The sequence below is a fragment of the Aplidium turbinatum genome, chromosome 13 (genome assembly GCF_918807975.1).
Source record: "Aplidium turbinatum chromosome 13, kaAplTurb1.1, whole genome shotgun sequence".
Classification (NCBI taxonomy): domain Eukaryota; kingdom Metazoa; phylum Chordata; class Ascidiacea; order Aplousobranchia; family Polyclinidae; genus Aplidium; species Aplidium turbinatum.
The window spans coordinates 8,059,797-8,116,370 of NC_137484.1; the positions used below are offsets into that span (position 1 = coordinate 8,059,797).

The window sequence follows — 56,574 nt, forward strand, 5'->3', positions numbered from 1 at the left end:
ATGGTGTCAGTAAGGAAATCACGAAGTTCAGGTTGTTTTAAAGCTTTTTTTCTTAAAGCAGCAGCTCTATCTGACGCCAACACAAAATTGTTAGGTAGATCAATATCTTCCTTCAACGGAACAGGTATCTCAAATCGACCATCTTTCAACTCAATATTCGGTTCGACAAGTTCTCTAGCCAAAATATCATTGCGAGACAATTCACAGGTTTCATTTTGCAAAGTCAAATCCTGAATGACTTTATTCAGGTCTGCTATTTCCATATCACGAGACTGAATTTTACGCTGAAAGCCAGAGATGACATCCGACTCTGAAGACGTCTGCACTCTGCACACTTTAGCAACGCTTTCAACTAAGGGTGACTTACCACCACAAGCCAACCAACCGAGAGGAGTGAGTAAAGCATGCGGTTCACTGCGATTTTCACCAACACGTTCTTCTTTTGCCCACATCAAATAAGCGTTGTCGTTTCCAATCAGTACATCTACAGTACTACAATCATTCAAATGAAACATATTCACGTCATGAAAATGACGGAAACTACTTAAATCCTGCTTATGTGGTAAAGTCTTAACATCGTCAGCCCAAGCTGGGTTAACCACCGAAGTTATATCACAAAACAGTTCATTCGTCTCTAACGACTGAATGTTGAGTTTAACAAGTTCAGCACAAGTAGGTTTCTGACCAGCCAGAGTATCCATTTTAAACGACGCTTTATCATACGGCTTAAGACCAAGTTCGCACACCAAATCACTCGAAACAAACGTCAACTGCGAACCAGGATCATGCTGACAATACACCAACTTCGATTTGCCAGTCATTGGATTCAAAACACGAGCAGCAGTAACGCGGTTAAAGGCTGCTTTAACATTTCCAATCTTAACATTACGCACAGGAACTCTGGCACCAGCCTCATCTTTACCGACCAAATCCAGAGAATCACGTGACGTCACATAAAAATCATGCAGAAGAAAATAGTGTTTCCTATCGTTGGTAGGTCCACACTTACGACAGTTATTTGCATGATTACAGTCTCTAACCATATGCTGGCGCAAACAATTCAAGCATTTGCCAGCTTTCACAATGACATCTCTCCGATCTTTAGGTGTCAAGCGCAAAAATTCTTTACAATTAGACAAAAAATGATATTCAACTTGACCACGTGACGAACAACAAAAACATGCCGGCAGGTCTTTACGTCTAGCCTCACCACCGCGCGGTGCGCCAACAGCAGTCGAGTACTGCGAACTTCCTGACATGACATTATCATGGGGTTTTACAGACGTCTGCCTAACCGGACATGAAGGCAATTTTCCTTTGCCAAACTTTTTAAAATGCTGCGACTCACCAGAATCGCCCATTAGCATAATGCTAAAATCAGTCGACTTGCGCGTTTCCTCCCGTACTACAAAATCAAACAAACTCTGAAAAGTAGGTTCCTCAGTGCTACCATACTGATCACCTAAAAAGTCAAGATAACGCTGCTTAGCGTCAAACGGGAGTCGCTTAGCCAAATCCAAAACAAAACGTCCTTCTAATTTATCACGCTGACCATAAGCTTTCGCGTAAAGCAAACACTGCGACAATTCATCTTTAAACTCTTTCAAATCACTGGAAGAGATAGAAGTCAATTTGCTACCATAGCGATACTTTCTAATTGCTGGTTCTGCGAAAAGACCTCCACGAACTCCAAAACGTTGGGACAAGCGAGCTAACGACATTTCTATCCTGTCTTCCTCTGACAAGCCAGGGGTGTCAGAAACCAAATTAGCAATCGTTTGCGCAGCTGTTCTAACACAAGCTGCTTGCAACAAAGTCAAACGAGTTCCCTTAAAGGGCGAAGCTGCCATCAAGGCCTTAACACGATTTTTAAAGAAGACAAATGGCATATTATTACCATCGTAACCAATCAAGGCCGCCTTATCGAAAAACGTCTTACTATTTTGGTATTCAAAAAAGCAATCCTGCTGTTGAGAACTCGATTTAGCGGGAGAAGACAAGCTATATCCCTTAAGGGGCTGAGTGGGCTCAGTCACATGCACAGCCCGATCACGATCCTCAAACACGTTAAAATCAGGAGACACGATACGCCTCTCACAACCACCCAAATTACGTGTAGCTGGGCGATCAGCAACTAGCGGCGCAGAAAACTTTGAAGGGGGCAAAGCATTACTGCTAATGGCGGCCCCGTGACCTGTACGCTCTGGGGGAGGAGTTCGGTTGTAATTTGCAGACCTTGGCTCTACAGCATTCGGAAGACCCTTAGCCGCGGCCCCGAGACCTCCTGAAACAGCTGGAAAACATGTGGATTGTACAGGTCCACTTACAGATTGAACAGGCGTCTGGAAAAGGTTAGGTAAATTAAACTGCGATTGATGTTCACTTCTGGAATGCCTAGAAGAGCCCTTCCTAGAGCTACGCCGGGAGCCCAACTCAGAACGATATTCAGCTAAAGCTACCTCCTTACGTTGTTCAGCCCTCAACTGTGCGTCTTTGAGTGCGAACTCAGCAGCTCTCGCTTCGGCTTTCGCGGCAGCCTCAGCTCGAATGGCCTCAGATCTCGCGGCGGCCTCAGCTCTCGCGGCGGCCTCAGCAGCTCTCGCGTCGGCCTCAACTCGTATGGTCTCAGCTCTCGCTATGGCCTCGGCTTGGATCTGGAGCTCCTCTCGTCTTAGCTGTAGGTTAATTTGTGCAACTATCCGTGACGAGCTCTCAGACATCCTAGTGCTTACATTTGAGGCGCTATCCTCAGGATGTATGTCAGCATCCAACCTATCTGAGAAATCACTTTCTTTTTGTTCGAAGTTATTTTTTAACGAGTTAAATTCGGGATCTACCCTATCACGAAGTTCTGCCAAGATTGCAGAGTTAACAATTTTACTCAAAAGAGCATGGAAATGCCGCAATTCCTCTTCTAAAGTAGATAAGTTAGATCGAAAAATTAACAGTTCCTGCTTATCACTCAAAGAACCTAGGGCTACAGAAAGTTTCCCAATTTGAGTCAAAATATCCCGTCTAAGATGCCGGGCCTCTCGAACTGACTTAGCCTCATCGTTAATGGGTCCCTCCCCAGAATGGCCTGCCCGACCGCAAAGAACATCATCAGGCTTAAACTCAGTCGAGTCGACGGCGGTCGAGTCCCTGTCACCACCGAGTGTAGACATATTAAATGTTAGGGCTAAATTTAACAATTAAAAAATTAAGTTACACAAACACACAAATTACAGTAGTTATAAAAAACTTAACTGCAAAGACCGTAAAAATACAAAAAAGAATTTAAATGCACGATACCGTAGCTGTACGAGTATGTGAAGTCCAAACGTTCACAAAACTTGCTTGGATTCTTCCACTTGAATCTTCAAGCACAGATGGATTGCCTTTAATCTTCTTTCTTGCCAATAAATGTCAAAGTTATTTTTCTTCTGTACCAAACTGAGAAGAAATGTCTTTACTTTTTAGCTTAAAAGTTCTTCAGTTGCCTACCGAGAAGAAATGTCTTTAATTTTCTTTGCTTCTTTAGACTACCAACCAATAAGATCTTCTTTTATTATTTCTTTGCTTCTAAGTGCTTCTTAGCCTACCAACTAACAAACTTCGTCTTTTATTTTTTGCTTCTAAGTGCTTCTGTGCCAAACACTAGACAGAGAATCGTCTTTTATTTTTTTTATGTGCTTCAAATGCTTCTTGGCCTACCAGCTAACAAAAACGTCTTTTATTTTTTATGGTCACAGCGGTAAACCATAATTTCTTCGTGGGAAAATTGTAACTTAAAGTTCCCGGATCCGTTCGTCTGCATATAATGACCGAAGAAACACACACTTGAACTTCTTTTCAAAAAGTGTATTTCTGTAAAAATTAGCCCACGGCTACCGAAAACGAGGGGGTGCAACGCGTACACCACTGAAAACTGTCACTACAGAACAGATTACTTGGATAAAAGACGGAACCTTTGTCCAGCTAGCAAGCACTAAGCCAACAGTTAAATGTGCGGCCAACTTTCAAACAATCATTTTACGAATGACCAGAATAGATATCAATATCTCAAATTCACGTAGAAAATAACTGTGACGCAATAGAAAGACATTGTCACGCAATTCAAAACAGGTGTTCGAGCTAGTGAACCAATGCATTCATGTTTAAACAGGCCCAAACAGGTTTAAACAGGTCTGACACAAGTCTTATTAACGATGGTGCAATTTTGGAACACTTTCCAGCAACTTCCATGACGTAATATTCAGAAGACTTGAACTGTTTTTATATGACGTTTGAATAGGTGAAAATTGTCGGGAACAAATGCATTGGAAAAAAGTGTCGCTGAGCGGCTACGTTTGAACGACGATTGCCAGTTTTGTGGATAAGATATAAACCTGAAAGTTTTCATGTGCATAAAGCAAGACATATTCTTTTAGTTTGCAAAGATTTAATGATTTTATTGCAAAAATTAAATTACTGAGAATCGTTACAAGTTGGTGAAGTTTAAGTTATCACAAGATAAAGCTAGTACCTATTTTGTGCTACTGTTTAATTGATTCGTGTAGATGTATGATCGTGCTTTCCAACGATGGCAAAATTGTTAAAATCCGAGGAGAAACTAGAAAACTACAGTAAGTTTAATGGAAGCACTATTTACCGATCACTGCAAACAGGGGGTGGCTTATACTGAATAAGGATCGATTCGCCTTTACAATGCATTGGAAAAAAGCTTTGCCGAGCGGCTACGTTTGAACGACGATTGCTCGTTTTGTAGATAAGATATAAACCTGAAACTTTCCAGTTGCATAAAGCAAGACATACTCTTTGCAGTTGCGTTAGATTGGTACTTTTATTTTAAAAAATAAAATGCGAGCTGAAGTTAGATAGCTACAACACATTTTTTTTATTTTTAAAGTTTAATTGGGTAAATTTTTAGCTGAATTGATGCAATTTGGTAAATTTTATGTCTTTCTAGGTAGTTATATTCAACACTCGACGTTGGTTTAATGTTTTTATTGTAAAAACACAGTAAAATTGTCAAAAAATCCATATCCATTCCGCTTTATCACCTTCATTCCGCCGCTTTTCAGCATCCTTTTTTTCACCCCTTATGTAGTAGTTGCGTCCGTTTTGTGACGTCATGTTGACTAGGGTGGCGGATTCTATACTTGCACCTGTTTTATTTTAATAATTCTTCTGTAGTCATGTATAGCACTGAAAATAGTTTCCAATCCTGTAGTTGTAAACATCCCTGGTACATATACTCAATAAGACAAATTCATGCTTATTGCTTAGCTAGATGTTCCGAATAGCACTGTTCATGAATTGAAGTAATAATGGTGGTGCAAGTATAGAATCCGCCACCCTGGTCAACATGACGTCACAAAACAAACGCAACTATTATTGGGAGGGTGAAAAAAAGGAAGGTAAAAAGCGGCGGAATGGAGGTGATAAGGCGGAATGGATATGGTTTTTTTGACAATTTTACTGTGTTTTTACAATAAAAACATTAAACCAACGTCGAGTGTTCAATATAACTACCTAGAATGACATAAAATTTACCAAATTGCATCAATTCAACTAAAAATTTAACCAATTAAACATTAAAAATAAAAATACGAAACGTTTGCAACTAAATGTGTTGTAGCTATCTAATTTCTGCTCGCATTTTAATTTTTACAATAAAAGTACCAATCTAACGCAACTGCAAAGAGTATGTCTTGCTTTATGCACGTGGAAAGTTTCAGGTTTATATCTTATCTACAAAACGGGCAATCGTCGTTCAAACGTAGCCGCTGGGCGACACTTTTTTCCAATGCGTTGTAAAGGCGAATCGATCCTTATTCAGTACAAGCCACCCCCTGTTTGCAGTGATCGGTAAATAGTCCTTCCACTGAAAGTGCTGTAGCTTTCTCATTTCTGCTCGGACTTTAACAATTTTGCCATCGTTGGAAAGTACGATTATATATCTACACGAATCAATTAAACAGTATCACAAAATAAGTACTAGCTTTATTTTATGATAACTTAAACTTCACCAATTTGTAACAATTTTCAGCAATTTACTTTATACAATAAAATTATTAAACTTTTGCCAATTGAAAGAATATGTCTTGCTTTATGCACATGAAAAGTTTCAAGTTTATATCTCATCTACCAAACGAGCAATCGTTGTTCAAACTTAACCGCCCAGCGAAGCTTTTTTCCAATGCATTGTAAAGGCGAATCGATCCTTATTCAGTATAAGCCACCCCCTGTTTGCAGTGATCGGTAAATAGTCCTTCCACTGAAAGTGCTGTAGCTTTCTCATTTCTGCTCGGACTTTAACAATTTTGCCATCGTTGGAAAGTACGATTATATATCTACACGAATCAATTAAACAGTATCACAAAATAAGTACTAGCTTTATTTTATGATAACTTAAACTTCACCAATTTGTAACAATTTTCAGCAATTTACTTTATACAATAAAATTATTAAACTTTTGCCAATTGAAAGAATATGTCTTGCTTTATGCACATGAAAAGTTTCAAGTTAAAATCTTATCTACAAAACTGGCAATCGTCGTTCAAACGTAGCCGCTCAGTGACACTTTTTTCCAATGCATTGTAAAGGCGAATCGATCCTTATTTAGTAAAAGCCATCCCTGTTTGCTGTGATCGGTAAATAGTGCTTCAACTAAACTTGCTGTAGTTTTCTTGTTTCTGCTCGGATTATAACAACTTTGCCATCGTTGAAAAGCACGATCATACATCTACACCAATCAATTGGCTACAAATCCAAAACAAGTACTATATTTATCTTGTAATAACTTAAACTTCACCAATTTATGCCGATTCTCAGCAACTTAATTTTTACAATAAAATCATTAATTTTCTGCAAATGGAAAGAGTATGTCTTGCTTTATGCACATGAAAAGTTTCAGATTTATATCTCATCTACCAAACGAGCAATCATTGTTCAAACTTAACCGCCCAGCGAAGTTTTTTCCAATGCATTGTAAAGGCGAATCGATCCTTATTCAGTATACGCCACCCCCTGTTTGCAGTGATCGGTAAATAGTCCTTCCACTGAAAGTGCTGTAGCTTTCTCATTTCTGCTCGGATTTTAACAATTTTGCCATCGTTGGAAAGCACGATCATACATCTACACGAATAAATTGGCTACAAATCCAAAACAAATACCATCTTTTTCTTGTAATAACTTAAACTTCACCAAATTGTACCGATTCTCAGCATTTTACTTTATACAATAAAATTATTAATATTTTGCTAAATGAAAGAGTATGTCTTGCTTTATGCACATGAAAAGTTTCAGATTTATATCTTATCTACCAAACAAGCAATCGTTGTTCAAACTTTTTTTTTTTTTTTTTTTTTTTTTTTTTTTTTTTTTTTTTTTTTTTTTTTTTTTATTATTATGTATTATGTAGTTTTTTATTATGTATTTTTTTATTATGACAAAATAAAGCTAGTACATATTTTGTGCTACTGTTTAATTGAGTCGTGTAGATGTATGATCATGCTTTCCAACGATGGCAAAATTGTTAAAATCCGAGCAGAAATGAGAAAGCTACAGCACTTTCAGTGGAAGGACTATTTACCGATCAATGCAAACAGGGGGTGGCGTATACTGAATAAGGATCGATTCGCCTTTACAATGCATTGGAAAAAAGCTTCGCTGGGCGGTTAAGTTTGAAAAACGATTGCTCGTTTGGTAGATGAGATATAAACTTGAAACTTTTTATGTGCATAAAGCAAGACATATTCTTTTAGTTTGCAAAGATTTAATGATTTTATTGCAAAAATTAAATTGCTGAGAATCGTTACAAGTTGGTGAAGTTTAAGTTATCACAAGATAAAGCTAGTACTTATTTTGTGCTACTGTTTAAATGATTCGTGTAGATGTATGATCGTGCTTTCCAACGATGGCAAAATTGTTAAAATCCGAGCAGAAATGAGAAAACTACAGCAAGTTTAGTGGAAGCACTATTTACCGATCGCTGCAAACAGGGGTGGCTTAGGCTATACTGAATAAGGATCGATTCGCCTTTACAACGCATTGGAAAAAAGTGTCGCCCAGCGGCTACGTTTGAACGACGATTGCCCGTTTTGTAGATAAGATATAAATCTGAAACTTTCCACGTGCATAAAGCAAGACATACTTTTTGCAGTTGCGTTAGATTGGTACTTTTATTGTAAAAATTAAAATGCGAGCAGAAATTAGATAGCTTCAACACATTTAGTTGCAAACGTTTCGTATTTTTAAAGTTTAATTGGTTAAATTTTTAGTTGAATTGATGCAATTTGGTAAATTTGATGTCATTCTAGGTAGTTATATTGAACACTCGACGTTGGTTTAATGTTTTTATTGTAAAAACACAGTAAAATTGTCAAAAAAACCATATCCATTCCGCCTTACCACCTCCATTCCGCCGCTTTTTACCTTCCTTTTTTTCACCCTCCCAATAATAGTTGCGTTTGTTTTGTGACGTCATGTTGACCAGAGTGGCGGATTCTATACTTGCACCCCTCTTTTTTTTATAAAGCAAATTGGTTAAACGTATTAATCGGATTATCATATCAAAATGTCTGGCAAATGGCTAGATTTTGTCTGTAGTGCTTTGACATAATAGCCTACTTGTTTATTCAAATGAAACCACCTATGATTCAAGCAATGGAAGTAAAAAAAGATGTTTAATACGGTATCTCTCAGTTTGTGTTAGGAATTCTAATGTGATTTTTTTTCTTAGGTTGTCGATTAAATTTGCTTTTAGTTTGATAGATTATCGTATACTAATGTTGTAAGACTTCTGCTGTGCATTTGGGAAATATATATTAAAATGGATCAGTTAAGATCGTTTTATCTTGAGCTTGAAAATCTAGATCGCCGTCAATTAATATCTATTGATTGGCTAAAGCGCTGGTGCATCTCACTTGTTGTCGTATTTGTTGGCATGAACTATCTCTGGAGCAGCATTTTTTCTAGTCAAACTGATTCTCACATCCCTCACGCTTTGCAACCCAGAGAGCCAAACCTTGAAGAGTTTGGTTATATATTTCGAAGTGAAGCAGAGTTACGACAATCACGTTTAAGAGAAATAAACTTTGTGACATTTGCCTGTGTGCCTGGTGATGGGTGGGAAACAAAAAATCCGGACTCCATGTCTGACATAGTTTTAGATACAATTCGCACAATGAAATCAGCTGCAATGTTTTCTAAAAAAATTCTTCATTTTCACATATTCACTGAAGACAGACTGTTTCCTACTTTTATTGAAGAATTAGACAAATGGCCTAATGTAATTCGACATAGAGTAAACTTTAAATTTCATCCAGCCACCTACCCAGAAGCAATTCTTCGTGAAGGCAGTGGGAATAAGGGAGACACAACCTCTCAGAAGGCTTGTGATTTGTCCTTCTTGTTTTTACCAAACATAGTAAAAGACTTAGATTATGCCATTTATTCTAGGAGTGGAACTGTGTTTTTAAACCCAATAGATGACTTGTGGCAAAATATAAAGAATTATGATGACCATCATAATTTGGCATTGCCACTGACTGGCCACAACAGGGTCTGTAAACTTTCAGACTCAAACAGATACAAGTACATTGACAATGTCTTTGATTCCAGTGTCATTCAGTATGATGTTCACCGCTTACAAACTGGACTATTTTCAGTCCCAATAAGAAGAAAGGATGATTACTCAAATACCACATTACTGCCAATAAACACAGACGAGTATGAAACTACCAACATGACATGGAATCCCATTATGTTGTTGTCCATTCATAAGCTCTTCAAAAAAATATTGATTTCACCTGGAAAAGATATAATTAATATAATTGCCATTTTTAATCCACACAAGGTGTTTCCTCTTACTTGTGAGTGGAACTTTCGATTGTCGCCATCTTGCACTGCTGATCAAAGCCCTTGTCCAAACTGCAAACTAATTGCATCTTCTGATAATGCTGATGACAACAAACAGTACCAGGAATTTGAACAGTTATGTAGGTTAATCGATAGAACAGAGTTTGGTCAATTTAATTTAACCATGTTTAAAGAAAAAGTTCGGCATGTGAGACAGAGCATGTACAGAGAATGGCCTGCTCATAACTTGTGTTCACTGAGAAATGTTTTTATTTTTGAAAATGCTATAAACAATTGAAATATTGTAAAATGTATTTTTTAATGTGTCATTGTGACGTAGAAACAGTATTTATAATTGTAAAATGACTTTAATTTGGGGAGCAAGTCTTTTAGGCACAGACAGTTAGGCGCCGGTCAAATAGGCGCGCACAGTGTGGCATCTGGATATTTAGGTGCGGAGCACTGTGGCGCCCGGTTATTTAGGTACTATTCCTAGTGAATTCTGCAGATTGTATCATCTTGGCATGTAGGGCAATGCTTTTCACACAAAATGTTGTATTGCACAAAAAAATATGTTATGGCTTCCGTGAGTGAAGCTGCTTAAACCGGCAATGCTTTTCACACAAAATGTTTATATTGAACAAAAAAATATGTCATGGCTTCCATGAATGAAGCTGCTTAAACCGGCAATGCTTTTCACACAAAATATTATATTGAACAGAAAAATATATTGTGTTTTAATGCGCGTGTTCGGCATTTATTTGTTGTTAGTCGAGGTTTGCGTCGGCGAAAGCTTTATCAATAAATTAATTATTCAAGTTTCCGAACATTACTGAGTTCACTTTTAGTCAAGTAATAACTACACTAAACATCAGTAAAAAATATACCGTAGCCTATACTCAAGCGGGTGGTAGGCTTGAGTGAAGAGTGACTTAGTTTTCCGTCAAAACCCGGACTAGGTTTAATAACGAGCAAAGTCGCACCATTATGCTTGTGACTTGTAGCCAGGGTATCATATGCCCTATAGAAATTTATTCATGTAGTAGAGCGTTTTCTCATACGTAGGGCTATTCGCCACACGACCAATCCATCCCGAGTAGAAGTAATTGCGAAAGATAACAGATTAAGTAAAGTTTCATCTGGCTGCAACCTGTGTTCAGGATGCATAGCAAATGTCCTGTGGAGAACTGGAGATGTGCTAATATCAAGAGTAGTAGAGCGTTGTCTCGCACCTCATCTCCACACGCGCATTAACAAAACAACATATTTCTGTTCAATATAACATTTCGTGTGAAAAGCATTGCCCTTCATGCCAAGCTGATACAATCTGCAGACTTTACTAGGAAAAGCACCTAAATAAACGGGCGCCACAGTGCTCCGTACCTAAATATCCAGATACCACAGTGTGCGCGCCTATTAGACCGGCGCCTAACTGTCTGCGCCTAAAAGACGTGGACCCTTAATTTGCACACTGTACAATTTGTGATCTTTAATTTATTTTGTATTTACTATTTTAAATGACATCTTTCTTAATTATCTTCACAACTGCAATTGAATTTCCAAGTTGTGTTAGGCTACATCACAGAAAACTTTGCACTTCTATACACATCTTGATCTCAACCATGCACATGGGCAACAATCTATAAATGTATTTAATAAAATATTATTTTTTATTTATTTACTTTCCTCAGTGGTAAAGGTATGCTATCTAATCTATTCATCCTTGCAACAACAAACCTTGTCAAAATGTAAGCTTGTAAGAATATTGTAAAAATTTATTGGAAAGTAATTCCATCTAAGAATAGGTTGCTGTTTGTTTTATATATGATACAATTTTTTTTTGTCTGGTGCATATTTGTTTAGTCTTGTGACGGTTGGTACAGTGGGTTTTAGAACTTTTATTTTGATTCTCGCTTACAAAGCAGATAACACTAATTTTTATTTTTGTATTATTATTCGCCAAGGCATCATAAGTGACTCTTTATTAAGGTTCACATGGGTCAATCGCATTTGCAAATTAAGAAAAAATTTTCCACTCAATAAAACATGCTGCTATTGAAGCACAAAGACATATCCTTTATGTCATACAGTATATTCAAAAGTTTTTTTAATATTTCTTTTCATATTCTGATGCAACAGCTGCTTTGGGCTATGAAAGCATACTATTGTTTTATTCTGCTACTCGCTTTGCTTCCACTTCACTATCGTTCTAACACGTATCTGTGATTTGTGTTGTTATTTGATCAAATTAGCCTTGTTCACAACTGTATAGTTTAACGCTTAACCAACCAAGCTTAACCAATAGCCACTGGCCAGCCTATTCAATCCTTGAATTCATATTTTTAAGTACTTGTAGTGTTTGATGGCATATAGGCTAAAGTATTGCTGTATATATTAAAATATTTCATGGTGACATTTATGCTGGGCTTCCATAAAAAATTTGCATTTCTTCATTTTTAAATTCCATTTTTAACTTCCTTACACACAATTCTGTAAAAAAACATAAGGAATTGGTGATTTTTAACATTTTTGGCAAAACTTGCAAGGTGCCTATTACTACATTAGACCTAGTAAATGACAAGGAAGACAGAAAATAATAGATGATACAGCTTTTGACTTAGCAAATCAATTGACACAATCGTGACCTATGATACAATACAATGCTTCCTGAAGAAAAAGATAGATTTAGATCTGGCATGCAAGAGAAATAATTCAGAATCATATAACATTAGGCCTTGAAATTGAGCACCTTGAAATGCAATGAATTTAAAAACATTTCCTTCAAGACTTAGGCTACAAATCTTATCTATTGTTGTTGTTTGGTTACCTAATAAACTTTTTCTTTCATGAATTCTTTTGATCAGATTTTTTCACATGAGGAATTTTTCTCACAAGTAGAAGCCCTACATTTTCATATTGCGTCATCGTCACCCCAAACAAAACAAAAAACCATGAAGGATTACAACAATCACATCACCAGAACGTTTTCGTTCTTTGTCGCTGCTTTGCTTTTCAATTGATGCTTCTATTTCAATATGCTACTCGTCTAGGCCTACCACCTTCAACAGCTTGTCATAATTTTTGTGTTTATATATTAATTTTTTGTTGGAAGGTTTTTCTCCGCACTGTTTTATGTGCTAGGAGTCTTCAGTCAAAATAGTCGTCGACTGCTTTTCCACAGCAATATTTCACCAATAAAACTAAAGGGCGCAAGCGTGTCGGTAGAAACAAATTTTGAATTGAAATTGGTTTTCATTACTTACTCGCATTTTGGGAAAATTATATGTTGCAATGAAGAACTTACGGTGCTGTAGCTATTTTGTTATGTTGTCTTTGTGCTCGACTATATACTGGACAGTGGACAGGCTACCAATTTTTGTGATTTCCATTTATTGCTTAAAATTTCTTATTGTTTGTAGATTCTTCAAGATTTAACTCCAGCATGTTGTAGACATTCCCAGTATTTGCTCAATTATTTTTAACTGCCTTGTTACGATATTGAGAAATCTGCAATATCAAGTAGAAATAATCATGTTTCAGTGAAGAGTGTTTTTAATTTTTATGCAAATGTTGAATATACACGAAATCTGGATTGTTTTGAGTCTTTACTGACCGGGTACGCGCGAATAGAGGATGATGATGAATGACCAGCCACGAAGATAGAAAGGACGTGGGTTCGACACAGCTCCAGAGCATGCGGCTGTGTCTCGGCAAAGATACTTAATAGCATACTAAATGAAATTTTCAAACGGGAATTAAGCATTAAAATGCGTAAACTGAACATTCAAGAATACATTTTAAAAAAATTAACGAAAAAAAAATGTTTTCACTGGCAAGGCCCAAAGTTCAATGTTTCATTTACAGTATTTTTAATTTTTTTAAAATGACTAATAAGTGGAAACACTACTCGAGAATACGTCACTATCGACAGACAGCAATAACAAAAACCACGTAACCACATCTGATGTTTGGACGTTGAAATCTGATGTTTTGAGTACATACATACATAGCCTATCAGTTAAATCGCCCGCAGTAACAACTATTGCGGGATCAGCTGATTGCTAGTCTCATGGCGCCCTTTAGTAGAGGCCACGTCATCGCGCGTACTTCAAACTGACTGACGGCCGATTGTGAACTTAATCAGTTGGGAGGAAGATGTTTCATCTATAGTCTATTCGTTATGCTAAGGTTCTAGTTTTACTGAACTTATTTTTTATTTTTCCCTTAATTTGTTCACTAACTATCAGAGGTGGGCAAAGTTACTTTCAAAAGTAACTGAGTTACAGTTACAGTTACTTGGCCAAAATAGTAACTGAGTTACCGTTACAGTTACCGATTTCAAAAATGTAACTAGTTACAGTTACTAGTTACAGTTACTAGTTACTTTCAGTTACTCATAAATCTCAACATAAACGCTGTAATCCAAATTTAAACAAACAATTATTTGCGGGAGGCGCATCCATTCTCCTCAACATTTATTAGATGTATCACGCACCCTGTGGTGCAAATTCTTTTCTAGTTACGCAGTTGCCTTTTCCTAATGTAGTTTGTTTTCCGTTTGTCTGTTTTCCACACTATTGCTTATAATCGTTGCGTGTTTCTTGATGCTTATAGTCAGTTAGTTATAGTTACTTTCAAAAAGTTTAAATTTATTACAATTTATACATATTTTCAGATTCCTGATGAGGGCTTAAGTTAAGCCGAAAACGTTTGACTGTTAAACTACTTGTAAATATGTAAACTATATTGTTGTAATGCTCAACCCTGTGGTATTGTTGTGTTTTGCCTGTCTTTGGTACAAAAAAAAAACTCTCTTCCGAAACTATATTCTCTTTAAATTCTCGAAACAAAGGAAATAACTTGTTTTCCCTGCTATGACTCGAAGTTACTTAGACATCGACTTCCAATTTTGAATCGAGAAAACAATGATGTAATAAGGTTGCGAACAGTGAACGTAACACCGAGACTCCGGGTCCTAAATACTCCAAAAATACGACTCCTGTACACCTCTGGCAGCTATACGACAAGCATGAACTGAGCTATCAAGTGTTGCCAAACACTTTTGCTAAACATTGCATAGAAAGTCACATATTGATCAATCACCAAAAGCAATTAATTTAACCAAATCAGTTCTCAAAAAGCGCTAAAAAAGAGCCAAATCGCCAAACCATAAATATGAAGCCAAACGTCTTAAAAAATCGTCAGATTTCTGGATTTTGGCGATGAATTTGCCAATATGGCAATTCTGCTCCATAAGATCACAAAACAAGAGCGCCGCGCATGGGCAGTGCTGCTCCGATACAGCTGCGAGAAGAATGCATTATTGAGCAACGCGTAGCAAACACGCATAAAGCATGACACAAACATGTGCAGAGTAATGGACGGCAATTAGAAACATAAATTTCAATACAAAAGTAACTTGTAACTGTAACTGTTGAAAAGGGGCTAAAACAGGAACTAGTTACCGCGTTTCGTTACTTTTGGAAAATAGTAACGAAGTTACCGTTACAGTTACTCAAAAAGTATAATAACTAGTTACAGTAACTAGTTACTTTTGTAACTAGTTACTGCCCACCTCTGCTAACTATGCATCTTTGCCAGAAAGTAGAAGTTTAGTTAGCCTACAACTTACAAACTTTATGAAAAGCTGGAGCAGTTACAGTTATGCAGCTTAGTTTAACAAAATTAGGTATAAGCTACAATGTTTTCGTTTCAAGGAACTTTTATCTGTTCATGAAGTCATTGGTTACACAGCAAATTCACAACAAACTGCCATTACCAATCTATGTTTCCAGTAAGTTTCTGCCCAGTTTCCTTGAAGCATGTTGTGGGTAAAGTAGGCAAAAAATTGTATTTCTTCCAGGTTTATTAAAGTTAGCAAATAGAGTAGGCCTATTTAATAAATCTCCATTTATATGTTCAGTTGTATGCAATGTTACTTACTACTGGTAAGTTACCGTAGTTTAACAGCTTCAGTCAATTTTGAATGTTGATACTAAATGTTTACCTGTAGGCCTACTTTATATTACAAATCTTCATGTGTTTTTTTGCTTGCCAGCAACATGTCTTCTGTCCACTCACCATTTTCTTATAGATAACATAAGATATCAATATTCACATAAATTACTTCACTGATATTACATTTATTTTCTTAAATACCAGTACCAAAGCTAATCTTTGTAGAACGGAATGTTATTAATTTGTGTGGATTACTTACTGTATAATATAGATAGCTAACAAATCTTAACTAACTTAAATACAACAATTTTTAATAGATTGACTGCCCAGTTTCAACAACTGTTTAGTTTTGTAGCATCTTTATTTAATACATGCATGATGGGGAATCTTTATTTGTTATGTTTTGATTTATTTCTCGAAATGTTTTGATTTTTGCAATACATACATCTTGAGAATTCATGATCTGCATGTCAGTACAAAGTAGTTAACATGTATGGTTTGATATTATTTAGATTTACTAATCTGATTAATTTGCATGAAAGATAATTCCTCTGTTATAAAAAATGCTTTACAAACCCATCCGAAACTGAAACATCTTCCTGTTGCAAGTACAGCAAATTTTATCAAAATTTTCATTAAATTATGGAAGATTCTTAATGTCAGAAGACTTGGTACTGATGTGAGATTTAACGATCCAACTAGGGCAGTGATTCGGTCACCCGATGAGTGATGACCCAAGGCTCCAGTTTTTGCTAGATGTTGCAAACATGGCAGAAAAAATGAAGAAAATTGGCTCAGTCGGAATTCGTCAGTTAACGGCAGATACTGCCAACTTCCTGTATCTTATATATGCCATGGTTTTGTAGATCTAGCAAAGTATTTACTTTCATGTGGAAATGATTTTGTAATCTTTGGCTGGTTTACAACAGACCCATTAGAAAAGTGCTTCAGTAAACTTCGACATGGGGTCTGGAGGTACCTATTTCATTACTGCTCAGTCAGTTTTAGAAAAGGTAAGAATTCAACACGCGAAGCTCTCATTGTAATTAGATTTAAAGTTTGATGTTGCCGAAGGTCATGCTTGTGCCGCTTGTAATCGTGATCTTGTAGAAAGTGAGCTTGAAGTTTTGGATAGCTTATGTGCTTTGGAAGGGAAAGTTTCAGAAGAGGTTTTAATTGCAATGGTTTATATTGCTGGGTATGTTGAGTTGAAGAATGGATGTGCTATTGCAGAAGACACATACTTCTATTATGAAAGATTTGGTTCATATGTTGATAAATTAAATCGAGGTGGTCTGACACGTCCGAAAGATAGTGTTGTACCGGAATGGCCCGTTTCGGTGAGTCCGATTCGGTGAGTCCAATTCGGTTAGTCCGATTCGGTGAGTCCGATCCCTTAACGGGGGATTTTTTCAATTTTTTTTTTAAATTATGGGGTACCGTAGCCTAATTATCATTGCCGCTTTAGGGTTAGGGGTTAGAAGTTAGGAACTCACCGAATCAGACTCACCGAATAGTAGCAGACCCGTGTTGTACAGTGGTGTGTATTTTGTTACATCTTTTTTACAAGTGTTGTTGGTGAAACGTGTCGAAAATTTATTTCCTGTAACTTTCTATCCATATCTGAACGACATTGCTTTTTCATGACATTGTCTCATTGTCGCACATTGGCTAATGTATTTTTAAAGAACTATGCCCTGTTGCGGTCTACCAGATGCTCAAAAGAAAAGTGCATTGAATGTGCTAAAACTTTTATAGAATATGTATAGTCTATACATGCTGATAGCTAAAGGCATAATGCTTCTTTGAATCTTTATTTAGCTGATCTGATGTTATAAAAATGCCTTGTAGTTTATTTGTATATTTTTCCAGGTAAGCTTTTACTTTCCATGCAATTTTTAATGTTTTTAAACAACATTTGTGCAGTATCTATTTAGTATATAAGTATTTTCTACTTCGTTATACAGTGCATTTATCAGTAGTAATCATTTACTATCTAAAATTAACCACTTCTATAGTTCTATTGTAGTAAATCACAATATAATTGTGATTCATTTGACTTTCTCTCCTACTCGTTCATTTTGTAAAATTACAGCTTTATATTCTATTTAACCTTATTGCTTTTACATTTTAGGCAGTCACTCTAGAGCTAGGCAGACTGGCTTCATTGATTAATTTATTGACTGTTGATATTTGAAGAGTTGAGCTTAAAGTGTTGAAGTATAGCTCTGTCTGTCAGATGAATATGAAAACAGAATTTCACCATTTATAAGTGAGTATATGGCAGAAGAACATCGCACTATCAATGGTATGAACTACAGAGACCAACGCCGATCCTGATCAACCAACACCAGGTGCCTCTCCCTCCATCAACTGATGACTCAGAGATAACCATGTATCAGATTCAGAGGGTGAACACTGACTCAGTTTGATGTGACCAGAACTGCTTACATGCTTATTGTTTTGTGTATATGTCTAAACTCAAAACTATTCTTGGTTTCTCTCTCTCTCTCTCTCTTGGATAAAATTACCAGCAGGCATATTTTTGTTTACTAGTTTCTACTGCTCTAATCTCACTGTATTTTCTGATTGTATAGGAGAGTTGGATGTAATATTTGTCTAGAAGGCCAACACATAAGATCTTTTGCAGCGCGATCTAACGAATGGTATAGTTTGAGCAACCTCCGGCTCACCTGCATTATACTGTGAAGGCATGATTCAATTGAAAACTATTGATCAGCACGATTTTGTTTAAATTGCTGTTAATGTTGCATGGAAATTAGTTGCAGATATGTATGATGCTCAATACTTTATTTCTACCATGTTTAAATTTTTCTGTGCTTTTATACTGTTAATGGTTTTATATTTTATGCATCCAGTACTTGAATTTTTTGAATTACAGTACGTATTGTTTAAAGTCAATAGGGGAAATGCAGAAAACTGATTCGTAGAAATTGTGGTCTATCAACATTATGCAGCGATTCCACTGTCATTTGCTTACCTAAACTACTAAAACTGCTGTTATTACTAAATGCTATTTGTAATAGGCTACAGTAAAACATATATATCCATGTGATACTGTTTGTATATATATTAAATACAATAATTAATAAATTTTGACGAAACATCACCTAACTATCAATAACGTTCCAGGAAAGTGACAAAATTGTGCTTTTTTACACAAAGCATATAGGCCGTCAGTCAGATCTCGTGCGTGCACGATGCGTTGGCCTCTATTATAGCTCGCCGTGGCTAGTCTATAGTGACGTAGACTGTACGGTCGCACGCTTCGCTGCTCACGCCCATTCCCGTTTTGAAAGCTCTGACAAAACCACGCGCGGAAAGCTAATCAGAACGCAATGGGGCAAAATTTTATTGAAAATTGTTTTAAGGTAGCATCTTAAACACAAAGAACGTGTACAATCGCCAAGTCAGATTTTTCCTTTGGTATCCCTTTAATAATTTGCCAAAATAAAGGGAGTCAGCTGCTTCCTATTGTTTGTTGCATCGGATCTGTGATCGCAGTGTAGCCTATTGTTGTAGGCTATGCTATCGCAATAGGTATAAAGTAAAACATGAATATTTTTATTGTAGAATTCCCGTTTTTGTGCTTGATGAAGTTTGATATTCAGCTTTTCTTCCTAGACCTGTGTGCCCTATTTCCGTTTAAAGTAGACTATGGGTTACACGAAGCCATGGATTGAAGCTTTCGCTTGAAAAAAGGCGAACAGAACGAAACAGTTTCTTCTGTCATTCGCTGGTGCTGCATATAATTTAAGCCAGAGAGATGAGAGTGTTTGTCTTCCCGCAGTCCACCTTTTTGTTGCCGGTGTTCGCCTATGTTTTGAAGGACAATAATTTTTGCACTTCTGGGTTAAACTTCAATAGAACATGGGCCTACGTTTGCGGCCTGAGTGTTGCTGAAATAACTGACGTCTCCAAAGAACAAGATTGTCGTACCATATGAAGGGGTCAATTGAGAAAGTTATGACGTCATCTTATAATGCTAGATAGAATATTAGGTTTTTCAGTCAAACATGCACCTATGAAAAGTATACGCTTATGAAAAGCTAGCTTATATGCTAGCTTTTTTTCTTTTATTGCAAGTGAGGCATTGAAGTAGGCTACAGATTATAGCCGTGTGATGAAGCAATTGATGATGAAAGTAGAGATAATAGCCTTTCATCATCAATGGGGTTGTGCGACAGGATACCACGAAACCACTAGCGGCGGTACAACTGGGTCCTTCTAGACGAGAACTAGCCTTGCGCAGCGTATATGCGTGGGCGAAAGAATAACTTAAAATATGATTCGGATATGCATTGTAGTTATCAAAACATGTTTGTTTTTAGAAGGTTGGAACGCAGAATGATACAAAAATAAGAAAAACATCTCATAAAGTTACAGAATTCTCATAAAGTTGCAAAAGTGCTTGTAATTAACTAAGTGTACAGTAGAAGGTTGACACAGCTTACAGGTTAAAGTTGTGGAGCCAGTTTCAAGATGTTTTACCCAGTCATCATAGTAAGACGGGAAGCTACGATCAATTTGTTGTCGCAATAAATTTCGTTTGTTACTTAAGTTTGCACTAACACTTGTTTCATATTTGTTATTGCTTGTTTTATTCCCGTTATCGAGTACGACATGCTGGTTATACAATAAATAACAAAAAATAATTTAAGTCCACAATTTGGCTACATTCAAGTCATAAGCAAAAGATAATTTTCACTTTAACTCAAGCAGCGCAACACGAGAACGGAAAAGGGAAGATGCGGCAAAACGAGCTGAAAATACATAGAGTTGATCCATACCCTGAAAATTAATGAAACTGTGCTTTCACTAATGTGAAAGAGAAAACTCAGCTCTTTAGTTTCCTTTGATTGTCTTAGCTTCATTAGAGTAAGAAAGAGCTGGTTTGGTGGGTCAAGTTTGCTGCTGGTATAGTTCACGTCATATGCAGCTGGCCCCAAGCAACGCAAGAATAACATAAAGTGATCATAATCATCGAAACCAGTGTAGTAGTTTATGACTTGCTTATTTTCATTGTAATGTTCAATTCTCATTCCAGTTGAAGCGCTTCCTCCGCTATTGTCGTTGCTATCCAGGCTGCACTGAATTGCAACTGAAGTCGCTTTCCTTCTCTTGCAATGAGGTTCCGTTGTACATTCAGCATGATCAATGTTGCATGTAATGCAACAGTAGTCATACTAAACAAACAACCAGCAAGAGTGCATTCGTACAAGTGGGCATACCTTCACGGTAATCAGACTGAACAAAATGTTCTGAGCACACACTATCATGCTTGCCAGGCACCCATTTCTTCCCAACTGCTTTCGAAGATGATGATCTTTTAATTGCGGTAATCCATTGTTGTCGCACAGACATATCGTTGGCAAACACATGTCCACCTTTACGATTCGTACAAAGAGGAACACAGAAATACTGTGGCGTTTTAACAGTTATCTATGATTAGCCTATGCTTTAAACCTGTATAATACAGCTTGCTGTGTAAGGCAAAAGTGCAGTAGCATGACAGACACAGAACAATGCAAGAAAAATTGATTGATGTGATGAATGCTGATAATTTTGAAGAAAATCTTGCTTATTTAACTGACATGTTTACGGAGTTAAATCATCTCAATTTATTATTACAAGAAAGAGACAGCACAATCATAGACTTCAAGGACATTATTAAAGGATTATAGCTACAAAAACTGCTCTGTCTCCCTCTCTGCCTGTCACCACAAGTCGATACCTTGTCATGCAATGTGTTCGAAAAGCCTGTTTATTTTCTTTTGCTTTTATAGCCACAGCAACGTTAAATCAAGCCTAAAATGTATCAAGCTTTGTAATATGCACCTTCTTACCCTCACATCAACACAACACTGCACTCCCATCCCACCCATATCAGCTGTACGCGCGTTACGCAAAGCGTGCTAAAGCTTGAAGCAATCACTGCGAGCGTGTTGCTAGGACCCAGTTGTAGCGCCACCGAGTGGATCGCACAACCCCATTGCTTCATCACACTTTGTCCACGGAATGAAGGCGTAGCGCCTGAGAGCTTTCTCTCTGACGTCACGTGCTTCGCTTCACTGGCGTCGAGTCGGATTCTGGAATATTCTTTCATTTAACAAATACCGCGAGCTGCTGCTCTCGGAATTCATTCTAGCAATCAATTTGTAAGATGCCTAAACCGCATTCCTATTGTACGTCATCGACACGTAGATCTGCCGTTGTGTTGCGTTATATGGTCGTGTGTAGAGCTTGCAATACTTGTGGCTGCGCATTCCCAATCAAAAACCAGAACTCTTCTTAAGAAACTTAAACCATGATTCCTGACACACACACACACAGACTCTCAAAACGTAGTTCTTAATTTCTGAAATTAAGTGGTGGTAGAATTATGCGTCGTTTGGGTGCTTTCATTTTTAGTGTTATTGGATTCTACTGTATTTGTAATCAAGTTACAGATTAAGTCAATAAACAATGCAGTTGTGAAGAATTCTACTTGCAATCAAGCACTGCTCAATTGAAGATTAAGTCAAGAAACAAGGCAGAAGTGAAGACGACTTCGTGTCCCGGTCATTCCTCGCCAATTATGCCCAGGAATGTCGCCGTCTTGCTGACGGCTGTAATAGTGCCTTTATGAACGCGCATGCTGATTAGCAACGTTCACTACAAAGGCGAATATTTGTGTCCAAGTTGTGAAACTAGGATTGGCAGCCATATGTAAGCTAATTTAGCTCATCTCTTAGAAATGCTTTTGCATCCCCATAAATTCATTTATTGAAGTTAGCCACGGACCGAAGCCACCACCAGTTTCTTTTAATTCGCATCTCATTGGATCTTTAAGAGGAATGTCTTCTCTGTTTTCATCAATATCGCTTATGAAGTCGCTTTGCGTCAATATGGAAAGGGAGTTGGTGCCTGCTCCTTATGGCTACCATACATGACCAGAAAAAAGCGCAAAACTCTTCAATGACAATTCTCAACGACAGAAGATCCGTTGTTGACCTGAGAGAGTGAACACTTGAATTAGAGTATCACATCTCTGTAACGAAAGTTTTAGAAGTGGGTTTTATTGATTTTTTAAAATATAACGCGTCATAACTTTTGACGTAGCCAACAACGACGGAGCAAATAGATAGCAACAGAACAAACCCATTCTTGTTTCCTACTTTTCAGCAACTGCATAGCTGTGTAACAAGTTTATTGTAGACTACTGTAATAATAGCCGAAATAAAACATCAATTAATTCTTGTTGACGATAGCCTACATTTGTTATATAGCCTACAATAGTGATTGCCAGGATGTGCTCCCCGGTCCTTTTTGGGGTCCATGCGAAGGCTTAGGTGGGTTCTTGAATGGGTTAGGTTTAGGAAAAGATACTTAAACTTTAAAATACTTGGTAACGTTTTGCTCAGAATCACTTTGGAAGTTCAGAATTCGCACCACACGCTTGTTAGCTTAGTTTCTTGAAAGGGTCAGTGACTGCAAAAAGATTGGAAACCAGTAATAGCCTACCGTAGTATAATAACAATCTGTATTCTCGCAATAATAAAAGTTCTGCAGTTAGTTTAAACTTGTAGAGAAGAACATTAAAATAAATAAGTTAATTATGATAAAAGTCATTCAAAAACTATTGTTGTTTTTGGTGCTGATCATGTTTATGTGCCAAGCATCTTCGACAAGCCCAATGCCATTGCAAGGCTCACTGGATCGAGGTAGGTAGGCTAAAGTAAATGTAGGATACAGTAGAGTAGACTAATCATCAGTTCAGTGTCACCTTTTTTTCCTTCATTAGGCTAATCCTTTTCTTGAATTTTGGTCCATCTTCAAGATATCAGGCAAGTGGCTATTCTGCATTAGTGATGCAAGCCGCGCCGCGCCGCGCCGCGTACGCGGCCGCTTTTGACTTTTTCGCCGCGTGCCGCGCCGCGCCGCGTGGAAGGTTGAAATGACAAAGCCGCGCCGCGCCGCTTGCCGCGTAAACTTTCAAGAAATTAATTTTTCGTAAACGTAAACTTTCAAGAAATTAAACTTTCGTAAACGTAAACTTTCAACTTTTCAAGAATCAGCTATGAAACTTCAAATTTAAATTGGAAACACGGATCAGTTATTTTTCCCTTCGGAAACCCTAAGATGGAAAGCTATGCAAATGCAAATTGCAAATGGCTTGCAGTTGACAGGGTTTTAGGGCTTGCTTGTCAGGGAAGCTGTACGAATGTTTTTGGTTAGTAGCCTAGCTGATAAGCTCAGTTACCAGGCTATAGGCCTAGCGCAACTACCGCATTATTTACTATATCAGTTAGCCCAGTGAGTTCAGGCTATAAGTTTTACTCTTGTGTGTGTAGTTCATATAGCCACTGGCATTATAATTGCATTATTGCTTACAAAAAGTGTTCAAAAGTCCTGATACTGGATCCAGGAACATTCTATTTGTCTTAGTTTGTATTATGCCTTAGAACTTAGATGCATTGCTGATAAGAGAATATGATCTGGTTAGCCTGGCCAATTAGTGCACAACTGTATTGGTACTAGGTTACCAGTTATATGCCATGGATGCTTTTTCCTACAATTGACTTTCTAAACAATAACTCGTTAAAATATTTTTTTTTAATTTTGTAATTTGCGGTGTGCGGTGCGGTGCGGTGCAGTGTCAAAGTTCCAGATAAATTGCGGTGTGCGGTGCGGTGCGCGGATAGATGAGTCAGTTGCGGTGCGGTGTGCGGATAAAAATTTTGGGTTCGCTGCATCTCTATTCTGCATTACAAGCAAATCTATTAATTGATATGGCAGTTCGAAACGAAGCTGCTGTATTTTGTAATGTTTTGCTTCTTTTTGACACAAAATCCGTTTTGTTTTATTTTGAAAAGAAAACTGTTCTAAGCTTAGCCTATTTTGTTGCGAGTTTGAAACAAAACCAGTTGTCAATGATTCAGGATTACGAGTGTTCAGCACAAAATTATTTACCATTTGTTTCGAATTATATTCAAGGAGAAGGATTCGCTTCCACCTAAAAACATCGCGTCAAACATTTCTGTTGTCGAAACGTTTTCAAACAAACCCTTTATTCAAAATTAAAATAGCAAATATTGCGTCGAAACGTAACAAAGTAAAGAAATCAATTTTGAATATTTTTTTAACAAAAGGTGGTAGGAAGCCTTAAATTAAGCTACATTATTATAGTAGGCACTAGAGATGCAGCGAACCCAAAATTTTTATCCGCACACCGCACCGCAACTGAATCACCTATCCGCACACCGCACCGCACACCGCAATTTATCTGGAACTTTAACACTGCACCGCACACCGCAAATTACAAAATTTTCAAAAAATGTTTTACGCGTTATTTTTTAGAAAGTCAATTGTGGCAAAAAGCATCCAGGGCATATAACTGGTACAGGCAGGCGCGGATCTAGGAGTTTTTTTCGGGGGGGGGCCAGAAAGTTTGAAAAGCAATTAAACAGAAAGAAAAAGATAAAGCAGATATGAACAATGATACTACGACAGTAGCGTAGCCAGGAATTTTGAAAGGGGGGGGTTTGACGGCCGGTGGGGGGTCTGGGGGGCAGCCCCCAGAAAATTTTGAAAAATTACTTTGAATTTGGTGCATTCTGAGAGCATTTTCAACAAAAATGTGGGTATAAATATTCTTATAAAATGGTGCTGTCTGGTGGCATAGCAAAAGGATAAGATCATGTTTTCTTCGGATTTTTCGGTAATAAACCTAAGTCTCTATGTTTTCTTGTTGCTAATTCCTGGCTGAGATATTTGAATGTTTAGTATTGGCAAAACTCGCTCTTTTAATGCAGTTTCGTTTAAAATTAGGAAAACTTTGTTTAAGAGACATAGATACTGAAAGCTTCATTCTCAATATCGTGATGTCACACGCGTGCCAAGGGGGGGGGGGGGGTTGTAAGCCCCCCCCTCCCCTTGGCTAAGCCACTATACTACGACATATACGATATGCCATAAAATAGACATTAAAAGAAACAGCCATTTCATCAATTGTGAATGTTTGAAAAATACATTTTGCTTGAATAAAAACTGCTAAGCATGCAAAGTAAACTTGAAATCTGGTTTAAAACCCTGTATGCAGTGTCCATGACCAATTGGATGTTTGTATGTTTGCAAGCATAGACGGCAATTGATTGAAATTATAATGAAGGCTAAAAACTATAAAACAGCCATTCAAGGTTTCAGATTGTTTCAACTGACGTCATTTGGTTCAGCATTGGTTTCAGCTGAGTCAGCACCAACAAATGTTGCTATTAAAATGCATTTACAGTTGTATAACGGAATAAAGGAGTCTGATCGATGCATGATTTTAACCATAATAATAACAAAAAATTACCCCCCCCCCAGATAAGTTAAGTCCGCCTTGGGACAAATATCAGCTGTTTAGACGTACATCAAACGATTTGATGCGGATACATAGAATTTCAACAATAATTCCTCACAATATTTCGGGGGGGGCCCGGGCCCCCTGGGCCCCCCCATAAATCCGCGCCTGGGTACAGGTAACCTACCGGTACAGTTGTGCACTATAATGACTAGGCTAACCAGATCATATTCTCTTACCAGCAATGCATCTAAGTTCTAAGACATCATGCTTTTTTAAATAGAATGTTTCTGGATCCAGTATCAGGACTTTTGAACAGTTTTTGTAAGCAATAATGCAATTTTAATGTCAGTGGCTGTATGAACTAGCCTACATACTACACAGACAGACAAGATGTCAAGAGTAAAACTTATAGCCTGAACTCACTAGGCTAACTGTTACAGTAACTAATGCGGTAGTTGCGCTAGGCCTATAGCCTGGTAACTGAGCTTATCAGCTAGGCTATTAACCAAAAACACTCGTACAGCTTCCTCACAAGCCAGCACCAAAAACCCTGTCAACTGCAAGCCATTTGCATAGCTTTGAGCTTTCCAGCTTAGGGTTTCCGAAAAAAAAACTGATCCGTGTTTCCAATTTAAATTTGAAGTTTCATAACTGATTTTCTTGAAAAGTTGAAAGTTTAGTTTCTTGAAAGTTTACGCGGCAAGCGGCGCGGCGCGGCTTTTCATTTCAACTTTCCACGCGGCGCGGCGCGGCTTGCATCACTAGTAGGCACAATTCCACCATAGATTCCACTTGCCAAAAACAATAACGCAATCATGCGTAATATAGTCTACGATTCCAAGCGAAGCAGCTGATTGCAGTCATGTGACTCTGCACGTGATGATGTTCGATTTCCACCTCATGTCTTTCTCTTTTGCAAAAAGTGAAAAAGGAATCTTTGGCTGCAATCAGGTGGTTTCAAACATCATCATTTTGTTCCTTCCTCGCGTGGAGGGTTGGATAGCCTACAATGCGCCATTGTTCTCGACCATGAGGTGTGCGTAGGCTACTGCACTTTCATAAGTTAATTTTTGTCCATTTTGTGATGTTGGTTGTCCAAATCATTCTTGGTCTGCCTTTATTTCTTCTACCGTTTATCTTCCCTTCTATTAATGATCTAATGATCTTTGTAACGAGTTTTGCCTTATTGTGTGTCCGAAATACTTCAAGTTTCTTTTTTTGACTATTTGTAAGAGCATTTTGCTTGAATTGAATTTGTAGAGTACTTCATCGTTAGTGATCTTTTGCTTCCATGAAATTTTGAACATTTGCCTGTATGTCCAGAGCTTGAAGGCATCGATCCGTTTCTCCATTTGTTGTGACATTGTGCAAGTTTCAAAATTGTATAATTGGGTTGACCAGATATAGCATTTTAAGATCCTGAGACGAATTGATAAATTTAAACGTTGATTGGTTAAAATATTTTTCATTTTTCCACATGTAGGCTAGTTCTTGCAATTTCTATCCGTCTTAGAATTTCATGGTCAAACATCATTGATGTCATATGTCGCGCATGATTGCGTTACTGCTTTCGGAAAGTGAAATACGTTAAAGTGCCTACCCATTAGGCCTACTATTGAAATGAAATAAAATCAAAGCAAGGATTTTTTTGAAGTTAAATATTACCAAATATTTTTATTTTAACAGGCCAACATACTAGTAGGCTTAGTCTATGTTTAGGTCTATAAACTGATTGTTTTCTGTTGCAAAGGCTAAAGCCATAAGCCTATAAAAAATTCTGCTCACCTATTGAAGTGGAAAAATTAGAATATTAGACTTCACATTGATTGTACGAATTGTTAACTCAGACGAGAAAAACTTCTATTGAAATTTAATTCTGGAAATTTTGCATACGTGTAGACTAGAGCAGTGGTCTCCAAATATTGGAATTTGTTTGCGGTTCAGTCTCCAAATTTAATTTACCTTATTTTTTGGCTAAGGTTTCGGGAATCATTTGAATTGGACCACACTGGACAGCGCATTCAGAGATAGCGCAATCTCACGCAAACCGATCATGCTACTACTTCATCAAAAGTGGTGCAAAGCTTGCAGAGAACTGATGCCAAAATTCCGACAAAATGAGTAAGTCTGCTTAAGCTACCTGTTTTATCTAAAATGTGCAAGGTAGCCTAATGATTTCACGCAGAAATTTATTTTGCAATCCACTCATAGAGCCACAAAGCCGAAAATCCGACCTTTTTGCATTAGTTTTTGAAACAATAGTTTGTGGATCTTTTCATTCAGGTTAGGCTACATTACACCAATAAATAGGCTACATTTTAAAGTCTATATTAGGTCTGTTTGAAACAATTATTGTTGATTCAGGCTGAAAGCACTCTCATAATAGGCTACGCAATTTTTAGGTAGCCTATTTTCCCCCTTTTCTCGAGGAGGCCCTCCAACCCCCTCTGGGTGCAGGCTATCGTCTTCGGCGACACGCAGAAGGGTTTCGCATGACGAATACCCTGACAGGTGCTACAGTAGTAGGCCTAGTATAATTCCCATTTTTACCCTCCTCCCAAATGTTGAGCTAGCTACACTCCTGTCTATCACGAACCGCAGTTAGGTCACTCATGAATTTTATGTAGTAGGCTAGGCTATAGTCTACCATAGACCAGAGGTGAGAAAACCTTATTTGCATCGGTACCTAATGAGATTAAACACGATGTTTATGAGGGCTAAATAATATAAATAATTAGACATGTGTTTACTCACTTATGCTGACATATGGCGATCTTAAAATTCTATCGCTTGGTTAATGGAATTTACAGTAGGCCAAGATACATATTGGTAGTAAGGGTGTGAGGACTAGTCACCCTCCCCCGCAGTACTACTGACAGGAGGGTGCAAAGGTACTTTTGTATGCTGGCCCAGCATCATTTTAGGAGACCGTAACCTCTCTAAGACACCCGGAAACTTAAAGAAATCTTTTTGTACTCTGGAGTAGTGCGTTTTTTTTTAAAGAAGTGTCTTGATATGGGCCCGAGGATCTTATTGGTACCAGGTTCAAATTATCTTAACGGCTCTGAATAACGGTGCTTAGTTTTTATGTAGCCTAAGCATGTTTTATCTTTCTGATTCCATTAAATTTATTAGAGACGCTTGTGTACCGTTAGAAACTAGTTGTCGGCGATTAGAGCACGGTCATTAAGTCTTCTTTTAAGAATAAGTTTATTGCTATATTTGATCTTTACAGGTTTATTGAAAAATTAGCTCCGTTCTTTCAGCTGGTAAACGCAATGGATGAGGAAGTGCCTGAAGACCCAAAATTTTGTCCTGATGGAACTTACTACCCAAGGATTTTATTCATAAGTAAGCTGCCCAGGAAATTAACTAACCATCGTGCAAGCTTAACTTAAATTGAAGAAAAGTTTGTATTTGACTAAAGACGATTTTGACAAGGCAGGATTTAGATAAAAATCCACACGGAAAGTATTCATACAAAAACAAAAAATATAACGATTGGAAAATATCCTTATTTTCCGAAAGAATGAAAATATTTCTTATTTTTTGAAAGAAAGGATATTTTCCAAATGGTATTTTCCAGTTGGAATTTTTTTTGTATAGATATTTTCCAGTCGGGATATTTTCCGTACGGTATTGATTTTTTCCGTATGGATTTTTACTGAATACCGATTTTGTAGGTTTGTGTATTTTCATAAACTTGCTGAAGCGTGAACGTAATCTACACTTTTGTTGGAAGAGTGCCATTTTGACAAGAATGAAATTTGTAGTTTTATTTCAACTTTAGGATACATAAGCTTGTGGTTGTCAAAGTTGAAATTTATTAGGTCCAGACGGAGTTGTTCACACTGAAATATTCAATCCAGAGTCGATCAATAAATACTTGTTCTACTATTACGAAGCAGATTCAGGTTTGTAACCTATACCAGTATAAAAAAGAAAGTGTTTAATTTGGTTGGTTTTGATACTGCAGCTTTCTATGGCGCTTTTAATTTCGTTTTGTGCTATTCCCCTTTGTCTAAACGGCGCTATGAAGAAACCGAGAAACATTGTATCCTACGACAATTGCAGTCTGACAGTAATAATGCGTGTTTCTCGGCTGTCGAGTTTAGTATAAATTCAGCGATAGACACCTGTTCGCCCATGAAGCTTGGCTCATCAGTATCGCACACTAATTCATGCCACATAGTTCTCAACCGCTGCTTTTGTCAGTCAATTGAATCCACTGCTTCTCAACTCAGAAATAATGCTATTACATCAGAAAATCATAGTTCAATATTGACTTAATTCTGCGGAATAGTCAAAAGGACAAAATAAAGCAAAAACTACAAAAGAGCACTAAAAGAAAAGTTTGTGATGCTATGGGCAGGATAGGCCTACTCACCAATAGCTTTACTCTACGAAGTAATAATGCGACGAAAAATGCGTGAAGTCGCTAAATTAAATGCGTACACGCCGTACAGGATAGTAAATCGAGTTGCGAAAAATTATTTACGCAAGTAAGCCGGTTAAGATTACACAACAAGCATTCGCGTTTCACAATGATGGTCATTGTGACGTCACTTTTTGTAACAAATCAACCGTTTTTACACTGATTCAACGTCTGTTGAATAAAACGATTGACTTACTGTCTAGGACAGTGGTTCCCAACCTGGGGTCCGCGGACCCCTTGGAGGTCCGTGCGAAAGCATTTGGGGGTCTGTGATTACCTTGATAAAATTTGAAAAAAAAACAAACGAAAAGCGATCTTTTTACTTTTATTTCTCTCATTAAATTTGCTTACGTTGAAAAAGTTTCGGCATGGCACTTTGGGTCACCTTAATATTCAAATACTGCTGACATTTCTTGAACAATTCATTCATTTTCTTATTTGAGCAACTGTTTAAGTGTTTAACCTGATATTTGCCGCTGGAGTCATAGCGGCAATGCAATATGACACAGTACAGTAGTTGAGTAGCATAACTATTACAATAGTCAATAGTATGTTAATTGAGTTTCAGGCAAAATTTAGGTAGGGGTCCGCAGAATTAATAATTTGTCTAAAGGGGTCCGTGACAACAAAAGGGTTGGGAACCCCTGGTCTAGGGTATCTGGATTAGAGATGCAGCGAACCTAAAATTTTTATCCGCACACCGCACCGCAACTGACTCATCTATCTGCGCACCGCACCGCACACCGCAATTTATCTGGAACTTTGACACTGCACCGCCCCCCGCAAATTACAAAAATTTAAAAAATATTTTAACGCGTAATTTTTTTAGAAAGTCAATTGTAGCACAAAGCACCCATGGCATATAACTGGTAACCTACCAGTACAGTTGTGCACTAATTGACTAGGTTAACCAGATGATATTCTCTTATCTGCAATGCATCTAAGTTCTAAGACATAATACAAACTAAGACAAATAGAATTTTCCTGGATCCAGTATCAGGACTTTTGAACACTTTTTGTAAGCAATAATGCAATTTTAATGTCAGTGGCTATATGAACTACACACACAAGAGTAAAACTTATAGCCTGAACTCACTAGGCTAACTGTTATAGTAACTAATGCGGTAGTTGCGCTAGGCCTATGGCCTGGGAGCTGAGCTTATCAGCTAGGCTATTAACTAAAAACATTCGTACAGCTTCCCTGACAAGCCAGTCCCAAAACCCTGTCAACTGCAAGCCATTTGCAGAGCTTTTCAGCTTAGGGTTTCCGAAGGAAAAAAAAACTAATCCGTGTTTCCAATTTAAATTTGAAGTTTCATAACTGATTTTCTTGAAAAGTTGAAAGTTTACGTTTACGAAAGTTTAATTTCTTGAAAGTTAACGCGGCAAGCGGCGCGGCTTTGTCATTTCAACCTTCCACGCGGCGCGGCACGCGGCGAAAAAGTCAAAAGCGGCCGCGTACGCGGCACGGCGCGGCTTGCATCACTAATCTGGATAGCTTAGTTGGTTAGCGCCTGACTTTGTGAACGAAGAAGCTTCAAGACCTAGCGGACAGTGCCGGATTAAGGATCTGCTGGCCTGTAGGCACATTTTATAAGTGGCCCGAAAATCAGGGTTGCCAACTAAAAATTAGAATTATCAGTGATACCAAATCATTGTCACAAAGATCGTTGTTGCAACTATAACACAGGGTATGGGATGGGATGGAATGGAATGGAAGACGTTTTTTCCATCTTCCATCCTGACATTTTCTTCCATTCCATCTCAGAAATCTCTTCCATCTTAACATTTTGTGATCTCCGCGTTGAATATGCCACAAATAAACCTAAAAACCATAGGCTAAATTTAAGCTAAAAATTAACAGCAGTATTTTCCTAAGGATTACGTACCGTTTTGTGTTAGAACTAGAAGTGTAGATTGATTCTATAAATACAGAAAGAAACAACACGTAGTAAAGTTAAAGAAACTGTAGTAATAGTCTACGTTGGAGAAGATAAAAAAGTAACGAAAATACTTGAGAAGCAACATTACTTTTGTTCAGGTTGCAAATACTTTCCAACGTTTACTTTTGAGACATTTTAGTTTTGTTTTCTTCTGTTTTCTATCAATTTTGCCATTGTAGTTTTTCGTACAAAAATCTATTTCGTTTAACTGCCTTCTTGAAACAAAACCCACGAGAATCTCCAAACATAGAACACAAGTGTCGTATGATGGAAGATTGTCTTCCATCCCATCATCAAGATCTTCCTTTCCATTTTCCATCTTCCATTCCATTCCCTGCACAGAGTACCGTGCAAAAACTTGGTCATATGCCTAACTAAATAACAACTTTGCGCGTTTTTGCGATTGAAAACGCAAATTAGTGGTGCGGTACAGATGAGCCCAGCCTCATAAGCGAAACACGCGTCTATCGCTGAGTTCTTGCTACACTCGACTGCCGAGAAACAACATGTTTCCATTCGTATTTTTTTAACGGTTTTTGCAACCTGTAATTCATCTGGAAAAACAGAGCTATTAAGATAAATACTTTTTAGTTTAGAAAATAATTATTTTGAAAACATGACTAAATTTCTATTGATTTTAAAGTGGCCTGGATTTTTGACTGGCCTGTAGGCACGTGCCTACTTTGCCTAATGATTAATCCGGCACTGCTAGCGGAGTTGGTTCGACTCTCGGGGTGTGTGCTTGAGCAACGCATTCTATGAACTGCTCTCCATTCAGCGGCACCTAGTGGATGGAATAATTCCCCGGCAACAAGACTTCAACAATCGGAAACTTCACTCTGTCAATCTCTGTAACCAATCCTAGGTTTAAAGCAGGGCTACTTAACTGGCGGCCGTTTCCGAATCCGGATCTTCTGGGTATTGATGGTGGACCTTGAGCTTTTGGAAGAACAAGGCCGTAGCCAGACCGCAGAGCAAGGGGGCCAACTTTTTTTAGGGGGGGGGAGAAATTGATTCATTATAATTGTAGCTGTTGCTCGAGAATGTTGGGATTTTGCCAGGGGGGGCAAAATTTTTTTCAGGGGGGGCGAGACCCCCCTGGCCCCCGGCTGGCTACGGGCCTGTGGAAGAATAACCTCATTGCCACGTTTTAGGGCTTCTTTAAACAGATTTCTAATAGGAGGAAGCAATTTTTACTGTGATTATCCTAGTTGCTGGGGGGACTTCGACTCCCCAACACTTTCTCAGAAATCCGATTCGAGTTACATTTTACCTAAAAAAGTGGTTTGGTACAGATAGTTTAACTTTCGTGGTTGCATGGGAAATATCTTATTTACCGGACCGCTAAAAATATTCAACTTGTCAAATTGGACCTTTGTAACATTAGTTGAGTAGGCTAACCCTGGTCTAAAGCCTCTATAAGTATGCGAAACTACCAGGAATAACCTGTCAAGGTTTTGCCAGTCCGAGGATAATGATTCAAAACTGAAAACAAACCAAAACCATGCTGGTAAATAATGTATTGTAGCCAACCATAGTCTGTTGTTGCAACAAAATAGCCTACCATAGGCCTACTTACAATATTCTCAGCTATAGCCTTTCTACTAAAAAGTTGCTTAATGAACAATAAATTATGTAAGTAGCTGTGCTCACTAGCGTACGCAGGGGGGGGGGCATTGGGCCATGCCCCCCCCCCCTTAAAAATGTTTTAGTAGTTAACGACGTAGACTAAGGCATTTAATATGTTTTGGATTGCACTGTCAAAGCAATTCACAATGTTGTTTTATAGAATAAGCCATGGCCACCTAAAGATACGGCCTGATTTGTCACATTTTGCAGAAATTTCCAGGTTTTTCTAACTTTGGGCAAACGTTTAAATAAATTTTTCTAAAAATTAGATTTTTACGCTTTCTTTATTCTTTTCCCCAGATGATACAATAGGTTTTAACATCCTTACATGTTGAAAAACAAAGAAAATTTGATTTCGAAGATTTTAGTCAGACTGTTAATTTTCAATAACAGTCTGATTTTGCGTTTTTCAACTTACTTTTTCTCATTTGCTACTGCTTCCCCAAGGCAACAAAAAAGTTTTATGTCATTAGGAAACCGTAAAAAGTAAAAACATCTCAGAATGAATAAGCCAATACGAAATACATGGCCCAATCCACCTACCCCACCCCAGGTGTGCCAATGTAGCAGTGTTCTGTAAGGCTATTATAGTGAGAAAGAAATGTATAAAGTCTAAACTAAAACCATACTGGGATATCATGAAGACGTCTGGGATATCAACGGCCAGTGGCGTAGCCAGGGGGGGGGGGGGTTGGGGGTTGCAACCCCCTTTGGCACGCGTGTGACATCACGATATTGAGAATGATGCTTTCAGTCTCTTTATGCTTGGGAATGATGCTTTCAGTCTAAAAAAAACTTGCCTAATTTTAAACAAAACTGCATTAAAAGAGCGAGTTTTGCCAATACCAAACATTCAAACATCTCAGCCAGGAATTAGCAACAAGAAAACATAGACTTAGCTTTATTTCCGAAAAATGCTGAAGAAAACATGATCTTATCCTTCTGCTATGCCACCTGACAGCACCATTTTACAGGAATATTCATGCCTACATTTTGTTCAAAATGCTCTCAGAATGCACCAAATTCAAAGTAATTTTTCAAAATTTTCTGGAGGAGGCCCCCCAGACCCCCGCCGCTGGGTGTCGTCTTAGGCAAAAACGCCGTCGGGCCTCGCCGGCCGGTCGTCAAAAACCCTCCCCTTTCAAAATTTCTGGCTAAGCTTCTGTTAATGCCCCCCCCCCCCTTAAGAAAATCCTGCGTACGCCACTGGCTGTGCTCATTTGATAGTTACCACCAGGCGCGAATCTAAGAGTTTTTTTCGGGGGGGGCCAGAAAATTTGAAAATCAATTAAAAATAAAGAAAAAGCTAAACAGATATGAACAATGATACTACGACATATACGATATGCTAGAAAATAGACATTAAAACAACCATTTTCATCAATTGTGATGCCGAGGGACTAATATCAGCTGTTTAGAAGCATATCAAATCATTTGATGCGGAAACATACAATTTTTCACAAAATTTCGGGGGGGGGCCCGAGCCCCCTGGGCCCCCCCCATAAATCTGCGCCTGGTTACCACTCTGTGATTTTCTCCGCTGTTTTAGACTGAATGTTGGGCTTCCTGCTAATTGTTTCTTTCGGTTCTGACTTTGACAAGTCACAAGATAGAGTTTTGGCTGGTTCTGAAAAAAATGTTTAATAAAACCCCCAGCAACCGAAGCAACGTGCAGACGTTGGTTCAATGTAAAAATGGCGGGTTTTGCTGTCTGGGAAATTTTGATGGATATGTGATGTTCAAGGTTTTTCTATGTCATTGTTGTTGCGTATAACGCAGCTTTCACGTATTGGCTAAATGTCAGCATGACATAAAACAAACGTAAACTTACATGTAATCATTATATTAATGCCTACCACTTCAGAAGATGACTGCACTTGTTAGAGCCATCGAGTGCGGTACAAACCGAACAATCATGCAACGTTTTGTTGAGTGGGGGTATAGCTCAGTGGTAGAGCATTCGACTGCAGATCGAGAGGTCCCCGGTTCAAATCCGGGTGCCCCCTCTACCTTTTTTATTCGGCATTTTTTACCGATTTTATTTTTATTAATTCTTAGTTGCCCGATCCATGTTGAAAGCTGTGCACACATTCTACAACGTCATCGATGATGAAGAAACTGAACTTTGAACACAACCACACCTCACATCGATTTCAAAGAAGAAACGGTGTAGGCTATTAGTTTGACTTGTTTGGCCGATCTATTGATTATGACAACTATTAGTTTGTTTCGATTTTGTTAAAAATCGCCGAATTAAATCGTTACATCGGGTGAAAGCTATCTCATGGGTTGCTGTTCAAATCAGATTTAGCCTAGCCTAGCTAGCCTACATCCTAAAACGTATAAAAATAAGGGATGCAGCAGTTGCAATCCAAAGTGCTCAATGCAATCACAGCAGAGCTAAAATTAATTTTAAAAAAACTGACAGAAAAGTTAAGCCCAACATCACGTTTGTTTCATTGTTTGTGAAACAATTACAATACCCAGTGGTGTAGCCAAGGGGGGAGGGCTTGGGGGTTACAACCCCCCCTTTTGGCACGCGTGTGACGTCACGATATTGAGATTGATGCTTTCAGTCTAAAAAAAAATTGCCTGATTTAGTGATTTAGCCTAGTGCCAAACCAGACAAACATAATTAATATATATATATATATATATAGGCCTACTTGCTATAAGTTAGAATTTTAATATGCCAACCAGAGATTTTTCATACAATAATTTTTGTAACAAGTATAAGAGTGTTCATACTGTTAGAAAGTTGTAGGTAAAATAGGTAAATATTTATGAAGGTATAGTTTTGCTTGAACTATTTGTTAGCCCATATTTCATCATTTGCAGAGAGTACATGGCATTGCATCGAAAACGATTGCCAATAGGGGCCCCTAAACTTAGCTGTGCCTCGGGCCCCCGTGAGCCTTAATCAGGCCCTGCCAGAGGGTATACTATAATTGCTCGAAAAAAGCAGAGAGTATGCTGCGTATACCGCCGTATACCCTCGAATACAGCACTGCTTTTAGAGTGAAACAGGCTGTAGACCTTAGAGGTTTTAGAAAGTAGTAGCCTAACAATATTTGATGTACCGTAAAATGGGGTGACTTTGTACACTTTTTGCGCATTTCTGTTTACCTTAAAAAATTCTTAAGTGATGAGAATAAAAGTTAGCATTAAAAATACCTCTCAAGTATAGGTCTTTCCAATACAAATGTGATTACTTTAAAAAAACAAATTGAAAAGTACCTTTTTTTCATTTAAATGGCCTGTTCAAAGTCACCCGGCAATGGGGAGTCTTTGAACGAACCTACAAAACGACTGAATTTCAAAGTTTAATTGGCAAGGGGTGGCTTTAAAGTACTGAATACAGTGAAGTTATTCCTCAGTAAAAATTGCTCTGTTCAAAAACATTATTTGAATGCAATTATTTTATTTATTTTTACTATTAGGTTACGGTATATCGAAAATAACGAAGGACAAACCTATCAGGCACACAACGTTGATATTTAGTTAAATAAAGTAGAAACATTGAGCAACTAAATATCAACCTTGATTCAATATTTAACTTCTGCCGTTGTGCAATGTACAGCGTTGACAGAACGTAGCGAATATAACAACCTAATATCAATGTTAAATCAACGTCACCAAAACAGAAAGTTTTCTCAATTTTCAAATATAGCCTACTGGCAGGCGCGAATCTAAGAGTTTTTTTCGGGGGGGGGCCAGAAAATTTGAAAATCAATTAAAAAGAAAGAAAAGGCTAAACAGATATGAACAATGATACTACGACATACACGATATGCTATAAAATAGACATTAAAAGAACTATTTTCATCAATTGTGATGCCGAGGGACTAATATCAACTGTTTAGAAGCTTATCAAACCATTTGATGCGGAAACATACAATTTCTACAATTTTTCACAAAATTTCGGGGGGGGCCCGGGCCCCCTGGGCCCCCCCCATAAATCCGCGCCTGCCTACTGGTATGCTAAGAAAATTTCAACGTCAGGGTCAACGCGTTTTAATGTAATTCCTTGTCGTGTGCATGCTGAGAAAGCAATAGGACCACACACAAAAAAAAAAATAGGAAGACGATGCATCTTGCAGTACCTATCGTAATCGATATTTGTAAAGATATTGTTCAACAATATTTGTTAAGAAATTGTTCAACAAAAAGTTTTTGTTCATCAATCGTCTTTGGTCACTGTTTGTCTACCATTCATGTGAATCGACAGCAAACTTCAAAACTCCTCTTCGTAAAATTTCGGGAGCTACTTTTCCAATCACTTTGCTGTAGGAAGACGAACAGATTTCCTTTTCATCCGGAAACACAAAGAGGTCTTTGTCACATAGTCGTTGAGTCTTGCTTCCCACAAAGGAGGATTCATATTCTTTGCTGCTCGTTGTAGTGATGGATTCTACTCGTCCTAGATAGGCTTTCATCTTGAATGTTCAAGGAGCAAAGTTCACCAATAACCAATGTCCTGCTCTTATGCTGTCTTCACTGACCGGGAAAACTCCAGCAAAGTTAGGAGTTTCCTGTGGCACTGTTGGTGTAGTGATCAATGTAAATGAAGACTCCTCTTCAGAGTCGTCGCTGTTTTGTGGCGACGGTTCCCCACGACTAGGACCAGCAATCTCAACTCTGCTTCTTGAATCAATAAAAGGCAATAAAAACGCTAAAGTTGCCTTCGGATTAATCCAGGTGTCTGTTCAAACTCACCCCAGGGTATGTGCAAAGTCACCCCATCAAAGTTTTTTCGCTGCCATACAAAAATGGGACTTGCAACAGAAGTTTCAATTGTGGCTTTATAATAGTGACCAAAAACGTGATGCAGGATTTTAATATAAACGGTCTACCTCAATCGTAATCACAACAAAAATATAGATTTTTCGAATGTACAAATTACAGCTCAATTTATGTCTTTGCGTTTACATCAATTGGTGAAAACCGAAATAAGTTGGACACCTCTTACATTTTCTCAAGATAGTAGACAACCTAACTAATAAGCACGAGTAACAAAAGTTAAAAAATTTTAAAAAGAAAAAAAAAAATTTAAAAAGGAAAACAAGATAAGATAAATGTTTTTTATGCACCAAGTGCCAGTAAATTAGGACTAGCTTGTCTGAATCTGCAACAAAGCTTATGGCAACAGCCAATATCATTGATGCACCATTCTAAAACAACACATCTAATCGTTTTGTAATTAGAGTGTTTGTATGTTACTGGTATTGTACCTTATTGCTGAAACACCTTAATTATGTAGCAGGTGCCAGCTGACTCAAAGTCGCTTTCTGTGTCTCCTGGTTTGTCTCACATTAATTATTGCCTATGTTTGTTTCGTCTTGGGTGTACCACCGGTACGGTATATAATATAGCCTATATATTAAAATGTGAAGCCAATGAATAAAATGATACCGGTACTGATAATAAAAAAATTGGCTAGTGGCTAAAGCTGCGTTTAGACTACATCCGTTTTTACTACATGTTTGTTTTTAATTCGCTTGTACATTTCTCAAGGTGTTGCGACCGTGCCTAATCCTTGCATGAAGTAAATCATTTCCATCTCAAGCACGCTTTAACTTTCGCGTTTTTTCAGACTCCTGCTGCCATGCCATATTTTAAACTGATTGTTCTGCTTTGGTATCATCAGGGCCGGATTAACCATTAGGCTAATAAGGCTATAGCCTTAGGCCCTGGAAAAATTCGGCCCTCAATTTTTTTAAGGTTAAATTTTTGTAAGGCTGATAGTGATACAGATCCAGTAGGCTACAGTTTTTTTCTGAAAAACGAATAACTGAGTTGAGTCAATAGGCTACATATGAAGAACCCATTTCCGAAACCACGTATAGGTCTGCCACTTTTATAGAAATTGAGTTTAGAGCAGGGCTTTTCAACCTGGGAGTGGCGAGCCGTTTTTCGGAAGGCCGCAAGGCGCTCGAAATTCCAGTGTATTGTTTTTAATTCTTTTTTGCCATAAAAGATTAAAAACTGTGTTTTTTCGCAATCGACCATTCCTCTACTTGAGGTTATTATATCGTTTAAGCTTTCAGACGTTGCAAAGGCTTCAACTATAGGAAAGCATTCGATATTTTTCACCAAGTTCTTGTACGTTGTTTTGTGCAGACTAAAGTTAGCCAGTAACAACGCTATGGTAAAAAAGCAAAATTATGTAGAATCTTATGCAAAATACAGATTTCTCACTATTGTTTCCAATGGCATTGAAAAAAATTAGTGTTGGCTATTTTGTTTGAAAGTTCTTTCAGCAACAGTTGCACGCATTGACAAACCTTATAATTAAAAATGCCAACCATCTCACTGAAATTGATTTAAATAAGTCCATAAAAGATTGCAATAAATTCAACCGGTAAAAGTGCGAAAATGTGGATTATTCTCATTATTTTTCCTCCTATTATCTAGCTAAGCTTGATAGAAAATGATAATAACAATCGGACGAAATGTAATAAAAGCCGTGATAACATCGCAAAAAAACGTTTTTTGTTTTGGAAGTTTACATTGGAACAGCAAAACTAAACATAACTGGATGTCAGCATGAATCAAATTTGGTTAAATTTTGCATTAAATATGCTTTTGTTAAATATGTTTAAGGGGGGGGGGGGGGCGGGGGGGGGGGCAAGACTACATTAATTGCTTTGAGGGGGTCGCGGTGGAAAAAAGGTTGAAAGCTCCTGGTTTAGAGTGTCAATAGGTAGATTATTACCATAGGTAGCCTACCTACTATCCATTTCTTTATTTCCAAAATCTTTTTTATCAGCTTCAAATTTGACCCTAAAAATTGTGTTTGTTTTCCGAACCAATTACGCGCCATCATTAGCCATTTTTCTTTTATGTTTATATTATTTTGCAGTAAATAATTTCAATTTTTTATGTATGTATTTTTATTACTTTTTGTAGCTTGGTTTGCAAAATTAGGCCCTTCTCCAGTAAACAGCCTTAGGCCTACAGTACCCCTAATCCGGCCCTGGGTATCATGCGCGTCATAACGTCCGCATTTTGTCGTTCATCAAATTTTCCTATAATTAAACTAATGATCCACTGGGATGCGCGGTGTGACAAAGCATCAGGGCCTGATTAAGGCTCACGGGGGCCCGAGGCACAGCTAAGTTTAGGGGCCCCTGTTGGCAATCGCTTTCAATGCAATGCCAATGCGAGTGGTTAGCGCGTTGGGCTCGCAGTCGAGAGCCTGCATGTTCGACTCCAGCCACCCGCACTTGCTGAACTTGTTTCTCTGGGCAAGAAACTTTACGATAATTGCCTCTACCCAGTGATCGATTTTGAGTAATGGGTAGTACCAAATTTAAGTCATAAGTAGAGTAGACAACCGGAAACAGACATTGCCGTCGGCTGCAGCGTGGGCCAGGTGTAGGCTACGTCGGTGGTCACAGCGGTAAACCATAATCTCTTCGTGGGAAAATTTTAACATAAAGTTCCCGAATCCGTTCGTCTGTATATAATGACCGAAGAAACACACACTTGAACTTCTTTTCAAAAAGTGTATTCCTGTAAAATTAGCCCGCGGCTATCGAAATGACTGGTGCAACGCCTTACACCTCAAAACTGTCACTACGATACAGATTACTTGGATAAAAGACGGAGAATTTGTCCAGTTAGCAAGCACCAAATAAACCAGTTAAATGTGCGACCGACTTCCAACAAACAACTTCGAGAATGAATCAGAAAAATTTGTGATAACTCAAAGGCACAATGTTTAAACCGGTTTCAACAGGTTTGACCCAGGTCTTACGGACGATGGTGCAATTTTGGCTCATGTTTTAGGAATTTCCATGACGTAATATTCAGTAGACCCGAACGGTTTCTACATGACGTTTGACCAGGCGAACAACCGTCTGGAACATAGCGACCCCTAGTTATGACAGTCTGACATGGCATAACTAAAAAAGAATTGACGACAATTGTGAGCCAATGAATAAAAACACATGATACACAAATTGTTTGAATCACTCACGTTTAAGTTAATACGCAAATACAAAGGGCATGCAAAGAATGAACAGCAATAAGAATAAACACGACGATACATGAAATTGGTACCATAGGTAGTAGGTACACGCAAAAAATGATGCTATATACAATGATTGCGATAATAACCGACTGTTCTGGGCTCAGACAAGTGTCGGCCACCGCAGACAAAACCAGGCTCAAACCCTAACACTTAGGTGTTCTTTACGGGGGCGAGGCACGAAATATCCCTCAACACATAGTCTACTTTCACTTTCCCCGTACTCTCATCATAGTTGCAGACGGCAACTTTAGCTCTACGAACCACAGGCTTCCCTTTCCTAATTTGTGGAACTACCTCATGCACCCTCCCAAGTTGATACTTCCCACGTTTACCAATGTCCTGGAGAGAACCTACCACTACAAGTTGACCAGGCTCCAAATTCTCGGCCATTTTTAGCCATTTTTTCCGGCCCTGAAGACCTGGCAAGTAAAAATCGATCCATTTACTCCAAAACTGATGAGAAAGTGACAAATTGAACCGATAATCCCTTCTTAGTTGGTCACGATCATGTGGTTGCCCAACAGCACAGTATGGGTCTAAGTATGGGGTCAAAAGTGAGGCAGGGGTGATGACAGTAAAATCCCTAGGGTCGTCACTCAAAGGTACCAAAGGGCGTTCGTTCACGATCCGAACGGCACTGCCTGTGTACGTAAGCAGTTCAATAAATTTGGGCTTACGAATTGAAGAGTCCAAAATGTGAAAAAATGCAATTTTAAATTGTTTAACCATTGCCTCCCAGGCGCCACCTTGCGCCGGAGCATACGGAGGTATAAATTCCCAGTTTATCTCTCTCTGTCTCAAGGCGTTGTGAAATTCAGCTGATTCTATCAACTCGGGTAACTTCTTAGATGCTGCCTGAAAGGTACTTCCATTGTCGGAATAGATAGCATTAACCTGCCCACGTAAATCTGTAAACCTTGTAAAGGCATGTAAAAAATCACTCAGCGACAATAACGTAACCAGCTCAACATGAATAGCGCGAGATGCCATACATGTGAACAAGAGTCCCCAAGCTTTTTTGTGACTTCTACCTTCAACGAAAGTTAAAGGTCCAAGATAGTCTAAGCCGCAATCAAAAAAGGGTTTCCTATGCGCAGTTGTGCGAGACAAAGGTAAATCAGACATGAGCTGCCTTATAGGTCGAGCTTTCTCAATCGCGCATACACCACAGTCATTAAGATACCTCTTCACGGAGGCATTACCATTAGCGATCCAAAACTTCTGTCGCGTAGACAACAAAGTGTGCTGTACTCCACAGTGCGCATTTCCATTATGATGCGACAGTACAACAAGCCTAGTGAAGGGGTGCTTCGAAGGCAAAACAATCGGATGCTTTGCTTCAAGAGAGATCTCGGGAGAATTACTTAAGCGCCCTTCAATGCGGATTACACCAGCGTCATCTACACAAGGTCTGTACTTTTTAAGTGAACGTAATTCTTTCAACCGTTCCTTCTCACGTTGCGAAGCGCCAACACTACCTCGCTTTATCACTTCCTCAAGGGCATCCGGCGATCGTTTGGTCATTAAATGTACCACATCGCCATACACGCTCTTCTGAACAAACTTCACAGCCAACTCTGAAGCACTGTTAAGATAAGATGCATCCAATTTTGGCTTCACAAAGCTACGCTTTCTCGTTTTACAGCACAAAAATTCAACAAAAGCAACCAAATAAGCGATTCTCTTTTTCATAACATACAAAGAAGGTGCGGCCTCGATCAATCTGTGAAGACCACCCTGTCCAACGTCAAGCGACTCCTCTTCGTCACGAAGATATAGGCTATGGACAGGTACTGGAGTGGCATTTTCTACAGATGGAATTTCCTCACACTGGTAGAGAAGACTAGAACCATTTAACCACAACTCTCGAAATTCTTTCTTTGTAATAAGATTTGGCCTTGTGCCAACATCAGCTGGGTTCATATCGGTAGGGCAAAAACGCCAATCCTGGGCTCCAGACAACAATAAAATATGCTCAACTCGACGCGTAATAAACTTATTCAAACGTAAATCAGGGTTTTTAACCCACTGCAACACAGTACGAGAATCACACCAAAAATACTTAAGGCAGTCGGGCATCTTCAATGCCTCGTAGGCCTGCTTCACGAGTCTGGCTGTATTCAAAGCGGCAACAAGCTCTTTCCTAGCTATCGGCCAAGAAAACTGATTTTTTACAACAATGGTAGATTTACCCAGAACGAAAGACACACTCGGAACTCCGTTAACCAGTCTACGTAAGTAAACAACAGAAAAGAAAGCTTGATTCGAAGCATCACTAAACCCATGCAATTGATATGAAACAATATCATCCGGACTGCACACACCAGAGTTTGCAAAATACCATCTCGGTAACGAAAAATCCTTAAGCAGGTCCAAAGAGCGAAGCCACGACTCCCACTCTTTAACAAAGCTATCAGGGACCTCGGTGTCCCAATCAAACTTGTCTATCGCCAATTGCTGAAGTATAAGGCGTGCTTTTAGAAAAAATGGCGCTCCAAAGCCTAGCGGATCAAAATTTTGTCCAAGCTGACTGAGCATACTTCGGCGCGTGTGTTTAGCTAAGGGCTTTAAGGAACATGCGATACGCATCTCGTCAGACTCGGTTTGCCACACACAACCCAATGTCTTCGCTGATGGCAAAGTCATATTTTCAGTCTGAAAGTCAATGTCACGAATCAAAGGTGAAAGCATCTCATTATCCAAATTTGACAAGACAATCATAGCTTCCTTGTTAGCACTCCACTTACCAAGTTTAAACCCACGGCTATCAAAAAAAGCAATTGATTCATGAGTGATTTGCTGAGCTTCCTCTAAGCTATCAGCCGAAAATATAAAATCATCCATGTACATATTATTTGCAATATTGCAGAGAGTCAATTCACCAGCACTGCTGGGATTCTGCTCGATCATTTTCTTTATAGCCAAGCAAGCGATATACGGGCTACTCTTTATTCCCCAAGGGTGTACACAAAAACGAAATGGTACCATCCTACCATTTTCAAGGTCATCATCTTCAAACCACAATATACGAAACAAATCCCTTTGCGACTCAGGTAACTTTATTTGAAAGAAGCATTTAGTCACATCAGCCATGAGACCAAATCTACCAAGCCGAAATCTAGCCAAGACATCTACCAGAGGGTTTAACAAGTCAGGACCCGAAAACATTACATCATTAACACAAGTTCCTCGGAATTCAGACTTGCCATCGTAAACAATGCGCTTTTTTAATTGTGACGTAACAAAGTACGGTAAATACCATTCAAATCCCTTGACATTTCCTGCTTCACCAGTACGCTCAATATAGCCATTTGATTTAAGATCTTTCATGGTGTCAGTAAGGAAATCACAAAGTTCAGGTTGTTTTAAAGCTTTCTTCCTTAAAGCAGCAACTCTATCTGACGCCAACACAAAATTGTTAGGTAGATCAATATCTTCCTTCAACGGAACAGGTATCTCAAATCGACCATCTTTCAACTCAATATTCGGTTCAACAAGTTCTCTAGCCAACTTATCATTGCGAGACAATTCACAGGTTTCATTTTGCAACGTCAAATCCTGAATGACTTTATTCAGGTCTGCTATTTCCATATCACGAGACTCAATTTTACGCTGAAAGCCAGAGATGACATCCGACTCTGAAGACGTCTGCACTCTGCACACTTTAGCAACGCTTTCCTCTAAGGGTGACTTACCACCACAAGCCAACCAACCGAGAGGAGTGAGTAAAGCATGCGGTTCACTACGATTTTCACCAACACGTTCTTCTTTTGCCCACATCAAATAAGCGTTGTCGTTGCCAATCAGTACATCTACAGTACTACAATCATTCAAATGAAACATATTCACGTCATGAAAATGACGGAAACCATTTAAATCTTGTTTATGCGGTAAAGTTTTAACATCATCAGCCCAAGCTGGGTTAACCACCGAAGTTATATCACAAAACAGTTCATCTGTCTCTAACGACTGGATGTTGAGTTTGACAAGGTCAGCATAAGTAGCTTTCTGACCAGCCAGGGTATCCATTTTAAACGACGCTTTATCGTACGGTTTAAGATCAAGTTCACACACCAAATCACTCGAAACAAACGTCAACTGCGAACCAGGATCATGCTGACAATACACCAACTTCGATTTGCCAGTCATTGGATTCAAAACACGAGCAGCAGTAACGCGGTTAAAGGCTGCTTTAACATTTCCAATCTTAACATTACGCACAGGAACTCTGGCACGAGCATCATCTTTCCCAACCGAATCCAGAGAATCACGTGACGTCACATAAAAATCATGCAGAAGAAAATAGTGTTTCCTATCGTTGTTAGGCCCACACTTACGACAGTTATTTGCATGAACGCAATCCCTAACCATATGCTGGCGCAAACAATTCAAGCATTTGCCAGCTTTCACAATGACATCTCTCCGATCTTTAGGTGTCAAGCGCAAAAATTCTTTACAATTAGACAAAAAATGATATTCAACTTGACCACGTGACGAACAACAAATGCATGCCGGTAGGTTTTTACGTCTGGCTTCACCACCGCGCGGTGCGCCAACAACAGTCGAGTACTGCGAACTCCCTGACATCACATCATCGTGGGGTTTTACCGACGTCTGCCTAACCGGACATGAAGGCAATTTTCCTTTGCCAAACTTTTTAAAATGCTGCGACTCACCAGAATCGCCCATTAGCATAATGCTAAAATCAGTCGACTTACGCGTTTCCTCTCGTACAACAAAATCGAACAAACTCTGAAAAGTAGGCTCATTAGTGCCACCATACTGATCACCTAAAAAGTCAAGATAACGCTGCTTAGCGTCAAACGGGAGTCGCTTAGCCAAATCCAAAACAAAACGTCCTTCCAATTTGTCACGCTGACCATAAGCTTGCGCGTAAAGCAAACACTGCGATAATTCATCTTTAAACTCTTTCAGATCACTGGAAGAGGTCGAAGTCAATTTGCTACCATAGCGATACTTTCTAATTTCCGGTTCTGCAAAAAGACCTCCACGAACCCCAAAACGCTGGGACAAGCGAGCTAACGACATTTCTATCCTGTCTTCCTCTGACAAGCCAGGGGTGTCAAAAACCAAATTAGCAATCGTTTGCGCAGCTGTTCTAACACAAGCTGCTTGTAACAAAGTCAAACAAGTCCCCTTAAAGGGCGAAGCTGCCATTAAGGCCGTAACACGATTTTTAAAGAAGATAAATGGCATATTATTACCATCGTAACCAATCAAGGCCGCCTTATCGAAAAACGTCCTACTATTTTGGTATTCAAAAAAGCAATCCTGCTGTTGAGAACTCGATTTAGCGGGAGAAGACAAGCTATATCCCTTAAGGGGCTGAGTGGGCTCAGTCACATGCACAGCCCGACCACGATCCTCACACACGTTAAAATCAGGAGACGCAATACGCCTCTCACAACCACCCAAATTACGTGTAGCTGGGCGATCAAAACCTAGCGGCGCAGAAAACTGTGAAGGGGGCAAAGCATTACTACTAATGGCGGCCCCGTGACCTGTACGCTCTGGGGGAGAAGTTCGGTTGTAATTCGCAGACCTTGGCTCTACAGCATTCGGAAGACCCTTAGCCGCGGCCCCGAGACCTCCTGAAACAGCTGGAAAACGTGTGGATTGCCCTGGTCCACTCACAGGTTGAACGGGCGTTTGGAAAAGGTTATGTAAATTAAACTGCGATTGATGTTCATTTCTGGAATGCCTAGAAGAGCCCTTCTTAGAGCTACGCCGAGAGCCCACCTCTGATCGATATTCAGCTAAAACTACCTCTTTACGTTGTTCAGCCCTCAACTGAGCGTCTTTGAGTGCGAACTCAGCAGCTCTCGCGGCGGCCTCAGCTGCTCTCGCTTCGGCCTCAGCTCTCGCGGCAGCCTCAGTTCGTATGGCCTCAGCTCTCGCGGCAGCCTCAGCAGCTCTCGCTTCGGCCTCAGCTCTCGCGGCAGCCTCAGCTCGAATGGCCTCAGCTCTCGCGGCAGCCTCAGCAGCTCTCGCTTCGGCCTCAGCTTGTATCTGGAGCTCCTCTCGTCTTAGCTGCAGGTTAATTTGTGCCACTATCCGAGACGAAGTCCTAGACATCCTAGTGCTTACATTTGAGGCGCTATCCTCAGGATGTATGTCAGCATCCAACATATCTGAGAACTCACTTTCTTTTTGTTCAAAGTTATTTTTTAACGAGTTAAATTCGGGATCTACCCTATCACGAAGTTCTGCCAAGATTGCAGAGTTAAAGATTTTAGTCAAAAGAGCATGGAAATGCCGTAATTCCTCTTCTAAAGTAGATAACTTAGATCTAAAAATTAACAGTTCCTGCTTATCACTCAAAGAACCTAGGGCTACAGAAAGTTCCCCAATTTCAGTCAAAATATCCCGTCTAAGATGCCGGGCCTCTCGAACTGACTTAGCCTCATCGTTAATGGGTCCCTCCCCAGAATGGCCTGCCCGACCGCAAAGAACATCATCAGGCTTAAATTCAGTCGAGTCTACGGCGGTCGAGTCCTTGTCGCCACCGAGTGTAGACATATTAAATGTTGGGGCTAAATTTAACAATTAAAAAAATTAAGTTACACAAACACACAAAATTATTAGGCTACAGTAGTTATAAAAAACTTAACTGCAAAGACCGTAAAAATACAAAAAAGAATTTAAATGCACGATACCGTAGCTGTACGAATATGAAGTCCTAAAGTCCACAAACTTGCTTGGATTCTTCCACTTGAATCTACAAGCACAGATGGATTGTCTTTTAATCTTCTTTCTTGCCAATGATTGTCAAAGTTATTTTTCTTCTGTACCAAACTGAGAAGAAATGTCTTTACTTTTCTTTGCTTCTGTAAGAGTGTAGACTACCAACCAACAAATCTTCTTTTATTATTTCTTGTACTTCTAATTAGTTCTTCTGCACTAGCTGACAACAAACACGTCGTTTAATTTTATGCCTTCAAGTGCTTCTTGGCCTACCAGCTAACAAATTCGTCGTTTATTTTTCTTGCTTTAATTTCTTCTTGACCTACCAACTGACAAGAACTCGTCTTTTATTTTTTGCTTTAATTTCTTCTTGACCTACCAACTGACAAAAATCGTCTTTTATTTTTTATGGTCACAGCGGTAAACCATAATCTCTTCGTGGGAAAATTTTAACATAAAGTTCCCGAATCCGTTCGTCTGTATATAATGACCGAAGAAACACACACTTGAACTTCTTTTCAAAAAGTGTATTCCTGTAAAATTAGCCCGCGGCTATCGAAATGACTGGTGCAACGACTTACACCTCAAAACTGTCACTACGATACAGATTACTTGGATAAAAGACGGAGAATTTGTCCAGTTAGCAAGCACCAAATAAACCAGTTAAATGTGCGACCGACTTCCAACAAACAACTTCGAGAATGAATCAGAAAAATTTGTGATAACTCAAAGGCACAATGTTTAAACCGGTTTCAACAGGTTTGACCCAGGTCTTACGGACGATGGTGCAATTTTGGCTCATGTTTTAGGAATTTCCATGACGTAATATTCAGTAGACCCGAACGGTTACTGAATATTATTTGTGAGAAAACTATCTAGGCCTACATCTTCTTCCTTGGCAAAAGGACCACCAAACTTTCTCAAAAACTCCAAGTCATCCATTTTTTGCTTTTTGTTGAGCAAAAGCTGGGCTTCTTTAGAAGATAAGCATCTTGTTTCACAAGATTTTGTTGTGCCAAGTCCCAAACTTACATCATTATTGAAACCCTTTGTGAATTCTTGTAATGTTTTTTAAATTCTCCAGCATCTTTGAGCTCAATGAGGTCCACCAATTTTGCCTTTACATGAGACTTGCTACTGCTTGCTAGCTGTTTCGCATCGCGAGTTTTGAGTTCATAATTGACAGAGCTAACGTCTTTTTCACTGTCCATATTGTTAATTGGTGCTGAATCCAAATTTGAATCTCCAGATTGAAGATAGAATGAACTTTCTGCATTGAAGTTTCCAAAGCCAAAAACGTTTCCTCTCTGCTTTAAAAAACCATCCGCCATACGACGAAGTACAGTTTGCACAATGGGGACAATTCGATTTTCTTGCACTCTTGAGCAAGATTGTACTTCATGGATCAATACTGTTCACCAATTATTGCATTGTGCGAATCGTTCAGTAGCCTACTAACAAAATTTAAAGCTGGTCAAGACAAGTCCATGAAATATTCTGCTTTGCAAGTCATGGTACAGTGTTTGCACAGTTTGGATCAAATCACTGTAAACCAAAGGGTCAAAATAAGTGATACTGAGGTAAGGTTGACTTATATGTATGCCAATGATTGCTCCAACAACACAAAAAACACTCAGAAAATCTACATTTGCAAACGATCTAACAGTACAAGCTAGAGTGTTGGTAATGTGGTCATATTTGTGGAGGAAAGCATGAACATCGTCCTGTATGCTCAATGCAACCCCACACAAATCTATTAAAACGCTCCATTTTTAATCACACAGCCAAGTTCTTTTTAGGTGCAATGAAGACACTAAACATTTTTGAATAGTTCCAAGGTTTATGATCAAAATCAAGTGATATCAGTCGCGAGATACAATGAAGATACTGTTCAATAACTGTACCATACTGCGTGGTTGCAGTGATTAAAAAACTTGAATAAATTTTTTTCTGAACCCAGCTCATTATCCAGCTATCCACCTTTCGAACAACTTCAACAATCTTCCGGTTCAACATTAAGCAGGGATGAGTGAGACACATCAGATGCTGTGGGATGTGATCAACTGTAGAAGTTTTACTCACAGTAGTTCAGCTTTACTTTGTACAAGTTTTCCTCATTTCATTTTGAAATGAGGAAAAACCCACCATTTTGGGCCGCTATACTCCTCATTTTGGGCCACTATGAAGCTCAAATATATATTATAACTAAAGTAAAGGGTCCCAAACGGACACCTGATAAATCTAACAACATATACATATAAGGAAGGGCCCACAAATCGTTCAATCGTAGGCTACTATTTCTTATACAGTACAGTACCTGTAATAACTCCTTAGATTTTGGCCCTTCAAAAGCTGCTTTTCGTATTTGTAATTACTGCTGAAGTCCGAAGTTTTCAAACAAGGGTTAAATGTAGTTATTTATACTATGTTGTTAGAGTGCATATCAAGCATAATGCAGAGAAAATTTTTAAAAAATGTAAATTTTATACTAAAAATAACACCTTTTTGTTAAAACTATATCATGAAAAGTTTAGTTATGTCCAAAGTTTAATTATGTACAAGCAATCAAATTTTGGCATCATTTGGTACCAATGTGAAGTGTTTGTGATAATTAGTTCAAGAAATATCTTGAAAAATCTGGATTTTTTTAGGCGCGCCCCCCATTTTTTCACTTTTTTTCACATTTTTTCACCAAAATTTTCACTTTGCACTTGGGGGGGGGTAACTTTAATATTTTCACATAAAACTTTTTTAGTGTGTTATCTGATGACCTGTAGCATACTTTTCAGATGTAGGCCTACTCACACAAAAACAATTTTTAAGCACCCCCCTAATATAGGCTACACTTGAATTTGAACTAGCAGAATTTATTAATGGTTCCTTGAAAGCAGTGCTGTGTTAAACCCTTTGTGGGCCCCAGGGCCAGAATAATTTTGGGCCCTCTATCGTCAAACAGACCTATAATATTGTGTATATTTTCACTGCACCGACATGGAAATGTGTTCATTTCAATAGACTTTCTCACCAGTTTAGAAAACAACACAAGTGTAAGTAACTGCAAACACAGGTCTATCATTTCTCAGCTACACCTTTGCTCGAAATGAAAGCCAAAAGTGTTAACAATTTCTAATAAAAAAAAAATACTGGCAATGGAACATATCAAACATATCGGTCACGACGCGGTAATACCATCGTACAAAATTTTGACTGTTTGAACTTTTCCGCCCGGTAGGCTACCGCCACTGACCAATAGAGTACGCGGACGCGAAAGCTTTTTTAGCCCTGTCATTAGTAGTCCTACTTAGTCAAAATAGTATTTGAGTAAAACCAAAGCAATTCTTTCTTCTACACCTGGTTTTGAGCATAATGGTCACCAGGTGAATACAAATTAGACTTATATCAACGTTAATTAAACGTTTATTTTCGTAATTTCAACGTAAAATTTCATATCTACAATGAAATCCATATATAGCTTGCAGTAAAGCTTGATCTATGTTTCAGAAGTGTACGCTATACAAACCTAACAGCTAATCGTCATATTTCCCATCAATTCAATGTCACTAAACGTTAAATCAACGTAAGAAGATCTTAAAAAGATCAGTTTCTTAACAACATTAAACCCAACAAAGCAAGTTTCATGCTTGATAAACTACCAAACCTGACAAGTGACAATATGGTAAACAAAAACTAAGACGCTTTATACACCAAAAACACAAGGCATGAATAACTTGATACTGGTATAGGTAAATCATGCCAGCACAAAGCATAGTACAGGACAATAACTGTGACTAAACAAATGGATATCATAGCATAGATCCTAAGTCAATGATGTCATGCAGTATTGCAACCAGATCTATACAGTAGAAAACAGCATTTATGGTAGCTCTATGGTGCTTCACAAAGCAACACAAAAGTATATTAAACGCATAACAATAGCAACCTGGACGTTGTAAATTGGTAAAACAAAAAAGGTTCATCGGAGGTTAATACATACCCCACCCGGCGCGCATACCGGCCCTCCTTTTGCGATAAATGTTTTACCACGTAAAAACGGTTCATGCAAGAAGCTGATATCTTCTGGCTTTTTTTGAAGTTAATCGAGGAACATTTAGACAAAAAGATGTTCAAAAAATACCGGGTAGGGGTAAGACACGACAAAAGCAAAGTATGTAGAAACATTAGAGGTTGAACCTCTTGTCAATAAACAGCATAAGTAGACCAGCAGTAGACAACTTACTGCAAGATATCGAAAGCTTATAACTTTCAAAACAGTTTACAGCCAAACATTCTTCCAACATCCTACAAAAATAAAACAGAAAACAACAAAAGGCATTACAACGATTCTTTTCTAACAGAACCTTTTCCTGTCAATTTGCGAATTTTACGGTTACTTGACAGTGTGGCAGGCGCATCTTTGGAAGATTGCTTGGATTTAAAGATGCTTTTTCCAGTGTGTGAGCAATCTTTAATGTTTTGTGCTCTTCTATAGAATACAATCTTTTCATGTGATCGAGGCGTTCGTCCGGCTTTGTTGGGTGAACAATACTGTGTGAAAGTTTGCCTCCACACAAGTCCATGAACATCTTCCTAAAACAAATGAATTGCAATTAGTGCTCCACAACCACAGTTTCTTACCAGTCAAGGTATACACCATGCGACGACGGATGCATCCAACCATTGATGGTTAGATGTTACACTACATGTATCTTTAAAATGTGCACCCTCCTACGATTTTCCACTTAGTAACGGTACTTTATCAACAGCACTAGTAAATTGTGACAGTCTAATACAACCCATGACAGTTTGTTCAAACAAATAATATAGAATAGCAGCAAAGCACAACTATTACCGTTATATTGGTTCTATAGGCTACTATACGGTACATAACAATTGAGGAAGTTGTAGAAAAAATAAAACTGCCGCAACAATTTAGCATCCGCAAAAACATACAATAGAAATCTTTTTTTTTCCTTGTTCAAAAAAGCAAACAATTCTGGCACATATTTTATGTCAAATTTAAAAAAATTCTAAATCAAAGATGGAATTACCCGTTCAAAAGTTCATACCATAGAGGATATTTGATAATATTTTAATGTTGTCCACTGGTCTAGTCTACTTCACATGCACTGTAGTTCAACCAACAAAGTTAATGTATCTATTATATAATTAACTATTAAAACAATGAAAACTATTAATACTACAAAAACTGCTCAATGCCAAGCAAAAATGCAAAGCAGAGCGAATTAAATCAAATATAGTTATTACTACCTGAAGCCTTTACAAATTGTTTCACCTAACGGATCATCAGAAGGTCTTATTCAAATTAGATTCTATTTGAATAAGACCTTCTAATTAACTATTATATATATACAGTAGGCCTAATTAATTTACGTACCTATTACAAACATGATTGTCAACAGATACAGCTATCACGACCAAAATGTCATGCAGTGCCACCATTATCTTGTTGAACCAGAAGCGCTGCAACTTAGTTTCCAATTTGTTGACAGATATCAAGCAGATGACATCCTTATATTTTCCACATGTTGACTGCACCATAAATGTGAGAACCGTCTTTGCAAGAGTCCCATCTTCCGTAAGTCCAACAAAGGCTCCATTACTGTACTCTATTCTTTGCGCTGTATAAACCTCATCTATCATCAAAGTGACAATTCGCTCTTCGTTCCGTAGGGAAGCAGTGCGTTGCTTTATGTACTGCACATCAATTTGTCCACCATTCACAGTGTTTGAAACAGAAAGCTGTTGAAGTCGGCTTATAGAAGGCAAAATAAAAAACTTCTTTAATATCTTGTACAAAGAAGTGCTCGTCAGCTGCCACAAGTAAGACACAGTTATTAAGTTGCTGGAGTAACTGCGTCCTTGTTTTGCAACTAGAAGCAGGTTAAGCTGTTCACATATAAACAGAATTAGTGATGCATCTGAATGGCCATCATCTCCGCAGTCAAGCAGTGTCTCCGCTGAGAGATAGCATTGCTGTATCTGCATTACAAAACTAACAAAATTTATACGATTGCTGGTATTTTTAGAATCTTGTTCATCCATAATAGATTTGCAGAAAGCTAGAATATTCGCCAATTCAGAGGTGGTTTTCAATGATTGAGACTGCAGCAAATGCTTATACAAATGTGGTGGCACTACAGCCAAAGAAACAAATGCAGTAACTTTCCAGCTCTCAGTCACTATAACAGATCCAAGCAGCTGGGGGGCACTTGCAAAATCCTCAGCATATTTTACAGAATGAAAGACAACTGTGGTTTCTTTAAAAACAGTTACAAATCCAAAAGGTAGATGAAGATGCGCATCTTTCAGTTTGGCTTTAAGTGATGCAAAGTTATCAAAAACATCTTGCTGAAGCAAGCGCTGATTTTGCTGCTGGATTCTTTCATTTTCCACATATCGCCTTGCTGACGCAGTACTAGCAAAAGTAGCACGGGCTGAAGAAGATGGTTTCGAAAGGTCTCCTGGCAATTCTGGAAATACTTTTGGAACAGCAGTGGATTTTATGCGTAAGCGCTTTAACTCTTGCGTGTCTCTGGCAAGACGTCTATTTTTGCGAATATCTGAAGAAACCTGTATAAAATCCTCTTCGTGAAAATGTTTTGCACACACTTTATGTGTATCTGACACAATCCAATCCTTACGAGGAACAGCTTTAACCCAACTTTCTCGTAATGCTGCATCTTTGGGAAATCCAAATAATGTTGTTTTCGTGCGCGGACATTTTGCCGAAAGACATTTTGCCTAAAGGACTAATTGCCGAACGGACTAATTGCCGAAAGGACTAATTGCCGAATGGACAAATTGCCGAAACAATTTGGAAAAAAATTACTTTGAAGTGACACAAAGTCTCGTTACTATGCAAGCAGTGCTTTTGAAATAGAATCACTTTGCTACTGTTTGTTTGCCTAAAAATTACTTGGAAGCAACTCCAAGTCTCGTTACTATGCAAGCAGTGCCTTTGAACTGGTAATTATTTTGAAGTGACACCAAGTCGCAAGTCTCATTGCTATGCAAGCAATGCCTTTGAACTGATAATTATTTTGAAGTGACACCAAGTCTCGTTACCATGCAAGCAGTGGCTTTGAAATACTGTAGTAATTACTTTGCTACTGTTGTTTGCCTAAAAATTGCTTTATATACAGTATCCACAGTTTTTGGAAATCAGTATTAGTTTGAAGTGACACCAAGTCTCATCTATAAGTATAGGCTCTAGGCTATGCAGTCTCCACAGGTTTTGGAGATCAGTATTAGACGTTCGCTTATACATATAACACTTCTGTCGGATACTTACGCGCTGTCGCACATAATTTGTGAGTGAAATCTGTTTGTGAATGACATTTATGTGTTATTAGGTTATGATAATACATAAAATGCATTTGTATAATTTCGGCAATTTGTCCATTCGGCATTTAGTCCTTTCGGCAATTAGTCCTTTCGGCAAAATGAGTTTCGGCAAAATGTCCATTCGGCAAAATGGGTTTCGGCAAAATGGGTTTCGGCAAAATGTCTTTCGGCAAAATGTCCGGGTACCGTTGTTTTAGTGGATCAACTTTCATAGTAGAGAAGTAACCACTCTTGCAACCAGGCACACAACATTTAAACCCCATAGTCTCAGAAGGGAGGTATTGTTTTCAAAGTAGAATATGACATTTTACTT

General features: G+C 38.5%; 2 protein-coding genes and 1 non-coding gene across 3 annotated transcripts; all 3 read left to right on the top strand.

The window, feature by feature from the left end:
- The first annotated feature begins 8,815 nt into the window (after positions 1–8,815).
- LOC145782420 (uncharacterized) lies at positions 8,816–10,141 on the top strand. Its single transcript, XM_082594203.1, has one exon. The coding sequence runs from the start codon at positions 8,816–8,818 to the stop codon at positions 10,139–10,141; it is 1,326 nt and encodes a 441-aa protein (XP_082450329.1).
- Positions 10,142–23,378: 13,237 nt separating this feature from the next.
- Positions 23,379–36,422, top strand: LOC145782529 (thioredoxin domain-containing protein 12-like). Its single transcript, XM_082594331.1, has 5 exons — positions 23,379–23,525; positions 28,129–28,270; positions 29,385–29,500; positions 29,980–30,063; positions 36,215–36,422. The coding sequence occupies exons 1-5, from the start codon at positions 23,420–23,422 to the stop codon at positions 36,283–36,285; spliced, it is 519 nt and encodes a 172-aa protein (XP_082450457.1). The 5' UTR covers positions 23,379–23,419; the 3' UTR covers positions 36,286–36,422.
- On the top strand, positions 36,091–36,162 carry Trnac-gca (transfer RNA cysteine (anticodon GCA)). Its single transcript has one exon. It is a non-coding gene; the product is annotated as a tRNA-Cys (tRNA).
- Positions 36,423–56,574: the final 20,152 nt, after the last annotated feature.

What these genes read in the sequence shown, in the direction of transcription:
- LOC145782420 (XM_082594203.1), top strand. Translation starts at nt 8,816, where the DNA reads ATGGATCAGTTAAGATCGTTTTATCTTGAGCTTGAAAATCTAGATCGC.
- LOC145782529 (XM_082594331.1), top strand. Translation starts at nt 23,420, where the DNA reads ATGATAAAAGTCATTCAAAAACTATTGTTGTTTTTGGTGCTGATCATG. An exon ending in CCCAAGGATTTTATTCATAA is followed by an intron (nt 29,501 to 29,979) that starts GTAAGCTGCCCA and finishes GAAATTTATTAG; the next exon opens with GTCCAGACGGAGTTGTTCAC. An exon ending in CTATTACGAAGCAGATTCAG is followed by an intron (nt 30,064 to 36,214) that starts GTTTGTAACCTA and finishes ATTAATTCTTAG; the next exon opens with TTGCCCGATCCATGTTGAAA.